The sequence below is a fragment of the Henckelia pumila genome, chromosome 1 (genome assembly GCF_033568475.1).
Source record: "Henckelia pumila isolate YLH828 chromosome 1, ASM3356847v2, whole genome shotgun sequence".
NCBI lineage: Eukaryota > Viridiplantae > Streptophyta > Magnoliopsida > Lamiales > Gesneriaceae > Henckelia > Henckelia pumila.
The window spans coordinates 53152386-53224474 of NC_133120.1; the positions used below are offsets into that span (position 1 = coordinate 53152386).

General features: G+C 39.0%; 1 pseudogene; it reads left to right on the forward strand.

The window, feature by feature from the left end:
* The first annotated feature begins 18759 nt into the window (after positions 1-18759).
* Positions 18760-19706, forward strand: LOC140862648 (actin-7-like; annotated as a pseudogene).
* Positions 19707-72089: the final 52383 nt, after the last annotated feature.

Here is a 72089-nt window from a genome sequence, read left to right on the forward strand (position 1 = left end):
CTCAGGTTTCCCCTTAAAAGGAGATTTAGTCATTTTTCCTTTTAGGCAAGATTCACAAGTAGGTACAGAGTTAATATCAGACATATCAAACATGCCCTCTCCCACTAGCTTATTCATCCTCCTTGAGGAAATATGACCTAGCCTAGCGTGCCAAAGGTTTGCCGGGTTTTGGCTATCGATTTTCCTTTTCTTTGTTGTTGCCGGTTTATCAACATAATTTATTGGAACGTCTTTTAGTTTTAAGTTGTATAGATCGTTTTCAAGTTGTCCATTTCCAATTAAACATTCACTCTTGTAAATATTGCAAATCCCATTCACAAAATGCAAGAATAACCATCTCTATCAAGCATAGAAACAGAAATAATGTTTTTAATCAAATCCGGAACAAATAAAACATCTCTTAAAAGTAACTTAAAACCATTCTGCAAAATTAAATAAACATCTCCCACGGCTTTTGCTTCAACTCTGGAACCATTTTCGAGCCTCAGCTGGGTCTCACCCATCCTAAGCCTGCGACTTCTTGTCATCACCTGCAAATCATTGCAAATGTGAGATCCACATCCGGTATCCAATACCCAAGAAGTAGTATTAAGTGAAACATTTATTTCAATATAGAACATACCCTTTGCAGTTCGCAACTGCTCTAGATATTCCTTGCAGTTACGCTTCCAATGACCGGGCTTCTTGCAGTAATGGCAAACATCCTTGGATTTTTCCATGTTTGAAGCCTTTGTCTTGTACTTCTTCTCGGGTTCAATTTTCTTGGGTGGGGCAGAACGTTTCTTACCCTTTGTACTTGGCCCCTTCTTAGCAGAACAAGAGGAGCCCACCAAGAAAGCCGGTTATCCTTCTTTAATGTGGATTCATATGTCACAAGCATATTGACCATCTCTTCAAGGGAGGCCTCTATCTTGTTCATATTGAAATTTACCACAAATCCGTCAAACGAAGAAGGAAGAGACAGAAGTAGTAAGTCCACGTTGAGTTCATGCTCCAACACCAAATCAAGGGTTACCAACTTCTGTATGAGCCAAATCACTCGTACCCCATGATCACGGACCGAAGTCCCTTCACGCATGCGACACGTCATTAGCTCCTTTACAGTAGCGAACCTTTCAGCCCTTGATTGAGCCCCAAAAAGTTCCTTGAGTTGAACGTGAATGTCAGCAGCATTCACGTTGTCCTCAAATCGCCTCTGGAGTTCATCAGACATCGAGGCTTGCATATAGCATTTGGTCTTGATATCATGGTCCCACCATGTATCAAGCTTGGCTAACTCCTCCGGACTTACGTCAGCTGGTGCTTCCTTTGGAGGAGATTTTTCTAACACGTAGAGCATCTTCTCCGAAGTCAAGACAATCTTCAACTTACGGAACCATTCCGTATAGTTTGCGCCAGTCAACTTATTTTGTTCGAGGATTGAGAAAAGTGGATTACGCGAATTCATCTTATGAAATACTGAAAAGAAACAGACAAATATCAGTGATTGTTTAAGCAATTTACTAAGACATAAAATAGGCGAAATTTATTTTATGAATCTCACTCCCACTATTTTAACGATTTCACTACCCTCTAGTGAAAACGGGAAACTGTTTTCCTTAGTGAGAACATGGAGTTCAATTGACAAACTAATGGTCCCGAATAATATCAGCCAACCATAATTTTCAAAAGGTAGAGCCCAATTGCTTCCAAAGCAACCTCCATGTTTTTACCTCATGTCCAATAAGGGCCCAATAATATGACGCCGATTATTGTGACATGTCAAGATGACCCATCAATATTAAGTTGTGATGGACGGTCGCCATGTGGATCCCCCAATAATATGAACCGATCCCATGGGAGTTCCACCCAACTTACAACATGTGTCGATCCAATGTACAGCTTTCCGACAAACGGGCCCCCCCAATAATATGAGCCGGACCGTATCCGCGGGTAGCATCTCATACATTGATCGTTGATGGAAGGTAGAAACATTTAAACAAATTTAAATTTCCTTTATTTATCTTGATATCAATTCTAAATCATATTTAAAATGAGGGATTTTTAATTATAAAAATTTGTCTCATCATTTTTTAAAAATTTTGTATGCTTGCCGGATTCACACAATTATGTCTAAAACATGCATACAACTATAATATCACATATATAGGATGATCGATTCCATTTCTAATCGACCCGTGGTTGCCAATCACGAGTCTTAGTCCAATCCTAGGTAATATGCAGTATGCAATGCAATCCTATTACATTTGCTTCCAATTTATATTTCTTCTGTCTTTATTGTCTGCTGGGCCCACCTCCATCTTCAAATCTTGATCTCCCACTAAATCTAATGTTTTTACAATAAATAACAATGACAAGTAGGGGATACATTTTTAAGGGGTGGGAACGGGCCATAAACCAAGCCCACTTTTATTACATATGACATTCATATTGGGCCATAAACCAGGCCCATTAATAAATCCAACAACAATAAAACAAATGTAAATTCCTAACATACACCTACAAAATTGGTCATGGCAATCGATCATCCTTATCCAATAACATTTAATTCAAAATTAATTTATTGGATAACATGTAATGGCAATTTAAATTTAAAAGGATAAAATCATATTTCATACATAAAATCTTATTTTACATACAAAATCATATTTTATCTTTTTATCAAATAAAATCATATTTTATCTATATATCCATAAGATCATATCTTATCATCAATTGTACCAAAAATAATTAATTTCAAAATTCAATTAAAGGATAAAATATTAAAATTTTCCAAAAATTCAAATTTATTCAAAAATCAATTTTAAAATTTTCGGACTCGAACAATTCGATCCGACGCCTCGTTGACCAATCAAAAAACGATTTTCGATCGGACCAAAAATAGAATTTTAACATATTAAAATTTAAATTTTCCGCGGGCCGCCCGGGACTTTTTCCGGGCTGCCCGCGCCCCGTAGGGCTCGGGCCGGGCAGCCCGGCTGCCCCTAGGGCAGCGAAGATCGCTGCCCTGGCGCTGCGCCGTGCGCTGCCCAGGGGCAGCGACCATCGAAATTTTTTTTTTTTTTTTTTAAATATTTATTTTGTTTCAAAAACCGAGGCTTAAAAATTTTTGTACAATCGATTAATTTAATCGCTTGATCTGAGCAACCTGGCTTTGAAACCACTGTTGGAGAACGCGGCGTTCAGATCAATTAGGATTGATACCCGGTGCAGCGGAAGTTTAAAATTTTTGTATGGAACGATTCTATAATAGGTATCAACCTTATGATTAAATTGTGTGTGTAAAAATTAAATAATAATTATAAAATTTTTACCTTTAATCTCGAATCGAGATTTTGGACACCAACAGATTTCTCTGCTCTTGTTGTATATCCCCGGAACTGATGGACGAACTGTTCTTCAATCAGGTCCACGAACGGATATTTAATCCCTCTGATAGATTGCACTAGAAAATCTATCAGAAGTTTTCTACGAAAAGATTAACGAATTTCATCCGTTAAACCAGACTGTAATTCAAAATCACAGGCTGGATTTTTCTCGAGTAGAGGGAGAAGGGGGGGGGGGGACGGCCACTTTTGAAAAATAACTAGGGTTTTCGAAAAATCCTTGTGACCTGTTGTGTGTAATTTCTGTACTGCAATAACTTATTTATAATGTAGGCCACTAACAGCTGAGGGCCCATTAGTCATAAGTTCAGGCCCGACAAGCAAAGCCCGCATGTTCAGAAATTAATATAAAATTCATCGTGACTCCGATTGATAAACCAATTTCACCAATGTGCACAGAAATCATTTCTGCACCTTTTAAAGTCAAGATAAATTTTTCTGAATCCGAATTCAGTGATTTCCAAAAATGGCCATCCCTATGTCATTTTAGGAAATCTTACTCCTCTACTCTTAAATAAGAAGTCCAACTTCTTCGTTCATTAAATTTAACTCTTTAAATTTAACTATCTCAACGGGGATTAAAAATCCATTACACTGTGTGACCCTCAATGGTTCAGGGATACAGCTAGTCGTGGGCTCACAACTCCTTGTGACTCGGAACAACAATTTCCGACTTGCCCATCGAATCATGGTATGAGCGCCTAGCAACATCGCCCCATGATTCCCTAGGTATCACTGATAGTGCCTACAAGAACCAGTAGATTTTGGTTAGCGTACAGTACGGTCCCTTCATCAATATATCCCGATCGAATCAACAACCATTGGTATATCGAGAGTCGCTCGAGATTCGATAACTATGCAATGCATCTTGAAGATCAAATAGTGACATCGCATGTGCTACTAAGAAACCATTTCTTAAATCACATCATGTACTCTGGCCAGAGATTCGTCACACTAATATCTCCTCAGATCGCATAGGATATCCACACTCGCAAGTATGTGGTGAATCCTTGACAACAAAGCATCGACTCCTATATGTGTCGTAACTGTACCCAATCCCGACACCTGATGACCCCAATAGAGTCGGTAAACGAGTCAAAGCACAGTACTAGCATATAGAGTCTCAATGATGTCTCAAGTAGTAAGGACTAATGGTGTACAACCAAAACCGCGGACTTTATCCACTCGATAAGTGATAACCACTTGGAAAGTCCGGATAGGGTAGTTCGATCATTCATCATATGAATATCCATTTGCATGCTTCGAACATCTCTATGTTCCTTACCAATGAAACGTGGTACTCGCATCGCAAATGCTAGTCTCATGCTCGAGCGATCCTTATCCTAATTATCGGACGGCTCAATCGACTAGGAACAGTTTAGAATATATAGTGACTATAAGACGTGTTTCATGATAGACATCCCCATGTTCTACCACATCTTACATATACTATAGTATATTCAAGGTCTTTACCAAAACAACAATAGTATATCACAATATAACAATATGAAAAAAGATAAAGTCATTGCAATTAATAAATGTGTAAATAATATTAAACAAAAGATTGTTTATACAAAGAGTCATCAAAGCCCTTAGCCACAAGTTGGCTCACCGGGCACCCACTCTTTCAATTAGAACCGAGGTCTCACATTAAGTGGTATCAGAGCGTTAAGATCTTGGACTGAATTTAGAAGAGAGCGGGGTAGATCGAGTCCGATTGAATTGGCTTCTTGCATGTGTTTGAGTTATTTAATTAATTTATTAAATACGATGTGAGCATGCTTTATTGATTGAGAATTACTTGAAGTACATGATTATGTGATTTAAATTTTTAAGTATGAAATTACTCGAGATATCAACTGTTGGTTTCTGGATCGAATGCGAAAATTCTCGAAGTGGTGCTATTATTCAGAGAAGGTTTTGTACCTTATGGAACTATGAGAATTGGATTATCTGTGTCCTGACCTTTGATTATCATATTATGGGTCCTCGAAGAGTGTTGAATAGGAACCTACCGCCACTTGTTCCTCCGAATGAGAATCCGCCTGTGAACACTGCTCCGAACGAACAGGGCAGTACATTAACAAATCAGATTGATGTAACTGCTACGCCTATGGAGACCTTACTGAAGAGGTTCCAATCTTTCCGACCCCCGATTTTGAAGGGTACAGAAAATCCAGTTGACTGCGATAGTTGGTTGGACGACATAGACTAGCTTTTTGATTCTCTCGATTATTCTGATGCCCGCAGAATCAGGTTAGTCATCCATCAATTGAGAGGAGTTGCGAAGAACTGATGGATTGCAACAAAGAGGGCTTTTGAGAATCGAGGTACAACTATTGACTGGAATCTTTTTAAATCTGAGTTCTATAAGCGGTTCTTTCCAGTTTCATACCGAAAGGATAAAGGTGCCGAGTTCGCAAACCTGAAGCAAGGAAACTTGAATATCTAGGATTATGTTGCCAAGTTTGACAGCTTTTTGAGGTTCGCACCTCACATTGCCGACAATGAAGAAGATAAAGCTGATCAATTCATCAATGGCTTGAATCCTGATATCTTCACTCTGGTGAATGCTGGAAGGCCCAATAACTTTGGTGATGCAATGGATCAGGCCAAGGGTGCTGAGGCAAGGTTGATGAGGCAGAGAGGGAATCAGATTGCATCTCAGCAGAAACAGAGGTAGTTTCCGAATCAACCGTCTCAATATCATAATCTGCCTTAGAGATCCGAAGGTGGTAGCAGTGGAGGCAACAGAAAGGATTACTATCGTCCGAAAGGAAAACTGTTTAAGAAATCAGGAAGCAGTTCTTCGAGCTCTGGTGGCTCAAATCAGTACAGTTCGGGACAGGGATCAGGTTCCTCTGGAGCTTCTTGCAGCAAGTGTGGAGGTCGTCACTCCAGCGACCAGTGTAGGGGAATTTTTGGGAATTGCTACATATGTCAGCAGACGGGACATTATGCTAGACTTTGTCCCCAGAGAGGCTTGGAGCAAGTACAGAGTGGTAATGCTTCTAGACAGTCTGCACTGCCTCAATGAATGCAGTTCACTCTTTCCAGCCCCAGCAGCAGAATCGTCAAGGAGGTAGCCAGAATTCGAACCAACCTCCTCTCCAGCAGGCGAGAGTTTTTGCTCTGAATGAGGATCAGGCTCAGGAGCACCTGATGATATGATTGCAGGTAACTATATAATCTTTGGTTATCCTGCTTATATTTTGATAGATACGGGTGCAACTCACTCTTTCATATGTGAGAAATTTGTATTAATGCATGCCTTACCTTTTGAGCCATTGCCTGCCGTGGTTTCTGTTACTTCACCTTTGGGTGGAGGAATTGTTTCGAGGAATTTTGTTAGGAATTGTGAATTGAGTAGTGAAGGGAATTTGATTAAGTTCGATTGTGTTATACTTGGTTTGTATGACTTTGACTGCATAGTTGGTATAGATGTTTTGACTGAGTACAAGGCTACAGTGGATTGTTTTCAGAAGGTAGTCCGTTTCAGACCAGAGATGTCAGATGAGTGGAGATTCTTTGGTAAGGGTTCTCGATCTATAATTCCTTTGATTTCTGTTTTGTCTATGACTAGACTGTTGCAGAGAGGAGCAGAGGTTTTTCTGATCTATGCAGTTGATGTTTTGAAGTCTAGCCCGGTGTTGATTGACATACCAGTGGTTAGAGAGTTTTCTGATGTGTTCTCGGATGAGATTCCGGGATTATCGCCTATTCGTGAGGTTGAATTTGGCATCGAACTGACGTCAGGTACTCAGCCGATTTCTAAAGCTCCGTATAGAATGGCCCCGATTGAATTGAAGGAATTGAAGGAGCAGTTGGAGGAATTGATTGCCAAGGGATACATTCGACCTAGTGTATCGCCTTGGGGTGCTCCTGTTCTGTTTTTTAGAAAGAAAGATGGCTCTAAGAGACTTTGCATCGACTACCGCCAACTGAACCAGGTGACGGTTAAGAATAGGTATCCTTTACCGCGTATAGATGACCTTTTTGATCAGTTGCAGGGTTCTTGTGTTTATTGGAAGATAGATTTGAGGTCTGGGTATCATCAGCTGAGAGTGCGAGAAGAGGATGTTCCTAAGACTGCGTTTAGGACGAGGTATGGCCATTTCGAATTTCTTGTCATGCCGTTCGGTTTGACTAACGCCCCAGCAGTCTTTATGGGGTTGATGAACCGAATCTTTCAGCGCTTTCTACATAAGTTTGTTATTATTTTCATTAACGATATCTTGATCTATTCAAAGAGCCGTACTGAACATGCAGAGCATCTGAAGATTGTTTTGCAGATTTTGAGAACTGAACAGTTGTTTGCCAAACTGTCGAAGTGCGAATTTTGGTTAGACCGGGTCATTTTTCTTGGTCACATTATCTCTGGAGATGGGATTTCTGTCGATCCCAGCAAGATCGAGGCAGTTATGAACTGGCAAAGGCCGACTTCTGTACCTGAAATTCGGAGTTTTATGGGTTTAGCGGGTTACTATCGCAGATTTATTCAGGGTTTCTCATCTATTGAGAAGCCAATTACCCAGCTGACTCAGAAAAATGCGCCTTTTGTTTGGACTGAAGAGTGTGAGACCAGTTTCCTTGAGTTGAAGAAGAGATTGACAAGTGCTCCGATACTTTCTATTCCATCAGGTTCTGGAGGTTTTACGGTGTATTGTGATGCTTCTCTTTCAGGTCTTGGTTGCGTACTTATGCATAGGAAGCACGTGATAGCGCATGTGTCAAGGCAATTGAAACCGCATGAGACTCGCTATCCTGTTCATGATCTTGAACTCGTTGCTATTGTTTTTGCCTTGAAAATTTGGCGTCACTATCTGTACGGTGAGTCTTATGAGATCTTTTCTGATCATAAGAGTCTTATGTACTTATTTTCACAGTCTGAGTTGAATATGAGACAGAGGAGATGGATAGATTTATTGAAGGACTTCGACTGCGAGATTAAGTATTACCCGGGAAAGTCAAATGTAGCTACTGATGCTTTGAGTCGTAAGCTTTGTTCCTTATCTCTTTCGACCATCGGTGTGTCTCGTTTGGTTGACGATTGTTGCAATTCTGGATTGGAGTTAGAATCAGATAGGAATCCTTTCAGAGTTTGTGTTATCCAGGCCGAGCCAGAGTTGTTTGTGTCGATCAGAGAAGAACAAAAATACGATGAGAGTATTCAGCAATCGATAGAGAAGGTGAAATCTAGACACCAATCTGAATTTCAGGTCAGGGATGATGTTTTATTTGTGAATAACCATATTGTTGTGCCTGATATTTCTGAGATGAGACAGCGTATTTTGTGAGAGGCACATTGCAGTCGGTTCAGTGTTTATCCTGGAGGCCGAGAGATGTATAACGACCTGAAGAGTCATTTTTGGTGGAAGAAGATGAAGAGTGATGTTGCAAGGTTTGTATCCCGTTGTTTGAACTACCAGCAGGTGAAGGCTGAGAGAAAGAGGCCGGGTGGTCTTCTGCACAGTTTAATAGTTCCGGAATGGAAGTGGGATCATATCTCGATGGATTTCGTCACGAAGCTACCCCGATCTGTTCGAGGGTGCGATGCCATTTGGGTAGTGATTGACCGTTTAACGAAGTCTGCTTGTTTTATTCCGTATCGGATGACATATCGTCATGATCAGATGGCCGAGTTGTATGTCAGAGAGATTTTTAGATTGCACGGTGTGCCGATATCGATTGTTTCAGCCCGAGATCCTCGGTTTACTTCTCATTTCTGGCATAATCTACAAAAAGCTCTTGGTACTCGTTTGCACTTGAGTACAGCTTATCATCCTCAGACCGACGATCAGTCTGAGCGGACGATTCAGACTCTGGAAGATATGTTACAAGCAGTGGTGCTTGACTTTGGCACTACTTGGCAAGATTCGTTGCCTCTCGTTGAGTTTTCGTACAACAACAGCTTCCATATGAGTATAGGAATGGCACCATTCGAAGCGTTGTACGGAAAGAAGTGCAGATCTCCTCTGTACTGGGATGAGATGTCTGAGTCCCCAGACTTAGGACCAGATATGTTACGTGATATGGCTGAGCAGGTGAAGATTATTCGATTGAGAATGAAGACTGCTCAGGACCGACAAGCAAAGTATGCAAATATCCGTCGCAGACCTCTATCATTCGATCAGGGAGACCGGGTATTCTTGAAGATTTCTCCGTTTAGAGGTACTGTTAGATTTGGGAAGAGAGGGAAGTTGTCACAGAGATTCATCGGTCCGTATGAGATTTTGTAGAAGATAGGCAGTCTATCCTACAGATTAGCACTTCCTCCTTCTTTATCTGGTATTCACGACGTATTTCACGTATCGATGTTGAGGAAATACCATCCCGATCGATCCTGCTCATGTTCTTCAACCTGACGAAGCCGAACTCGATGAAACTCTGAGTTATTTTGAGAGACCGATTCAGATCCTTGACAGAAAGGAGAAATAGCTCAGAACCAAATCGATTCCTTTGGTGAAAGTCAAGTGGAGTCATCACGGAGTCAAAGAAGCAACTTGGGAGACAGAATCTGATATGAGACAGAGATTCCCTGACTTATTTATTTGACGTGAGTCCTTAATTCTGTTCTTGAATTCTTATTTCTTCTTATGAGTTGATATCTTTGATTTTGAGGATGAAATCTATTCTTAGTGGGGGAGAATTGTAATGCCCCATTTTTATCTTATTGACTTTATTTGAGATAATCAGTGATTTCAAAATTCGAGAACGGACTTTTTATTGATCATGGACTATTTTGCAATTTTCGGAATTTTCAGGAACTGAAAGGCAAAAAGAGGATTTGTTATAATATCTAGAGGTTGACTAAGTCTTCACTTCATCCCTTCAAACGTTTCCTCCTCCATTGAAGACGCCATTCGAGTTCTTTGAGCTTTTAGATTTCAGTTTTCGGTCGATCCGTCCGTTGGAAATTATTTCTGAAGGCAGTTTAGCGATCACTACAGCGAGACCTTCATTCTATCGTAAGTTTCTCTCCGATCAGATACGTTTTGTTTTTCAGATGTTGTTAGAAATGATTGAGTTTCGAGTATTTTGTTCTTGACAGAGTTCTGATCATTTATTCTCAGTCGGTTTTGAATTTGAGCGTCGTTCGGAATTGTTTTGATTTTTGGCAGCATATTTCAAAATTATGGGTTTTGAGATGTGTTGGATTTGAGTTTGAATGTTTGAATGATGATTGATATGAGATGTTTGGATTGATATTATGCTGTCTGCGTTTCTGATTCGTCAGAATATAGCCGTTATGCCGTCAGTTTGAGTTTCGGGATATCGTTTCTATTGATTTGATTGTACCGAGTTTGATGAGGTTTCACTATTGATATTGATCTTGTGACTTCTTCTGTTAGATTGATTCGAAGTCCGTGGAGTTGCGAGACTGCAGCTTCGATCAGTTTGGAAGATTTGAGCCGATTTAAGATTGTGAAACGACGAGAAGGTATAAGACGACTTTGGAATGGAATAGGACGATTAACTCGAATCCGGATTGATTCGAGTGTCCTAGAAGAAATCACTTACTTGCATGTTTATATGCTTATTTGAACTTGATTGAATTGATATTTGAATGCATGAGATTTCATATGCATTCATATTGAGCCGATTGATTATTCATTTTGAATTAGACGATCTGGAGATTATAGTTGAGTGGCCTTGGTAAGCGATTTACTACGAACGTCGATTAACTCACTATAATGCTCTGGAGTCTAGAGGACTAAAATATACCTCGTCCACCTCGAAAGGGGAGTTCGGTGTGATTGTTGGATATTTTAACCTCGGGATCCCAAACCGAAGAAAGAAAGAAAGAATAATTCATTTTGATTATCTGAGTTTGATAATCCAGAAGTTTTAAAGTCATGCATATAATTTTATTTCGCAGTGAAATGAATTACTTGAAATATATGTGAAATTTGATTTTATATCATGTTTTGATATATTATATGATATTGTATGCTAGTCTCTTCTACTGGGAAAATTATTCTCACCGGATTATCTGGATGTTTTCTTGTCTTTGTTTGTGTGCTTGGCAACATGTGGGGCAGGACCGAGTCAGAGGCAGCATGGATAAGGGTTAAGATGTTTAGAAGTGAGACTTGGTATTTTTGGAGTCGAATTGTAATCGAATTAGATTGTATTCGAACTCTTGTTGTTGGATCTTTTGAATAAGTTAGATTGAAGCATGTTCTTCTAGTTGAGATTGTATAACTTTAGAACTACTTGTAATGGAATTATGCATGTTGTTGAATTGGAAGTGTTGGAGTTGAGCCTTTTTGATTTCTGTTGTTCCATGATTCTGCAGTAGGGGGCGCTCGGTCGGCTTTTTTTAGCAGACCGAGCGCAGCCTACTTTTCGAGCGGCAGAAGGTTGGAAGGATTGGAGGCGCACAGTCTGCATTTTTTAGCAGACCGAGCGCACCCCCTTTTTTAAAAAAATAAATTATTTCAGTTTTCTTTTAGACTTGGATCTTGCATGCTTTAGTGTAGTTAATCCAAGATTAGTTGATTAGAACCGAGGTCTCACAATTACAATCTCATGTAATAAAAGAAAACTAGATTCCATATCAATTATACCGAAAAGATGTACAAGGAAACAACAACTGGTACATCAACATATGAAACGACTCAACTTACTACTGAATTTTTTTTAAAATACTTTATACTATATATATATATATATATATATATATATATATATATATATGCCCATACATATATAATATACTTAAAATAACTATTCATAAAATATTATACATCATAAAAGAAATACATCACATGCAATTAAATAAAAAAAATTAACAAATTATTTATTTTTTAAATCCTTGTATGCAAGATCCGTAACATAAAAACTTAAATATATTCTTTCATCAATCCTAGCATACGTAAAATATTTCAAAAACAATAAATTGTGAAAGAGAAAAATATTAAAACATGTGTGGAAATAACTGTTTTAAATCTCAAAACCACTGAACATAAACTGAGCATCTGTAGTGACCCGTACCCAAATTTAGTGATTAAGCGTTAATCGCTAAGTCATTATCAAGTAAATGGGATTAAGGAAGCTTCAGATGAGTCTATGAACTACAGAAAACGAGCTCAGAATGATCAAAAATGGCCCGGAGGGTTGGATGGAACGGAAGCAACGTTAGGGAACAGATGCAACGTTATTGCCAACAGATGTCACCCGTGATGTCAGCAAGATGACGTCATTGCTTACAATCGTGATGTGAAAATCGGACGCAACGATGGTGGATCGGGCACAACGTTGGAGGAACGGACATTCCGTTCGTCTTCTATAAATAGAGGTGCCGAGGCCTTATTTCTACTCGCCCCTCTCCTCTCCTCTCTCTCTTTCCTTAGACTTCTAACTTAGATCTAGTGATTTATAAGCGTCCTATTGGAAATCTTGAAGTAGCGGAGCGATCCCAACGTCATAGCGGAGTTGTGCCTAAGTTTCGGGGTAGTCGCCATCATCGGGCTGAAGACGGACACAGGTATAGCTTTTGGTTCCTAAAATTATTTGGGAGTATGCAATAGCTTATTTAAGGCATTTAGAGCTTAATGAATGATGCATGAATATTTTCATTTTAGAGCTGATGATAGACTCAGAACCTAGAGTGGGACTGCTAGGAACTGCCTGTAGTAATGTACGTAAGTACTGACTGAGATGACCAGAATGATATATGATATATGTGTTGCATGAGTATGTGCTATGTGTTTTCCATGTTTTTACGGCTTTAGCACATGCATGATTTCACACTGTACTGCATCTGGTATGATGTAAGTCATGACAGTTTCCATCGGTGATGAGTTACTCCTTATTGATTCGTGTCTGGGGACGCTCAGCCCCTGGTTTTGCTATAACTAGGAGCGACAACGACGGTGGAGTAGATGCAATAGTTGATACAGGAATATACGAGTACCCCGCGGGGTCGCTCTCTTAGCACGGTACTGTATATTCATGGAGCCCTGAGCTTATTGTTTTTAACCCTCGTTTTAATGTCATTTATGTGCTGCATATATTTTATATATCATTGCTTCCGTATTGAGCGTAGTCGCTCACGTCCAGTATTTTCTGTATGTCTAGACACCCCATTCGACGGGGCAGGTGTAGGTGTAGAGTTGAGTACCAGGAGCTTGGAGAGGCAAGTGAACCTTGAAAGACACACGATTAGCTGTAGGTTTTATTTTGCCCTTAGGATTATTCGATTTGGGTTGTATATTGGTTTTATTTAACCGGTTGTATTCTGCCGGTCTCCTTTTATTTAAATCTTCTGCAGCGATTTATTTAATTCATGCATAATTATGCTCTAAACTCTGATTAGGTAGTGGATCCAGATTGGGTTGATACATTTATTGGTATCAGAGCAGCATGCAAAGAGACTTGGGATATAGTAATGAGAATTTGGGTTATCCTTGTAGGATTGATGAGACCATAAGAGAGGTGATGATGAGGTTATTAAGTTGCCCGAACACTATAATCATCTTCAAGATTTCTAAGGATTTGGCTTATGGATTCCAGCAAGTATGGAAAGGAGCGAAGGATCATGTCCGAGATGTCGAGATTTCTACTCATCAAGATCCTAGATTTGGGTAGAATACCAGATGTTAGAGGTTGTGGCAGAAGATTGGTTGGGACACACATGACGCTTGCGTCTATGCCGTTTTACCATGATGACACTACTCTGAAAATTCTACACTCGTATTTGGAGAGATTGTCATTAAGATCCTGCGTTTAACGGATGATTTTGGATGTATTCGTGCAGATATTTAAGAGATATGGAGAGATTGAGGAAATATACTCTACTAGCATGCTTATATCGATGCTCTAAAAATAGAGTCGATACCTCAAGATCAAGATGTGCATTACAATACAGACATGTTTCAAATACTGTATTTTGTTGTAAACAGTATTTCAGTTGTAATGAATCATCAGACTCTGGTTATATCATTTCAAGTTAATGGTTGTACATTTTCATTGTATTTTGAATACTGTATGTATTACATGGGATTGTAATAAATAAATTGTACATAACTTGAAGTAATGATACATGTATTATTTATCCAAAAATTCGTGAATGATTGCAAGTGATTTTGCTAAAATTGACATGGTTCTAGTTGATTAGTGTTCAACTATTGTAGCTCATGGATTTTGAGTAAGCCAGTTGTAACTGTTTGACTTGTGGTTAGTCTAGGCGTTTTCCTAGGATTGACCTAGTTAATCAGTGGACTAAGTAAGTGCCAGTAATGAAGTGATTCATCTGGAGGCATGGGAATATTGTTCGGTCTGGAACATTGAGTTGTGTTCTAGGATGTTTCCTCAGAACAGTAGTCTGTTTGACCTTCGTAGGTTGAGACTTTGTGATGATGGGTTTTCATTGGGATGCCAGGTTGAGTATATGCCGAGAGTTGTGGACTATGACCATGATTAGACATGATGGGGCGCGACCCTATGCCAGTGTTACTCTGGGAGTCTTTGTACTTCAGAGGATTATCAGGGAGCCTTTGTGCTTCAGGGGATGGCGGTGGGAAGGCTACTCAGTCTAGAGTTTTGGTAATAGTCACGATGTGGTATGACCTTGGATTAGATATCGAGTTTGATATCATTGGTTTAGATATCGTCTGGATGTTGTCAGAGATTTTAGTTTGAATGTTCTACTATGAGGACCAGTCTTGGAGGGATTTCCTTGAGGAGTGTGTACTTTGAGCAGATAGGTTTTGACCTATGAGATACTGCTAGATGGATCGATATAGTAGGCAGACGGATTTCTACCAGTGATGGCTAGGGATTGTCATCAGGGTTATGATTAGGGTTTTCTTGTGATAGGAGTCATCCAAGATACATGATGAGATATTGTTTTGAGACTTCGAATCGAATAGGAAAATTGCTCCATGATGATTGACTTCATCAGTAATGGGTCATGTCAGATGTTGAGGATTGTATAGAACTATTTGCGGCATGAGGGGAAGCGTGGCCTACACCCGTGAATCCTTGGTGGTTGTCCAGGTGGGTTATCGTGGTAAGCTACCTCAGTCTTGAATAACATTGCACAATCTTAGCGAGGGATATAATCAGGAGTGTGTTCGAAGATTGTGGAAATCTTTGGGATTCGTTAGTTATAATTCTTGGACTTGACGAGCCGAGGTGTTCATTCCGAATGTACGAGATAAAGGATAGTGAGTCCAGTGATTGCGCTAAGCATCGTATGATGTTTTCAGAGGTTGAGCGTAGGATTTTTCCATGGGATGGAAATGATCTAGGTTGATAGATCACGAGCATTTTTTGGGTTTAGTTCGCCTTAATATTCGATTCCAGTGTACGAGGCAACTATTAGTAGTAAGGCGCGAGATTGTGCCAATAGACTACTAATAGCATTTGTCTGACTATCGAGTATAGGTGAGTTGGAACCGGATTGAGTTGGGTATTCCAAGTGTTGGGAATAGTAAACTTGTTGCAGCCGAGTCAAGAGTATTGATCGAGCCACGTAGGTAGTCTGATTTGAGTTTCACTGTTGAGCTAAGTGTGGCCACAGTAGAATCGATGAGGTCGATTAGTGGAGCCCAATCTGTGATGATCAGAGTGTAGCAATTAAGAAATACTTGAGATAGTATTTTATCGCGTAGTGCTTAAGGGGATTTGTATCTGGTACAATCTCATAGCAGACGGCGATTTGGGCTAATTTAATAGGCTCTAGGGTTGCGGGAGATGAATAATTTGGGATTGCTGTAATCGGGGACGATTGCAATTGGACTTGTATGTTCAAGTTAGGCGATAAATTGACAATGGAGACAAGCAAGGGAGTTGGTGGTTTCCCAGGATTGTGCATTCTTGCTAAGAAGAAACTGATATTGATTCTAGCAATTGCTTAGTGATAGTAATCGCATACTCGGGTTGTGTAACAAAAGGGATCAAGTTTATGCTTCGTGTGAGAGTTGTCCACTAACAATGATATTAAGAGTGTGAACAGAACATTTCGACGGAGTGTTCTTGTGTGGAAACCGTTATGTTGAAACCGAAGAGTGTTGGAAAAGCTAATGGACATTATCAAGGAGACATCAGTTGTCTGATCGTGATATGTGACATTAGCAAGGATATAGTTCTCGAGATCTAGCAGGTTGTGTCACTAATATTTCAGCAAGTAATGCGCGATGTCTCTGAAAGGACTGAGATAGTTGATGATCGACTTAGTAGCCAACGAGGTTTTCCTTTGGAATCGAAGATTTTGCTAAGATCGGGACGGATCGAATTCGTTCTTTCCATCACATCTGTGCAGACTGTTTGTCAAGGATACTGCATTTAAGCAAAGGACAATGGTTCGATGCGTGATAGGTAGCTAGTGATGATGGTGTCATCAGATACTCCGAGGTGAGTTATACCAGGTGCAATGACTGTCGAGTTTTGAGACAGAATAGGAAGTGTTTCCATATGTCTGTGCACTGTGGAATGTCCCAGTCGAGAATATTGGTGGGAGTTTGCCTTAGTCTTGATGCGTGTACAGTGATTGCAAGTATGTATAACTATCAGGAGGATGTCCATCGATTGAAATTCATGGGTGAATAACCTATGGTTGAGATTATGAAAATCATCAGAGATGCGATGATTGCCATTGCGACATATGCGTATGACTTTGCAGACCAATGGTTCAAGGAAGAATTTTGTGACATGATTGGCAGGTGATGAGAATTTCATCAGGGCACAATGATGAGTTATACTAAGAAACGTGAACTGCGATTTGCACTAGACATGATGGTTTGAGTTCCCGATATCGCCTATGAAGCTTGTTATGCTTCAGGAGAGCATGGGAAGGGAAACCAGTCTTGAAATCGTGGGAAGCAGTTACGTCAAGGTATAGCTTTGAATCAACTGAAATCTTTGAGGAGAGATTCAGGATTTTCTGTGTCAAGAGAAGTGTTAAGAAGAGCATTTCCTGACTATGGGTGTTCCACACCGAGCGAAGTTGGGGAACCATTGGATGTTTAGATCTAATAGTGTTCAACAAACACTACAACAAAAATTATCATTAACAACAGTTAAAAGACAACGCTTTTTACAAAAAGCATTGTCAAAAATATAAACACAACTCTTTTAAGTAAAAGCGTTGTGTTTGTTTTTTTAATTTATAAAAACACAATTCTTTTTATTTCATTAACAAAGCTTTTTATTAAACGTTGTGGATGAGCGTTTTTTTTAATCTACTGCAACGCTTTATTTTAAAGCGTAAAGAGAAGAAATAAAATATGTTTATTTACTTTTCGAGGTACTTCTCCTCAATTCAGTCTTTTATTCTAGCGGATTTCTCAAAACCCTATTTCTCATATTCAATCAAACCTCCGATTTGCTTTTTCATTTTTTGGGGTTGAAGATCTTGCGGCCTATTAGGTTGAAGAGCAAGATGGCGGCGGAGCCCATCCGGAAGAGGCAGTTGGGGAGGAGCATGGCTCGTTCGGAGAGACGATGTCCAATGACCTGATGGTCATCGTCGAAGAAGCCCTGAATCTAACATAACCTCCATCGGCCCGCTGGTTCTTGTTATTTTGTACTAGTATCTGAATACTTTTTCATTTTTTTTTTGATTTTTTGACTCGATTTTGGATATTTTTGTTACGTGACTGCGAGATCTGGAAATTGATTTATGCACAAATCTATTTTTACCTTATTTGTTCGAGAGTTTTTATTTGAAAGGATTAGACTTGGTGATTTTGAAGAAATCTGATACGCTGAACTTGAATATGTCGTTTACATCGTCATAGTTTTTATCGATCTTTTTTTCTTCTTATAGATCTGAATTTATTTTGATGTTTTATTTCCTTGTTTTGTTTGAAATGATCTCGTTTAATTGATGCTTCTGGATATGAGTGGATAAGTTGATACTTGATGTGTGTTTTATATATCCAATTACTAAATTGAACAATATCCTGTTAGTTTTAAGGGAAAATGATTTGTATTGACTTGATTTCTTGTATATATGTTTTTGGTTTTTCTCAATATATGTCTCGATTTCTCAGTACATCTTGTCAAGATTTCAACTGCATATTATTCGTGAGTTTGATTCTTATAATTTTGTGTATTTTAATTAATTAGATTCACATCTATTCATCTGTAGTCAAATAAGCTCATTAATGTTTCTGCAAATCTCGAAATTTAATTTGTAGAATCGAAACATGAAGAATAAGGTTTTTATTTTTTAAAAAAATATAATTTTTTTTATTATTGTTATCTAGAATTGTGCAAATTATGAAACTACTTTTAAAAAAAATTACATCTGTCATCAATATGTGAAAATTCCCTTGATCTCTGGTTTTTTCTGTGGTAATTTCTTTTATTTTTCTTATCAAAACTTTTGGACGTGTGAGGTATCAAACAACATGTGCTACATTTTTTTAACTCTGATTCCAGGTGACTTAATAATTCAATATTCATGTTTTTACAGTTATATAAAATGGCCGATGCTGAGGATATTCAGCCCCTCATCTGCGATAATGGAACTAGAATGGTGAAGGTTCGTAGATAAGCTAAATTGCTATGGAAATCCTTTCCTCCTTAGCTATGCATGAGATAAGTTTGATCTATGGTTTTTATTCTTTTCCAGGCTGGATTTGCTGGTTATGATGCTCCCAGGGCAGTGTTCCCAAGTATTGTGGGTCGACCCAAACACACTGAAGTCATGGTCGGGATGGGACAAAAGGAAGCCTATGTGGGTGAAGAAGCTCAGTCCAAAAGAGGTATCTTGACCTTGAAATATCCAATTGAACATGGTATTGTCAGCAACTGGGCATGGAGATGATATATGGCATCATAAATTTTACAATGAACTTTGTGTGGCACATGAGGATCATCCCGTACTTCTAACTGAGGCACCTCTGAACCCCAAGGCCAATAGGGAGAAGATGACGCTGATCGTGTTTGAAACTTTTAATGTTCCTGCTATGTATGTTTCTATCCAGGCTGTACTTTACCTGTATGCCAGTGGTCGTACAACTGGTCGGTGTTTTTGGTCCTTAGAAATTACAGCCAACATGGATGAGATGGGGGAAGAGAGGTCAAAATTGGTACATTGCCTTCTAAATTTTTCAAGGTTACACATTTCTTGAGTTTGATTAAGTATATACATTTATACAATATATTAAGAGTTATACAATGTGGAGATGGTTTGATACACATCTTATATCCTTTCTTTCTCTAATGTCTTGAAGCCATATTTATTTTGAGAGATACTGATTTTCATTGCAGGTTTTTGCAAACACTAAAAAGCCTAATCCCGGTGGCAATTTTCATGGAAAAGTCAATTCCATTTTGCCATCGACAAGGGAAAGTTTAAACTAACGATGCGCCCTTGTCTCTTGTCCATTTGCAGCGATGGTTGATATATATTTTGTGACCCTCTTCTCCTGCATGCTCTTTCTTTTGGTTTGGAGTTATTCTTTGTAGGTAGCTGTGTATATATGCTTGTGTGAAGTTGCAGCGCCTATCGATTTCTCGTGAAGACTAACTAGTTTATGAAAGAGTGGGTGCCCGGTTAGCCAACTTGTGACTAAGGGCTTTTATGACTCTATGTAAAACAATCTTTTGTTTAATATAATTTACACTTTTATAATGGCATTGACTTTATCTTTCTTCATAATGTTATATTATGATATACTATTGTTGTTTTGATAAAGACCTTGAATATACTATAGTGCATGTAAGATGTGGTAGCACATGGGGATGGCTATCATGAAACACATCTTATAGTCACTGTATATTCTAAACTGTTCCTAGTCAATTGAGCCGTCCGCAAATAAGGATAAGGATCGCTCGAGAATGAGACTAGCATTTGCGATGCAGAGTACCACGTTTCATTGGTATGGAACATAGAGATGTTCAAAGCATGCAAATGGATATTCATATGATGAATGATTGAACTACCCTATTCGAACTTTTCAAGTGGTTATCACTTATCGAGTGGGAAAAGTCCGCGGTTTTGGTTGTACACTATTAGTCCTTATTACTTGAAACATCATTGAGACTCTATATGCTAGTACTGTACTTTGACTCGTTTACCGACTCTATTGGGGTCATCAGGTGTCGGGATTGGTTACAGTTATGACACATATAGAAATCGATGCTTTGTTGTCAAGGATTCACCACATACTTGCGAATGTGGATATCCTATGCGATCTGAGGAGATATTAGTGTGACGAATCTCTGGCCAGAGTACATGATGTGTTTTAGGTTAATGGGTTTTCCTAGTAACACATACGATGTCACTATTTGATCTCCAAGATGTAATGCATAGTTATCGAATCTCGAACGACTCTCGATATACCAATGGTTGTTGATTCGATCGGGATATATGGATGAAGGGACTGTACTGTATGCTAACCAAAATCTACTGGTTCTTGCAGGCACTATCAGTAATACCTAGGGAATCATGGGGCGATGTTGCTAGGCGCTCTTACCATGATTCGATGGGTAAGTCGGAAATTGTTGTTCCGAGTCACAAGGAGTTGTGAGCCCACGGCTAGCTGTATTCCTGAACCATTGAGAGTTACACAAGTAATGGATTACTAAAACTCCGTAGAGATAGTTAAATTTAAAGATTTAAATTTAATGAAAGAGAAGTTGAACTTCTTAACTAAAGGGAGTGGGATTTCCTAAAATGACATAGGGATGGGCATTTTTGGAAATCACTGAATTCAGATTCATAAAAATTATCTTGACTTTAAAAGATGCAGAAATGATTTCTGTGCACATTGGTAAAATCAGTTTATCAATCGGAGTCACGATGAATTTTATATTAATTTCTAGAACAACGGGCTTGGCTTGTTGGGCTTAAGTTATGGATTGTGGGCCCTAAGGAGTTAGAGTCCTAATGCAATTATAACTTAATCTAGTCTAGAAATTATCTATAAATATATGTACTGTGTTCGAAAATTACACAAGCTTTCAGTCTAGCAATTTTCGAAAATCACTCTTTATTATTCAAGAGGTTTTTCGAAAATTCCTCTGTCCCTTTTGAGAAAATTCGGGCTGTGATTTTTGTGAAAAATTACAATTCAAATTAACAGATCAAATCTGTTTATTCTCTACGTAAAACTTCTGATTGATTTCTAGTGCAGTCAATCAGAGGGTTTTTGTTTTTCGTTCGTGGACCTAATTCCGGTGATTGATCGTGACGCCATCGGTTCCCGGGATTTACAAGAAGAGTAGATTAAGTTCTGTTGGTGTCCATAATCTCGCTTCGAGATTTTAAGGTAAAATATTTAATTGTGATTATTTGTTTTACTTACACATATTTAATCGTAAAAGTTTTGATACCCTTGATATGAAATCGTTCCATATAATAAAATAAAATTTTAAACTTCCGCTGCACCGGGTATCAATTCTTGATTGATCTGAACACGTTTTCCAATAGTGGTATCAGAGCCAGGTTGCTCAGATCAAACGATTAAATTAATCGATTGTACAAAATTTTTAAGCCTCGGTTTTTGAAACAAAACAAAAATTTTAAAATTGAATTTTAATGGGCAAATCGGGCAGCGAACGTCGCTGCCAAGGGGCAGCGACGGGCTGCCCTGCCCGGGCCCCCTTTTTTTTAATTAAAATTTTAATTTTTTTTTTTGAAATTCTAGTTTTTGATCCGATCGAAAATTGTTTTTGATTGATTCACGAGGCATCGGATCGAATTGTTCGAGTCCGAAAATTTTAAAAATTGATTTTTGGATAAATTTGAATATTTGGAAAATTTATAAATTTTATCCTTTAAATTAAATTTTATAAAATTAATTATTTTTGTACAATTGATGATAAGATATGATCTTATGGATGGATAAGATAAAATATGATTTTATCTTTTAAATTATGATGTCTTTGCATGTTTATCCAATTATTTAATTATTGAATTAATTATTGGATAAAGGATGATCGATTGTCATGACCAATGTTTAGGTGTATGTTAGATAATTTACATTTGTCTTATTGTTGTTGGATTTTATTAATGGGCTTGGTTTATAGCCCAATATGATTGTCATATGTAATAAAAGTGGGTCTGGTTTATGGCCCGTTCCCACCCCTAAAAATGTATCTCATATTTGTCATCGAAATTTATTGTAAATTTATTAGACTTAGTGGGAGACAAAGATTTGAAGAAATGGTGGGCCCAGCAAACAATGAAGACCGAAGAAATGTAAATTGTAAGCTCAATGTAATAGGATTGCATTGCATACTTGCATATCACCTAGGATTGGACTTAGACTCGTGATTGGCAACCACGGGTCGATTAGTTAATGGGATCGATCATCCTTAAATAATATATGATATTATTGATGTATGCATGTTTAGACTAAATTGTATGAATCCCGCAAGCATACATAAATTGCATGATGAGACAAATTTTCAAAAATAAAATCCCTCATTTTAAATATGATTTAAAATTGATATCAAGATAAACAAAGGGAATTTAAATATTGTTTAAATATTCCTACCTTCCATCAACGATCAATGTACGAGATGCTACCCGCGGATACGGTCCGGCTCATATTATTAGGGGGGCCCGTTCGTCGGAAAGCTGTACATTGGATCGACAAATGTTGTAAGTTGGATGGAACTCCCATGAGATTGGCTCATATTATTGGGGATCCACATGGCGACCGTCCATCACAACTTAATATTGATGGGCCATCTTGACATGTCACAATAAACGGCGTCATATTATTGGGCCCTTATTGGACATGAGGTGAAAACATGGGGGTTGCTTTGGAAGCAATTGGGCTCTACCTTTTGAAAATTATGGTTGGCTGATATTATTTGGGACTATGATTTGTCAATTGGACTCCATGTTCCCACTAAGGAAAGGGTTTCCCGTTTTCACTAGAGGGTAGTGAAATCGTTAAAATAGTGGGAGTGTAATTCATAAAATTAAAATTCGCCATATTTTATGTCTTAGTAAATTAATTAAACAAATCACTGATTATTGTCTGTTTCTTTTTCAGTATTTCATTACGATGAATTCGCGAAATCCACTATACTCAATTCTCGAACAAAACAAATTGACTGGCGCAAACTATACGGAATGGTTCCGTAAATTAAAAATTGTTCTAAACTCGGAGAAAATTTTCTACGTGTTAGAAAAGAATCCTCCAAAGGAAGCACCGGCTAATATAAGTCCGGAAGAATTGGCAAAACTTGATCAATGGTGGGACCATGATATCAAGGCTAAATGCTATATGCAAGCTTCAATGTCTGATGAACTCCAGAGGCGATTTGAGGATGCCGTGAATGCTGCTGACAAACACGTGCACCTCAAGGAACTTTTTGGAGCTCAGTCAAGGTCGGAAAGGTATGCCACCGTCAAAGAGCTCATGACATGCCGCATGCGAGATGGGACTTCGGTCCGTGAGCATGGGGTACACATGATTGGGCTCATTGAAAACTTGGTAACACTCGATTTGACATTGGAGCATGAGATAAACGCGGACTTATTACTTCTTTCACTTCCTTCGTCGTTTGACGGATTTGTGGTGAACTTCAATATGAACAAGATAGAGGCCACCCTTTAAGAGATGGTCAATATGCTTGTGTCTTATGAGGCCACATTAAAGAAGGATAAACCGGTACTCTTGGTTGGCTCCTCTTCTTACTCCAAGAAGGGGCCAAGTGGAAAGGGTAAGAAACATTCTGCCCCGCCCAAGAAGATTGTACCAAATAAGAAGGGAAAGGCCAAGGTTTCAAATGTGAGTAAAGATGATAATGTTTGCCACTACTGCAAGAAACCCGGTCATTGGAAACGTAACTGCAAGGAATACCTCGAACAGTTGCGAACTGCAAAGGGTATGTTTTACATTGAAATAAATGTTTCGCTTAATACTTCTTCTTGGGTATTGGATACAGGATGTGGATCTCACATTTGCAACGATTTGCAGGTGATGACAAGAAGTCGTAAGCTAAGGATGGGTGAGACCCAGCTAAGGCTCGGGAATGGTTCTAGAGTCGAAGCCAAAGCTATAGGAGACATTTATTTAGTTTTGCAGAACAATTTTAAGTTATTTTTGAGAGATGTTTTATATGTTCCGGATTTGGTCAAAAACATTATATCTATTTCTATGCTTGATAGAGATGGTTTTTCTTGCAATTTTGTGAATGGGATTTGCAATATTTACAAGAATGAATGTTTGATTGGAAATGGACAACTTGAAAACAATCTATATAGCTTAAAATTAAAAGACGTTCCAATTAATTTTGTTGATAAACCGGTAACAACAATTAAAAGGAAAAACGATAGTTAAAACCCGGCAAACCTTTGGCATGCTAGGCTAGGTCATATTTCCTCAAGGAGGATGAACAAGCTAGTGGGAGAGGGCATGTTTGATATGTCTGATATTAACTCTCTACCTACTTGTGAGTCCTTCCTAAAGAAAAAAATGACTAAATCTCCTTTCAAAGGGAAACCTGAGCGTAGTCAAAATATGTTGGATTTGTTCCATACAGATGTTTGCGGTCCATTTAGGATTGGTACTAAATGTGGCAACACCTACTTCATTACCTTTACTGATGATCATTCTAGGTATGAGTATTTATATTTAATGAAATATAAGTCTGAAGCATTTGAAAGGTTCAAATAATTCAAGGCTGAAGTAGAAAACAAACTAGGTAAAAGTATTAAGGCACTTCGATCGGATCGAGGTGGAGAATACTTAAGTACCGAGTTTTTGGACTATCTAAAAGAGAATGGGATTTTCTCACAGTGGACTCCTCCTATGACACCTTAGCTGAATGGTGTTTTGGAGCGTCGCAATCGAACTTTTTTGGACATGGTTCGATCCATGATGAGCTTCACTGAGCTCCCACCTTCGTTTTGGGGCTACGCGCTTGAAACGGCGGTATTGTTGTTAAACAACGTCCACACTAAAGCAGTAGATAAAACACCATACGAGTTATGGAATGGCAAAGCTCCTAAGTATTCGTACTTGAGGATTTGGGGATGTCCTGCTTACGTGAAGCAGACAGTGGGAGATAAGTTGGATAGTCGATCCACCATATGTTATTTTGTAGGGTATCCGAAGAATTCAATCGGATATTATTTCTATCATCCTGCTGAAACAAAAGTGTTTGTTTCAAGGAATGCCACCTTCTTGGAGAAGGAGTTCTTATTGGATAAGAAAGGCAAGATGATGGAACTCGAAGAAATTTGAGAAGAACCCGAGATACAAAATAGCGATCCTACACCTCAAGAATCATCACAATACACGCCTATTACTAGGAGATCCGAGAGGACTTCTTGGCCTCCTATTAGATATGGTCTTCTTCTTGAAGGGGATCAAAGTGAACCCAACATTGGATGTGATCCAAGAAACTTCAAGTAAGCAATTTCTGATGCGGATTCGAATTTATGGCTTGAAGCTAAGCAATCGGAAATAGACTCGATGCATTCTAACCAAGTTTGGTCTTTAGTAGATCCTCCCGATGGAATTGTTCCAATTGGGTGCAAATGGATCTACAAGAGAAAGCTTGGGCCTGATGGAAAGGTATTGACCTACAAGGCACGATTGGTGGCAAAAGGTTATACTCAAAGACAAGGAGTTGACTATGATGAAACCTTTTCACCAGTCGCAATGTTCAAGTCCATAAGAATCCTTATTGCCATAGCAGCATGGTATGACTATGAGATATGGCAAATGGATGTAAAGACTGCATTTCTTAATAGAAACATTAAGGAAGAGATCTATATGATGCAGCCTGAGGGATACACATCCATGGGAAGCGAGCATAAGGTATGCAAGCTTCAGAGATCAATCTATGGTCTCAAACAAGCATCAAAAAGTTGGAACCAGAAATTTGATGAAACGATAAAGGATTTTGGTTTTATCAAGAACCCGGAGGAACCATGCGTGTACAAGAAAGTAGTTAAGAATGCGGTAACATTCTTAGTACTTTATGTTGATGACATCCTACTCATGGGGAATGATGTAGGGATGTTGCAGTCAACAAAGATATGGTTATCAGGTAGATTCTCGATGAAGGATTTAGGTGAGGCATCCTATATTCTAGGAATTCAGATCTATAGAGATAGATCTAAAAGAATGATAGGACTCACTCAATCAACCTACATCGACACCATATTGAAAAGGTTTTCAATGGATGGGTCCAAGAGAGGACATCTACCTATGTATCATGGAGTTTCTCTATCCAAGTCTATGTGTCCTAAGACTGACGAAGAGATAGAGAAGATGACACACGTGCCATATGTGTCAGCCATAGGTAGTATCATGTATGAGATGATATCTACCTGACCGGATGTGGCCTATGCTCTGAGCGTCACGAGCAGATACCAAGACAATCCCGGTCAAATGCATTGGAAAGCCGTGAAGGATATTCTTAAGTACTTGCGAAGGACTAAGAATTTATTCATGGTTTATGGAGGGAGAGAATTGAAGTTGGAAGGCTATACCGACTCTAGCTTCCAATGTGACGTGGATGACTCGAAATCAACCTCTGGATTTGTATTCATGCTCAATGGCGGTGCTGTCTCTTGGAAGAGTTCCAAGCAGGACACCACAGCGGATTCCACCACTGAGGCAGAATACATTGCAGCATCAGCTGCTGCTAAAGAGGCGGTTTGGATAAGGAAATTCATCCAAGAGTTGGGTGTAATTCCTGAAGCTGTTGGTCCAGTTCCGGTGTACTATGACAACACGGGTGCCGTTGCTCAGGCAAAGGAACCAAGGTCTCATCAGAAGTCCAAACACGTACTGAGGAAATACCACATCATCCGGGAGATCGTGAAAAGAGGAGACATCAGTGTCGAGAGAGTGGCCTCTACAGACAATATCGCTGATCCGCTTACTAAGCCCTTGCCAGGACCATTGTTTGACAAACATCGCGAAGCAATGAGATTACGTAGTATGACTAGTTGGCTTTAGGGCAAGTGGGAGATTGAAAGAGTGGGTGCCCGGTTAGCCAACTTGTGGCTAAGGCTTTTATGACTCTATGTAAAACAATCTTTTGTTTAATATAATTTACACTTTTATAATGGCATTGACTTTATCTTTCTTCATAATGTTATATTATGATATACTATTGTTGTTTTGATAAAGACCTTGAATATACTATAGTGTATGTAAGATGTGGTAGCACATGGGAATGGTTATCATGAAACACATCTTATAGTTACTGTATATTCTAAACTGTTCCTAGTCAATTGAGCCGTCCGCAAATAAGGATAAGGATCGCTCGAGAATGAGACTAGCATTTGCGATGCAGAGTACCACGTTTCATTGGTATGGAACATAGAGATGTTCAAAGCATGAAAATGGATATTCATATGATGAATGATAAAACTACCCTATTCGGACTTTTCAAGTGGTTATCACTTATCGAGTGGGAAATGTCCGCGGTTTTTGTTGTACACCATTAGTCCTTATTACTTGAAACATCATTGAGACTCTATATGCTAGTACTGTACTTTGACTCGTTTACCGACTCTATTGGGGTCATCAGGTGTCGGGATTGGGTACAGTTATGACACATATAGGAGTCGATGCTTTGTTGTCAAGGATTCACCACATACTTGCGAGTGTGGATATCCTATGCGATCTGAGGAGATATTAGTGTGACGAATCTCTGGCCAGAGTACATGATGTGTTTTAGGTTAATGGGTTTTCCTAGTAACACATACGATGTCACTATTTGATCTCCAAGATGTAATGCATAGTTATCGAATCTCGAACGACTCTCGATATACCAATGGTTGTTGATTCGATCGGGATATATGGATGAAGGGACTGTACTGTACGCTAACCAAAATCTACTGGTTCTTGCAGGCACTATCAGTAATACCTAGGGAATCATGGGGCGATGTTGCTAGGCGCTCTTACCATGATTCGATGGGTAAGTCGGAAATTTTTGTTCCGAGTCACAAGGAGTTGTGATCCCACGGCTAGCTGTATTCCTGAACCATTGAGGGTTACACAAGTAATGGATTACTAAAACCCCGTAGAGATAGTTAAATTTAAAGAGTTAAATTTAATGAAAGAGAAGTTGGACTTCTTAACTAAAGGGAGTGGGATTTCCTAAAATGACATAGGGATGGACATTTTTGGAAATCACTGAATTCGGATTCATAAAAATTATCTTGACTTTAAAAGATGCAGAAATGATTTCTGTGCACATTGGTAAAATCAGTTTATCAATCGGAGTCACGATGAATTTTATATTAATTTCTAGAACAAATGGATTGGCTTGTTGGACTTAAGTTATGGATTGTGGGCCCTAAGGAGTTAGAGTCCTAATGCAATTATAACTTAATCTAGTCTAGAAATTATCTATAAATATATGTACTGTGTTCGAAAATTACACAAGCTTTCAGTCTAGCAATTTTCGAAAATCAGTCTATATTATTCAAGAGGTTTTTCGAAAATTCCTCTGTCCCTTTTGAGAAAATTCGGGCTGTGATTTTTGTGAAAAATTACAATTCAAATTAACAGATCAAATCTGTTTATTCTCTACGTAAAACTTCTGATTGATTTCTAGTGCAGTCAATCAGAGGGTTTCTGTTTTTCGTTCGTGGACCTAATTCCGGTGATTGATCGTGACGCCATCGGTTCCCGGGATTTACAAGAAGAGCAAATTAAGTTTAGTTGGTGTCCATAATCTCGCTTCGAGATTTTAAGGTAAAATATTTAATTGTGATTATTTGTTTTACTTACACATATTTAATCGTAAAAATTTTGATACCCTTGATATGGAATCGTTCCATATAATAAAATAAAATTTTAAACTTCCGCTGCACCGAGTATCAATTATTGATTGATCTGAACACGTTTTCCTAACAGTTTATCCCTTCAAAATTGCTATAGGTACAACGCTGATCTATTTCCCTAAGTCCTTGGACGAGGTGAGCCCCAACTCCAACCCTTCTTTTCCTCATTTCTTAGTAATTTTTGTATCGATTTATGATTTCAATCGATGTGTTGGAAACATATATGTGTGAATAGCTTCTTCTCCTTACTGCTGCATCTAGGAATAATGGCCATGGAGAAACTATACAGAGGTAATTTTCGGAAGTTTTCCTCTTCTAAATTCATCACTTCGTTATCATGTTTATTATATCACTTGTAAAAACTAAAAACTTACCCTTTCTATAGTTGTCTTGGATTTTTTTTATACATATATTTTTGCAGCAATCAAGATCTTTCAATGATTTTTCAAGTAAGGCAATCTATATCAGTCTCTTCTCGTACTCTCCTCGCACAATCAGTTTCTCGACCAAATCCAACATCAATATGATGGATTCTGTTCCCAAAAATAGCGAGGCCAGGTTCTATCCTCACCAAGAAGCCATATTTGCCACCTTCGTGGGCATCCCACCTCAATCCCGTTCCTTCTCATATCTTTTCACTTGTCCTTGTACGTGTATAAGAACTCACATTTTTATTTTTTTGTGTGTCGTCTCTCTTAGTTTTTGGCTTGTTTGACTTGGTCGAGTGTTTTGAATGGCTTGTATCTGCTTTTGCATTGTTTTTTTTAGTTGCCGACTTCAATTCCCTGATGGAAGCTTCCTAGTTTGCTTAAGAATTCCGAGGTTTATATCAAGGTAAAAAAGTTTCTTCATTGATTATCTTACCGATCAGTAATGGAGTCTTGATGTCTTTGAATTTTTGTGCCAAATGTGAAATACGAGAACACATAACATGGATGATGGGATATGGGACAAAACAGTGGGCAACGTTTTTGTCAGAAATGGATATTCTTTTTGTGACTTGTTGGCCCAAAACTTCATTCTTCTTTCATAAGTGAGGAGGCATTTAAAATTAGAAAAGTGCTATTTTAAAATGGATTGAGATATAACTTTTTATCAACGACTACTGGCTATTTATGATTATATCATTCCCTCCACTGAACTCATGGATTTGCAGTAAAATATGATTATATTGTACAAAAACTTTTGAAGTACAACATTGATTTCTCAAGACCCTAGTAATGATGATAAGTGTTTGATCGTGCTTCGATACATATGTCATAGGAGCTTGCGAATGGTGGGGTTATGTACATGTGTGGCATTGTCAACGGAAAAAAGATGAAAAAGCCTGATTTGCTTTAGGTTCGGAATTTACTTATCTGATTTGCAATACACTTGGTTATATGTTGTCTAATTCAGATTGTATATCCCGGATTAAAATGGGCTAAGACTATTGCTTTAGGATCCAAATTGTTCCTTTTTGGTAATGTGTGTTTACTTTCATTACTCATTACGTAATACAAGTTTAATTTATGTTTAAGAAGATTCGCTTTGGCATATAACTTGACACTGAAGAATTACGAAAAATTGAAGGTATATTTGTTATTGAAATTCCAATTGATTGTTTAGGTGCATATTGTTTTTAGTTTGATTTGAAAGACTTTAAATCTCCATTACAACCTGTTTTGGATCCCCTAAGCTTGAGATTTATTAGAGTATGAAATGAGTTGTATTGAATTGAATGATGAATCAGTTTCATCTAAAGAGTTTTATACAAGAGCTTTTAACTACTTATTTAACCAACTAACTACTCAACTAATTCTAAGTATGATTATAACTAACAATATGAATTAGAATTTTAATAAGATTACAGTAATAATACTGATCTTTGTCCTGCTGCCAAAGTCCCTATAGTGTAAGTTTTGAGTTCTTTGGGTGTGGTCTATGTTTGTATGGAAAACACAAACATTTTAGTTTCCGTTTGGCTCAATAGTTTCTCGTTCTCCTCCATTTTCTTGGTATCCATAAGGACTTGGAAAGTTTGTTGCAACCATTTCAAATAGTTACCACTTTGGCTCTTTGATGAACACTAAACGGTTGCTTAGGGAGGGGAATAACGGAGTTTTTGAAGATGGAAACATGGCGCATGGATTTCCTTAGCAGGAACTATTGTCTAGGCACAAGTCAACTGTTGCTGAATTTCTTAATAAAAATTATGACTCGGTAAGTGATGTACTCAATGAACTGCACGTCATCAATAAGCATACTGAAGAAAGTAATGTCTTCATTATGTGTTAGATTTTTCTTGTGACTACGATAATATAGAAATCATCCTCTTTCTGAAATGGCCATAGAAAATTCTAAATTTTTCTAGTAGAGATCTGTAATTCAGTAATTCATATGTGTTACCATCAAAAGTTACTGTATTCTGGCTTTGAAAATTAATCAATTTTGTTTCCCTTGTGTGCTCCACTTTTTAATCTGCTAGATATGTCTTTCTGTCGTTATTTGCAGAGTATAATAGTAAGCTGCTTGAATCTTCCAACTATATCACTAGAAGGCACTGCCAACTGTTAATATTTGGATAGTAAACATGTTTGCTGGAATGTCACTCAAGCAGCTTAGATCGCTGGGATAGCCTAATTATTTCTTATAAAGATATCTATATCGGAACTCAAGAGTTTTAAGCTGATTTCATCATTGTCTGATAAAGAATCGATTTTTAAATTCTGAGTTTTGGTTTGCTGTTTCTTGCTTTAAGCAAACAGGTGTGTGTTGAAATGATGCATGCTTTCAGCTGCTTTAGAAGGTTGCCGTTGTTGACCGTCGCCTAGGCAAGGAGGAAGGTTGCTTGAAATGATGCGGGATTGGAGCTTTTGGATGATGAGGAGCACATTTTCAGTATGCGGATTATGCATTTGTTTCCATTCATACTATGTCGGGGTATTGGAGGCATTTCCATGTTTTAGAATTTTATTATTTTTTGTACTTGAATGGTTTGTGTAAGGCCCGGGATTAATTAGAAATTAATTCGAATTTAATTTGATTTTAATCCGATTATATTTAATTTGGAAATATTTAGAGTTTCGATTTAAATTCTAATATTCTTAAATTATTTAGGATTGAAATTGAATTAAAATAAGGGTCGAGGACCAAATTGCAAATAGTGAAGATTTGAGGGACTAAAGTGCAATTATGCTTGAAATTTATCAGATTCTAATTCTAACACTCAGCATGAATATGTGTTATTATCTAAGGAATTCAGAATTTGAGCAGAGAAGTCGATTTCCTTCAATTTGGTTTGATTTCATGATTTTTGAATTGCCGTAACTTTTGCTCCGGTTATCCGATTTCGATTCCGTAAAGTGTTCTGGAATCCTTACGACGAGGGCTTCGATCTCGTGTAAGTTTTATGATGTTTCATATGGGTTTCAGAATCCGTTATTGTGCAGAGATCAGATTATATGTGTTTGTTATGTTCTTAACATTCTATCGATTGTATATGCGCTACCGGATCGAAGTTGGATGATTGAATGGATTGGTTATGACTTCTAGCATGTATATCGATGAGTTTAGCTGCTGATATGATGTTATGTAACTGAGTTTTATAAGATATATGCTGATATATGATTTTGAATTACAAGTTTCGAAGTCTGGATTACGTCGGTTACCGATTGTCAATCGCTACGCTGTTTAATCAAGTTTTTGGACTGTTTTGATATTCGATAGCTAAGCTGAAACACTTATCTTGATGATGTGAATGATATGGAATTTTATTCTTCCGTTTCAGTCGAGTTTGGAAGGCCAACGACTCGAGACAACAACTTTGAACCGAAGAAGTTGGATTGAGGTTTGAAATGAGTTTGATCGATGATCTTTTGTTGTTTTCGACTCGTGTTTGATAAGATAGATTGAAATGAAGTTTGATATATGTATTTTGGTTGTATCTTTCAGATTTGAAAAGTTCAAAACCGAGATAAACGAAGGTATAATGACACATCGCGAAGTAGGGACTTTGAAACTCAAGAACGACTAATCTTGAGTTGGCCCACAAAAACCACATACTTGTTTATGTTTTTTATTTGATTGTGATGTTGTCGATCCATCACAGGTAGTGGATCTTTATATTCGAGTTGATATGATGCTATATTGAATTGCTGTTAACCTTATTTGCGAGTCGGTTACGAACTCGTTAGATGGATATCCATGTCAAGATTAGTTATGAATCTTGATGGCTTTGAAGTTATGTGAATCAATTCGTTTGTAAAGCGTTTACGTACTCTATTTGTTGATTCGAGTTTAAATAGAGTCAAGATGATTTATTTGACGCTTTCTATATGTTGGTTATACTGAGAATGTTTTCTCACCAGAGTTTTGTGCGTGACAACAGATGGGGCAGGAGCTAGTCATCGACGTCATTGACAGGTGGGAGAGAGTCTAGCACGTGAGGACTCGGGTTGTAGTTGATATCTCGAACTTTAGAAGCATGAAACTTTAGTCTAGTTGGTTTTGGATTACATGTATAAAGTTTGAGATAATTGATGTCGTTTGCGATCTTTAGCAACTTGTTTGATGTAAATAAATGCATTTATAAATGCTTATGACCTTGTTTATGAGTATATGCATGTTTTGGACTTGATATATCTTGTTTTGGATCGAATTTGGTGATTGGAAGTGATAGTGTTCTAGTTTGACAGCAAAATGTATTTCTGAAGATTTTCTGGAAAATTGAGGCCCGCTCGATCCGTGGAAGTTGACGGATCGAGCGAGCCCTGTATTTTGCAAAACAGAGAATTTAGTTTTTGGCTCGCTCGATCCGCAGAAGTTGACGGATCGAACGAGGCCAAATTGTTTCCAGACCGAGAGTTGAGCAATTGTGCTCGCTCGATCGGGTGTTTTTCACCGATCGAGCGAGACACTGAAATTTTAAAAAAAAAAAAAAAATTTTTTACTTGGCTCTTGGTTTATTTAATTGATGTTTAATGAATGTTAATTGTTCATTAATTGCCCTAAGATGAGATTAGCAACCCGAGGTCCCCACAACAGGTGGTATCAGAGCATAAGTTTCTTGGACTGAGATTAGATGAGCGGGGTAGATCGAGTCTTCTATTCTGATTTATTTATTGCTTTTATAATTGTATGGTATATGATTGATTGATTACAGATATTAAATTGTCACATGATGCTGTGATAATTTGCGAAGAATATGCTATACAATGGTTTGAATTACATGCTATCTGGTTATTTGATTGAAGTACTAGCATGTATTATGAGGATGAATCGAAACTCGATCTTTTATGAAGGCAATGTGGACTGTAACAGACTTGTTGTAATTGAGATTGAACTGTACACTAATCTGTTTGATTATCAGATATGCCTCCCCAACCAGCACCGAGGGTTAGACAGACATTGGCTACGAATCAGCCTGAACAGACAAATGCGGCACAGGTCCCAGTGACAGTGTCTGAACATGGACAGGGTAGTACGTCTACTGATGAGTTTAGTGATGCTAATCCGATGGAGAAACTTCTGAAACGATTCCAGTCATTCCAACCACCGAAGTTGCAAGGAACTGAGAATGTTGTGGAATGTGAGAATTGACTGGAAGATATTGAGCAGTTATTCGAGTCTATTGATTATTCAGATGATCGTCGTGTGATACTGGTTATTCATCAAGTGCATGGACTTGCCAAGAGTTGGTGGATAGCGACGAAGAAAGCTTTGGAGAACCAAGGTACTGTTATTACCTGGTCTGTATTTCGAACTGCTTTCTATCAGCATTTCTTTCCTGTGTCTTATCGCAAGGACAAAGGAGCAGAGTTTGCGATTTTGCAACAGGGACAGTTAAATATCGAGGAATATGTTGCTAAATTCACTAGCTTGTTGAAGTTTGCTCCACATATCGCTGTTAGTGATGAAGCTCAAGCCGATCAATTTATCAATGGCTTGAATCCTGAAGTATTTACACTTGTGAATTCGGGAAGACCGAATACCTTTGCTGATGCTCTGAAACGAACAAATGGTGCAGAAGCAGGGATACTGAAACAACGAGGAGCACAGTTTGTGCCACAGCCAGTGAGACAGTCTCAAGAACAGTCACAGATTCCACCGCCACCTCGATTTGAAGCTGGAGGTAGCAGTAGTGGAAAGAAAAGTTTCTTCAAGGGCAAGAGTAAAAAGTTCAAGAGATCTGGTGGTAGTAGCTCTTCGAGTTCAGGTAGTTCCCGACAGTCTAGGGCTGGACAGAAGCCTGATGTGTATTGCACCAAGTGTGGTGGACGCCATACCAATTAACAATGCTGAGGTGTATTTGGAAGCTGCCACATTTGCAACAAGATGGGACATTTTGCACGAGTGTGTCCACAACGAGGATTTGAAGGTCCACAGGGTGCAGGATCATCAAGACCAGTAGGTCAATCTACATCTTCTGTTCACTCTTTTCAACCACAGCCTGCAGCAACGAGTAGAGGAGGAGGTCAGACAGTGAATCAACCTCCCAGGCAACAAGCACAAGTGTTTGCATTGACAGAAGAGCAAGCACAAGCAGCACCGGACGATGTGATTGCAGGTAACTATTTTCTTTCTGGTTATCCTGCTTATGTCTTATTCGATACTGGTGCGTCGCATACCTTCATATCTGAACAATTTGTTACGTTATATTCATTGCCTGTTGAGTCATTAGCTACTGTAGTGTCTATATCTTCACCGTTGGAAAAAGGTATAGTATCAGTGAAGTCTGTTAAAAACTGTGTACTATAGTACGAAGGTAATGAAGTTGAGCTTGACTGTATTGTTCTTGGTTTATCTGATTTTGATTGCATAATCGGTATCGATATGCTAACCAAGTACAGAGCAACAGTGGACTGTTTTCAGAAGATTGCGAAGTTCAGGCCTGATATGACTGATGAATGGAAATTATATGGTAAGGGATCACGAGCCAGAATTCCTTTGATATTTGTTCTTTCTATGACTGACTTGTTACAGAAAAGGGCGGAAGGATTCATTATTTATGCAGTCGATATACTGAAGACTAGTCCGACATTGACTGATATATTGGTGGTGTGCGAGTTTGCAGATATATTCCCTGACGAGATTCCAGGATTGCCACCGTACAGAGAGGTAGATTTTGGTATTGAATTGATGCCAGGTACACAACCGATATCGAAAACACTGTACCGAATGACACCAATTGAATTGAAAGAACTGAAGGACCAACTTGAAGATTTGTTGGCCAAAGGATATATCAGACCGAGTGTTTCCCCTTGGGGTGCTCCGGTATTATTTGTTCGAAAGAAGGACGGATCGATGAGATTATGTATTTACTACCGGCAATTGAACAAAGCAATGGTAAAGAATCGCTATCCTTTACCTCGTATCGATGATTTATTTGATCAATTGCAGGGATCGTCAGTATATTCGAAGATTGATCTACGATCCGGATATCATCAACTGAGGGTTAGAGACGAAGACATTCCTAAGACTGCATTTAGAACCAGGTATGGCCATTATGAATTCATAGTCATGCCTTTTGGTCTAACGAATACACCAGCAGTTTTTATGGGATTGATGAATAGAGTATTTCAAAGATATTTAGATGACTTTGTGATTATCTTTATCGATGATATTTTGATATACTCTAAGAATCTGTGTGAACATGCTGATCATCTCCGAACTGTATTGAGAATATTAAGAGAAGAGAAATTGTATGCCAAGTTATCTAAATGTGAGTTTTGGTTGCAGCGAGTTGTTTTTCTTGGTCATGTAATTTCAGGAGATGGCATTTCAGTGGATCCGAGTAAGTTTGAAGCTGTGATCAGTTGGCAGAGACTGACAACTGTGCCAGAAATTCAATGTTTTATGGGCTTAGCAGGTTATTATCGTCGATTCATTCGAGATTTTTCATCTATAGCGAAGCCTATTACACAGCTTACACAGAAGAATGCACCATTTATATGGTCTGAGGCTTGTGAAAGGAGTTTTATCGAGCTAAAGAAGAGATTGACTACAGCGCCTGTTCTAATAATCCCTACAGGTACTGGTGATTTTGTTGTTTATTGTGATGCTTCTCACCAGGGTTTGGGATGTATTTTAATGCAGAAAAGACATGTTGTCGCTTATGCTTCTCGAAAACTGAAACCACATGAAGTCAGGTATCCGATTCATGATCTTGAATTGGCTGCAATCGTCTTTGCATTGAAAATCTGGAGACATTATTTATATGGCGAGAAGTTTGAAATCTTTTCTGATCACAAAAGTTTGAAGTATCTGTTCTCACAATCTGAATTGAATATGAGACAACGACGATGGCTTGATTTATTGAAGGATTTCGATTGTGAAATCAAATACTATCCGGGAAAATTTAATGCAGCAGCGGATGCCCTAAGTAGAAAGGTATGTGCTTTATCCTTGTCTACGATAGGTGTATCTAATTTGATTGAAGATTGTTGTATTTCGGGGTATGTATTTGAGACAGATAGAAGGCCGATGAGAGTGTATGCAATCAGTTCTGAGCCAGAGTTATTGATTCGTATCAAAGAAGCACAAAAAGCCGATCAAAATGTGCAGAAATCGATTGAAATGATTCGATCAGGACATCAGTATGAGTACAATGTTAGTGATGATGATATCTTGTATGTGAATGACCGAATAGTTGTTCCCGATATTGCAGACTTAAGACAGAATATTTTGAAAGAAGCCCATTGTAGTCGCTTCAGTGTTCACCCTGGAGGCAGAAAGATGTACAACGACTTGAAGAGTCAGTACTGGTGGAAACAAATGAAGTCTGATGTGACGGAATTTGTGTCAAAATGTTTGCATTTCCAACAGGTGAAAGCTGAAAGAAAGAAACCAGGTGGCTTATTACAGAGTTTATCGATTCCTGAATGGAAATGGGACCACATTTCCATAGACTTTGTAACGAAGTTGCCACGATCATCTCGAGGATGCGATGTTGTTTGGGTGATAATCAACAGATTGACGAAATCTGCGTGCTTTATTCCCTACCGAATGACTTATCGTCATGATCAAATGGCGGATCTCTATATTCGAGAAGTGGTAAGACTACACGGTGTGCCAAAGTCGATTGTATCTGACCGAGATCCGAGGTTTACTTCGCACTTTTGGCATAGCCTACAGGAAGCTCTAGGTACGCGTTTACATTTGAGTACCGCTTATCATCCTCAAACTGACGGACAATCTGAACGAACTATTCAGATGCTTGAGGATATGCTTAGAGCTGTAGTACTTGATTTTGGCGTTACATGGCAAAATTCTATACCACTCGTGGAATTTTCTTATAACAACAGTTATCAGACGAGTATAGAGATGGCACCATTTGAAGCATTATATGGAAAAAAGTGTCGATCGCCTTTGTATTGGGATGATGTTTCTGAGGTACATGAGTTAGGGCCAAATATGATCAGACAGATGACTGAAAAGGTGAAATTGATACAGCAGAGAATGAGAACAGTGCAACATAGACAGACGAGATATGCAAATGTGCGACGACGGCCATTATCTTTTGATCAAGAAGATAGAGTGTTTCTGAAGATTTCACCGTTCAGGGCACAGTTCGATTTGGAAAACGAGGAAATTATCTCCGAGGTATATTGGGCCGTATGAGATTTTCGAGAAGATAGGCAATCTTGCTTATCGACTCGCTCTTTCTATGTCTTTATCTGGGATACATGATATCTTTCATGTATCGATGTTGAGGAAGTATATATCTGATGCGTCTCATGTGATTCGATCTGATGAAGCTGAGTTGGATGATGCTCTTTGCTATTTCGAACGACCTATTCAGATTCTTGATAGGAAGATGAAGCAACTCCGAACGAAGATCATTCCATTGGTGAAGATTCAATGGAATCGACACGGAGTTGAAGAAGCAACTTGGGAAGTCGAAGAAGATATGAAGCAACGATTTCCTTATCTATTTCACTGATGTGAGTTCTTATTCAGTTTTTAGTTATTCTTTATTCTTATTAGCATGTGGACTGCATATCTATATTGTTGATGAATTCGAAGACGAGCTCATGTTTTAGTGGGGGAGAAATGTAAGGCCCGTGATTAATTAGAAATTAATCCGAATTTAATTTGATTTTAATCCGATTATATTTAATTTGGGAATATTTAGAGTTTCGATTTAAATTCTAATATTCTTAAATTATTTATGATTGAAATTGAATTAAAATAAGGGTCGAGGACCAAATTGCAAATAGTGAAGATTTGAGGGACTAAAGTGCAATTATGCTAGAAAGTTATCAGATTCTAATTCTAATACTCAGCATGAATACGTGTTATTATCTAAGGAATTCAGAATTTGAGCAGAGAAGTCGATTTCCTTCAATTTGGTTTGATTTCATGATTTTCGAATTGCCGTAACTTTTGCTCCGGTTATCCGATTTTGATTCCGTAAAGTGTTTTGGAATCCTTACGATGAGGGCTTCGAGATCGTGTAAGTTTTATGATGTTTCATATGGGTTTCAGAATCCGTTATTGTGCAGAGATCAGATTATATGTGTTTGTTATGTTCTTAACATTCTATCGATTGTATATGCGCTACCGGATCGAAGTTGGATGATTGAATGGATTGGTTATGACTTCTAGCATGTATATCGATGAGTTTAGCTGCTGATATGATGTTATGTAACTGAGTTTTATAAGATATATGCTGATATATGATTTTGAATTACAAGTTTCAAAGTCGGGATTACGTCGGTTACCGATTGTCAATCGCTACGCCGTTTAATCGAGTTTTTGGACTGTTTTGATATTCGATAGCTAAGCTGAAACACTTATCTTGATGATGTGAATGTTATGGAATTTTATTCTTCCGTTTCAGTCGAGTTTGGAAGGCCAACGACTCGAGACAACAACTTTGAACCGAAGAAGTTGGATTGAGGTTTGAAATGAGTTTGATCGATGATCTTTTGTTGTTTTCGACTCGTGTTTGATACGATAGATTGAAATGAAGTTTGATATATGTATTTTGGTTGTATATTTCAGATTTGAAGAGTTCAGAATCGAGATAAACGAAGGTATAATGACGACATCGCGAAGTAGGGACTTTGAAACTCAAGAATGACTAATCTTGAGTTGGCCCGCAAAAACCACATACTTGTTTATGTTGTTGATTTTATTGTGATGTTGTCGATCCATCATAGGTAGTGGATCTTTATATTCGAGTTGATATGATGCTATATTGAATTGATTCAATGCCAAGGTTGCTGTTACCCTTATTTGCGAGTCGGTTACGAACTCGTTAGATGGATATCCATGTCAAGATCAGTTATGAATCTTGATGGCTTTGAAGTTATGTGAATCAATTCGTTTGTAAAGCATTTACGTACTCTATTTGTTGAGTCGAGTTTAAATAGAGTCAAGATGATTTATTTAACGCTTTCTATATGTTGGTTATACTGAGAATGTTTTCTCACCGGAGTTTTGTGCATGACAACAGATGGGGCAGGAGCTAGTCATCGACGTCATTGATAGGTGGGAGAGAGTCTAGCACGTGAGGACTCGGGTTGTAGTTGATGTCTCGAACTTTAGAAGCATGAAACTTTAGTCTAGTTGGTTTTGGATTACATGTATAAAGTTTGAGATAATTGATGTCGTTTACGATCTTTAGCAACTTGTTTGATGTAATTAAATGCATGTATAAATGCTTATGACCTTGTTTATGAGTATATGCATGTTTTGGACTTGATATATCTTGGTTTGGATCGAATTTGGTGATTGGAAGTGATAGTGTTCTAGTTTGACAGCAAAATGTATTTCTGCAGATTTTCTGGAAAATTGAAGCCCGCTCGATCCGTGGAAGTTGACGGATCGAGCGAGCCCTGTATTTTGCAAAACAGAGAATTTAGTTTTTGGCTCGCTCGATCCGCAGAAGTTGACGGATTGAACGAGGCCAAATTGTTTCCAGACCGAGAGTTGAGCAATTGTGCTCGCTCGATCGGGTGTTTTTCACCGATCGAGCGAGACACTGAAATTTTAAAAAAAAAATAAAAAATTTTTACTTGGCTCTTGGTTTATTTAATTGATGTTTAATGAATGTTAATTGTTCATTAATTGCCCTAAGATGAGATTAGCAACCCGAGGTCCCCACAACAGGTGGTATCAGAGCATAAGTTTCTTGGACTGAGATTAGATGAGCGGGGTAGATCGAGTCTTCTATTCTGATTTATTTATTGCTTTTATAATTGTATGGTATATGATTGATTGATTACAGATATTAAATTGTCACATGATGCTGTGATAATTTGCGAAGAATATGCTATACAATGGTTTGAATTACATGCTATCTGGTTATTTAATTGAAGTACTAGCATGTATTATGAGGATGAATCGAAACTCGATCTTTTATGAAGGAAATGTGGACTGTAACAGACTTGTTGTAATTGAGATTGAACTGTACACTAATCTGTTTGATTATCAGATATGCCTCCCCGACCAGCACCGAGGGTTAGACAGACATTGGCTACGAATCAGCCTGAATAGACAAATGCTGCACAGGTCCCAGTGACAGTGTCTGAACATGGACAGGGTAGTACGTCTACTGATGAGTTTAGTGATGCTAATCCGATGGAGAAACTTCTGAAACGATTCCAGTCATTCCAACCACCGAAGTTGCAAGGAACTGAGAATGTTGTGGAATGTGATAATTGGCTGGAAGATATTGAGCAATTATTCGAGTCTATTGATTATTCAGATGATCGTCGTGTGAGACTGGTTATTCATCAACTGCATGGACTTGCCAAGAGTTGGTGGATAGCGACGAAGAAAGCATTGGAGAACCAAGGTACTGTTATTACCTGGTCTGTATTTCGAACTGCTTTCTATCAGCGTTTCTTTCCTGTGTCTTATCGCAAGGACAAAGGAGCAGAGTTTGCGAGTTTGCAACAGGGACAGTTAAATATCGAGGAATATGTTGCTAAATTCACTAGCTTGTTGAAGTTTTCTCCACATATCGCTGTTAGTGATGAAGCTCAAGCCGATCAATTTATCAATGGCTTGAATCCTGAAGTATTTACACTTGTGAATTCGGGAAGACCGAATACCTTTGCTGATGCTCTGAAACAAGCAAAGGGTGCAGAAGCAGGGATACTGAAACAACGAGGAGCAGAGTTTGTGCCACAGCCAGTGAGACAGTCTCAAGAACAGTCACAGATTCCACCGCCACCTCGATTTGAAGCTGGAGGTAGCAGTAGTGGAAAGAAAAGTTTCTTCAAGGGCAAGAGTAAACAGTTCAAGAGATCTGGTGGTAGTAGCTCTTCGAGTTCAGGTAGTTCCCGACAGTCTAGGGCTGGACAGAAGCCTGATGTGTATTGCACCAAGTGTGGTGGACGCCATACCAATGAACAATGCTGAGGTGTATTTGGAAGCTGCCACATTTGCAACAAGATGGGACATTTTGCACGAGTGTGTCCACAACGAGGATCTGAAGGTCCACAGGGTGCAGGATCATCAAGACCAGTAGGTCAATCTACATCTTCTGTTCACTCTTTTCAACCATAGCCTGCAGCAACGAGTAGAGGAGGAGGTCAGACAGTGAATCAACCTCCCAGGCAACAAGCACGAGTGTTTGCATTGACAGAAGAGCAAGCACAAGCAACACCGGACGATGTGATTGCAGGTAACTGTTTTCTTTCTGGTTATCCTGCTTATGTCTTATTCGATACTGGTGCATCGCATACCTTCATGTCTGAACAATTTGTTACGTTGTATTCATTTCCTGTTGAGTCATTAGCTACTGTAGTGTCTATATCTTCACCGTTGGGAAAAAGTATAGTATCAGTGAAGTCTGTTAAAAACTGTGTACTATAGTACGAAGGTAATGAAGTTGAGCTTGACTGTATTGTTCTTGGTTTATCTAATTTTGATTGCATAATCTGTATCGATATGCTAACCAAGTACAGAGCAACAGTGGACTGTTTTCAGAAGATTGCGAAGTTCAGGCCTGATATGACTGATGAATGGAAATTATATGGTAAGGGATCACGAGCCAGAATTCCTTTGATATCTGTTCTTTCTATGACTGACTTGTTACAGAAAGGGGCAGAAGGATTCCTTATTTATGCAGTCGATATACTGAAGACTAGTCCAACATTGACTGATATATTGGTGGTGAGCGAGTTTGCAGATGTATTCCCTGACGAGATTCCAGGATTGCCACCGTACATAAAGGTAGATTTCGGTATTGAATTGATGCCAGGTACACAACCGATATCGAAAGAACCGTACCGAATGGCACCAATTGAATTGAAAGAACTGAAGGACCAACTTGAAGATTTGATGGCCAAAGGATATATCAGACCGAGTGTTTCCCCTTGGGGTGCTCCGGTATTATTTGTTCGAAAGAAGGATGGATCGAAGAGATTATGTATTGACTACCGGCAATTGAACAAAGCAACGGTAAAGAATCGCTATCCTTTACCTCGTATCGATGATTTATTTGATCAATTGCAGGGATCGTCAGTATATTCAAAGATTGATCTACGATCCAGATATCATCAACTGAGGGTTAGAGACGAAGACATTCCTAAGACTGCATTTAGAACCAGGTATGGCCATTATGAATTCATAGTCATGCCTTTTGGTCTAACGAATACACCAGCAGTTTTTATGGGATTGATGAATAGAGTATTTCAAAGATATTTAGATGACTTTGTGTTTATCTTTATCGATGATATTTTGATATACTCTAAGAATCTGTGTGAACATGCTGATCATCTCCGAACTGTATTGAGAATATTAAGAGAAGAGAAATTGTATGCCAAGTTATCCAAATGTGAGTTTTGGTTGCAGCGAGTTGTTTTTCTTGGTCATGTAATTTCAGGAGATGGCATTTCAGTGGATCCGAGTAAGTTTGAAGCTGTGATCAGTTGGCAGAGACCGACATCTGTGCCAGAAATTCAATGTTTTATGGGCTTAGCAGGTTATTATCGTCGATTCATTCGAGATTTTTCATCTATAGCGAAGCCTATTACACAGCTTACACATAAGAATGCACCATTTATATGGTCTGAGGCTTGTGAAAGGAGTTTTATCGAGCTAAAGAAGAGATTGACTACAACGCCTGTTCTAATAATCCCTACAGGTACTGGTGATTTTGTTGTTTATTGTGATGCTTCTCACCAGGGTTTGGGATGTATTTTAATGCAAAAAGGACATGTTGTCGCTTATGCTTCTCGACAACTGAAACCACATGAAGTCAGGTATCCGATTCATGATCTTGAATTTGCTGCAATCGTCTTTGCATTAAAAATCTGGAGACATTATTTATATGGCGAGAAGTTTGAAATCTTTTCTGATCACAAAAGTTTGAAGTATCTGTTCTCACAATCTGAATTGAATATGAGACAACGACGATGGCTTGATTTATTGAAGGATTTCGATTGTGAAATCAAATACTATCCGGGAAAATTTAATGCAGCAGCCGATGCCCTAAGTAGAAAGGTATGTGCTTTATCCTTGTCTACGATAGGTGTATCTAATTTGATTGAAGATTGTTGTATTTCGGGGTATGTATTTGAGACAGATAGAAGGCCGATGAGAGTGTATGCAATCAGTTCTGAGCCAGAGTTATTGATTTGTATCAAAGAAGCACAAAAAGCCGATCAGAATGTGCAGAAATCGATTGAAATGATTCGATCAGGACATCAGTCTGAGTACAAGGTTAGTGATGATGATATCTTGTATGTGAATGACCGAATAGTTGTTCCCGATATTGCAGACTTAAGACAGAATATTTTGAAAGAAGCCCATTGTAGTCGCTTCAGTGTTCACCCTGGAGGCAGAAAGATGTACAACGACTTGAAGAGTCAGTACTGGTGGAAACAAATGAAGTCTGATGTGATGGAATTTGTGTCAAAATGTTTGAATTTCCAACAGGTGAAAAATGAAAGAAAGAAGCCATATGGCTTATTACAGAGTTTATCGATTCCTGAATGGAAATGGGACCACATTTCCATGGACTTTGTAACAAAGTTGCCACGATCATCTCGAGGATGCGATGTTGTTTGGGTGATAATCAACAGATTGACGAAATCTGCGTGCTTTATTCCCTACCGAATGACTTATCGTCATGATCAAATGACGGATCTCTATATTTGAGAAGTGGTAAGACTACATGGTGTGCCAAAGTCAATTGTATCTGACCGAGATCCGAGGTTTACTTCCCACTTTTGGCATAGCCTACTGGAAGCTCTAGGTACGCGTTTACATTTGAGTACCGCTTATCATCCTCAAACTGACCGACAATCTGAACGAACTATTCAGACGCTTGAGGATATGCTTAGAGCTATAGTACTTGATTTTGGCGTTACATGGCAAAATTCTATACCACTCGTGGAATTTTCTTATAACAACAGTTATCAGACGAGTATAGAGATGGCACCATTTGAAGCATTATATGGGAAAAAGTGTCGATCGCCTTTGTATTGGGATCATGTTTCTGAGGTACCTGAGTTAGGGCCAGATATGATCAGACAGATGACTGAAAAGGTGAAATTGATACAGCAGAGAATGAGAACAGTGCAGCATAGACAGACGAGATATGCAAATGTGCGACGACGGCCATTATCTTTTGATCAGGGAGATAGAGTGTTTCTGAAGATTTCACCGTTCAGGGCACAGTTCGATTTGGCAAACGAGGAAAATTATCTCCGAGGTATATTGGGCCGTATGAGATTCTCGAGAAGATAGGAAATCTTGCTTATCGACTCGCTCTTCCTATGTCTTTATCTGGGATACATGATATCTTTCATGTATCGATGTTGAGGAAGTATATATCTGATGCGTCTCATGTGATTCGATCTGATGAAGCTGAGTTGGATGATGCTCTTTGCTATTTCGAACGACCTATTCAGATTCTTGATAGGAAGACGAAGCAACTCCGAACGAAGATCATTCCATTGGTGAAGATTCAATGGAATCGACACGGAGTTGAAGAAGCAACTTGGGAAGTCGAAGAAGATATGAAGCAACGATTTCCTTATCTATTTCACTTATGTGAGTTCTTATTCAGTTTTTAGTTATTCTTTATTCTTATGAGCATGTGGACTGCATATCTATATTGTTTATGAATTCGAGGACGAGCTCATGTTTTAGTGGGGGAGAGATGTAAGGCCCGGGATTAATTAGAAATTAATCCGAATTTAATTTGATTTTAATCCGATTATATTTAATTTGGGAATATTTAGAGTTTCGATTTAAATTCTAATATTCTTAAATTATTTAGGATTAAAATTGAATTAAAATAAGGGTCGAGGACCAAATTGCAAATAGTGAAGATTTGAGGGACTAAAGTGCAATTATGCTTGAAAGTTATCAGATTCTAATTCTAATACTCAGCATGAATACGTGTTATTATCTAAGGAATTCAGAATTTGAGCAGAGAAGTCGATTTCCTTCAATTTGGTTTGATTTCATGATTTTCGAATTGCCGTAACTTTTGCTCCGGTTATCCGATTTCGATTCCGTAAAGTGTTCTGGAATCCCTACAACAAGGGCTTCGATCTCGTGTAAGTTTTATGATGTTTCATATGGGTTTCAGAATCCGTTATTGTGCAGAGATCAGATTATATGTGTTTGTTATGTTCTTAACATTCTATCGATTGTATATGCGCTACTGGATCGAAGTTGGATGATTGAATGGATTGGTTATGACTTCTAGCATGTATATCGATGAGTTTAGCTGCTGATATGATGTTATGTAACTGAGTTTTATAAGATATATGCTGATATATGATTTTGAATTACAAGTTTCAAAGTCGGGATTACGTCGGTTACCGATTGTCAATCGCTACGCCGTTTAATCGAGTTTTTGGACTGTTTTGATATTCGATAGCTAAGCTGAAACACTTATCTTGATGATGTGAATGTTATGGAATTATATTCTTCCGTTTCAATCGATTTTGGAAGGCCAACGACTCGAGACAACAACTTTGAACCGAAGAAGTTGGATTGAGGTTTGAAATAAGTTTGATCGATGATCTTTTGTTGTTTTCGACTCGTGTTTGATACGATAGATTGAAATGAAGTTTGATATATGTATTTTGGTTGTATCTTTCAGATTTTAAGTGTTCAGAACCGAGATAAACGAAGGTATAATGACGACATCGCGAAGTATGGACTTTGAAACTCAAGAACGACTAATCTTGAGTTGGCCCGCAAAAACCACATACTTGTTTATGTTTTTGATTTTATTGTGATGTTGTCGATCCATCACAGGTAGTGGATCTTTATATTCGAGTTTATATGATGCTATATTGAATTTCTTCTATGCCAAGGTTGCTGTTAACCTTATTTGCGAGTCGGTTACGAACTCGTTAGATGGATATCCATGTCAAGATCAGTTATGAATCTTGATGGCTTTGAAGTTATGTGAATCAATTCGTTTGTAAAGCGTTTACGTACTCTATTTGTTGAGTCGAGTTTAAATAGAGTCAAGATGATTTATTTAACGCTTTCTATATGTTGGTTATACTGAGAATTTTTTCGCACCGGAGTTTATCCGGCTGTTGTCTTGTTTTGTATGTATGCATGACAACAGATGGGGCAGGAGCTAGTCATCGACGTCATTGACAGCTGGGAGATAGTCTAGCACGTGAGAACTCGGGTTGTAGTTGATTTCTCGAACTTTAGAAGCATGAATCTTTAGTCTAGTTGGTTTTGGATTACATGTATAAAGTTTGAGATAATTGATGTCGTTTACGATCTTTAGCAACTTGTTTGATGTAAATAAATGCATGTATAAATGCTTATGATCTTGTTTATGAGTATATGCATGTTTTGGACTTGATATATCTTGTTTTGGATCGAATTTGGTGATTGGAAGTGATAGTGTTCGAGTTTGACAGCAAAATGTATTTCTGCAGATTTTCTGGAAAATTGAAGCCCGCTCGATCCGTGGAAGTTGACGGATCAAGCGAGCCCTGTATTTTGCAAAACAGAGAATTTAGTTTTTGGCTCGCTCGATCCGCAGAAGTTGACGGATCGAGCGAGGCCAAATTGTTTCTAGACCGAGAGTTGAGCAATTGTGCTCGCTCGATCGGGTGTTTTTCACCGATCGAGCGAGACACTGAAATTTTTTTAAAAAAATTTTTTTTTTACTTGGCTCTTGGTTTATTTAATTGATGTTTAATGAATGTTAATTGTTCATTAATTGTCTTAAGATGAGATTAGCAACCCGAGGTCCCCACAATTTGTAATATTGGAAGATAGTATGTTGAATTTTATTTTTGAAATTTTGAATTTTGAGTTATTTATAATATTGAAAATTTGTGAATTAAATTTTAATTTTTTTTGTTTTTTATTTGAAAAAAGACAACGCTTTTTAAATGTTGTCGTAAGGAGATTTAAAGTGTTGTTAAAGACATTGTTGTAAAAAAGTCCGTTCAACGAAACGCTTTTTCTGCGTTGTCTATTGTATAAACAACAACGCTTTTTAAGCATTGCAGAAGCGTTGTCTTTTCCAAATACAACAACGTTTTTTAAGCGTTGTCTTTTCCAAATACAACAACGCTTTTTATGCGTTGTCTTTGCCCAAAACGACAACGCTTTTTCCGCGTTGTCTTTTACATCACTGGCTACGACAACGCTTTTTCGGTGACATTTACAACGCGGAAAAAGCATTGTCTTTCACCTTTTTTCTTGTAGTGAAAGGTTGCAAACCAGTTAGGTTTCAACGTGGGTTTATCTGTCTAAGATTTTCCTTGGGACGATGATCTCGATCAAGCGGGTGTTTGTATCCTTCGTGATCAGGGAGATCGTGGTCAGGATGGAAGATGTATCAGTGTTGAGATACATTAGCGCCAGAGAAGTTCGACTATCGACAAGTAGCGCAGTAATATTCAATTGGTAGAATGCTAATGCGGTTTTGCATTAATGGAGCTTACAAGAATTTAGACAAGAGTCGGAGTGTGTCGAAAGCTATTCGACCAGACGCACAAATAACGATCTTTAATACGTTCTCAAGGTTTTACCCTAGATTTCGAAGACGAAATCTTTTAAGGAGGGAGAATGTAGTGACCCATACCCAAATTGAGTGATTAAGCATTAATTGCTAAGTCATTATCAAGTAAATGGGATTAAGGAAGCTTCAGATGAGTCTACAAACTACAGAAAACGAACTCAGAATGATCAAAAATTGCCCGGAGGGTTGGATGGAATGGAAGCAACATTGGGGAACGGATGCAACATTCTGGCCAATCGATGTCACCTGTGATGTCAGCAAGATGACGTCATTGCTGTTGGAAAACTGGCGAGTTCCCAGACCAATTACGATTGATACCCGGTGCAGCGGAAGTTTAAAAATTTTTCATGGAACGTTTCCATGGTATGGGTATCAACCGTTCATCGATTGAATTACGTGTGTGTGTAAAATTTAAATAACAATTAAATAAATTTTACCTCAAATCTCGCAACGAGATTAATGGACACCAACAGAACAATTCTGCTCTTGTTGTCTCTCCCTGGAACCGATGAACGCCTTCAATCAGGTCCACGAACAGAGGTTTAATCCCTCTGATAGATTGCACTAGAAAATCTATCAGAAGTTTTCTGCGAAGAGAATACACGAATTTGATTCGTTATTCCTTACTGCGATTCAAAATCACAGACCGGAATTTTCTCGGGCAGAGCAGGAGGGGGACGGCCGAAAATTCTTTGAGAGAGAAGGGTTTCGATTTTTGCTCTGTCTCAAAAATTATGACCTGTTGTATATAATTTCTGTACTGAAGTAACCTATTTATAATGCAGGCCACTAACACCTTAGGGCCCATTAGTCATAAGCTGGGGCCCGACAAGCAAAGCCCACTCGTTCAGAAATTAATATAAAATATTAATTTTTCCCGCGGGCCACCCGGGACACTCCCGGGTTGGCCCGCACCCGGGGCGCGGGCCGGGGCAGCCCGGCTGCCCCCTTAGGGCAGCAACGCTTGCTGCCCTGGCGGCGCCTGGCGCCGCCGCTGGGCGGCGCTGTGCGCCGCCCTGGGCGGCGCCGAGCGCTGCCCTGCGCAGCGCCCAGCGCTGCCCTGGGCAGCGCACAGCGCTGCCCTGGGCAGCGCCATGCGCCGCCCTGGGCGGCGACGGTCGCCGCCCTGGGCGGCGCCGTGCGCCGCCCCTGGGGGCAGCGACCATCGCTGCCCCTTCCGGGCAGCGATCCAATCGCTGCCCGGGTTTCGCCCCCGGAAAAAAAAAATTTTTTTTTTATTAAAAATATTTATTTTGTTTCAAAAACCGAGACTCAAAAATTTTGTACAATTGATTAATTCAATCGATTGATCTGAGCAACCTGGCTCTGATACCACTGTTGGAAAACTGGCGAGTTCCCAGACCAATTACGATTGATACCCGGTGCAGCGGAAGTTTAAAAATTTTTCATGGAACGTTTCCATGGTATGGGTATCAACCGTTCATCGATTGAATTACGTGTGTGTGTAAAATTTAAATAACAATTAAATAAATTTTACCTCAAATCTCGCAACGAGATTAATGGACACCAACAGAACAATTCTGCTCTTGTTGTCTGCCCTGCGCAGCGCCGTGCGCCGCCAGGGGCGGCGCACGGCGCCGCCCAGGGCGGCGACCGTCGCCGCCCAGGGCGGCGCACGGCGCTGCCCAGGGCAGCGCTGTGCGCTGCTCAGCGCAGCGCTGGGCGCTGCGCAGGGCAGACAACAAGAGCAGAATTGTTCTGTTGGTGTCCATTAATCTCGTTGCGAGATTTGAGGTAAAATTTATTTAATTGTTATTTAAATTTTACACACACACGTAATTCAATCGATGAACGGTTGATACCCATACCATGGAAACGTTCCATGAAAAATTTTTAAACTTCCGCTGCACCGGGTATCAATCGTAATTGGTCTGGGAACTCGCCAGTTTTCCAACAGTGGTATCAGAGCCAGGTTGCTCAGATCAATCGATTGAATTAATCAATTGTACAAAATTTTTGAGTCTCGGTTTTTGAAACAAAATAAATATTTTTAATAAAAAAAAAAAATTTTTTTTTCCGGGGGCGAAACCCGGGCAGCGATTGGATCGCTGCCCGGAAGGGGCAGCGATGGTCGCTGCCCCCAGGGGCGGCGCCGTCCGTCGCCGCCCAGGGCGGCGCACGGCGCTGCCCAGGGCAGCGCTGGGCGCTGCGCAGGGCAGCGCTCGGCGCTGCCCAGCGCAGCGCTCGGCGCCGCCCAGGGCGGCGCACAGCGCCGCCCAGGGGCGGCGCTCGGCGCCGCAAAGCGGCGGCGCCAGGCGCCGCCAGGGCAGCAAGCGTTGCTGCCCTAAGGGGGCAGCCGGGCTGCCCCGGCCCGCGCCCCGGGTGCGGGCCAACCCGGGAGTGTCCCGGGTGGCCCGCGGGAAAAATTAATATTTTATTAAAAATTAATTTTAATATGTTAAAATTTTATTTTTGGTCCGGTCAAAAATTGTTTTTGATTGGTTCACGAGATTTCGGATCGAATTGTTCGAGTCCGTAAATTTTAAAATTGATTTTGGATAAATTTGAATTTTTGGAAAATTTTAATATTTTATCCGTAAATTGAATTTTGAAATCAATTATTTTGGTACAATTGATGATAAGATATGATCTTATGATATATTGAGTAAAATATGATTTTATTTGTAAAATTGGATTTTATAGATAAAATATGATTTTATTTGATATGGAGATAAAATATGATTTTATATGTGAAATATGATTTTATATATAAAATATGATTTTATCTTGTTTAAATTTGAATTGCCACAGCATGTTATCCAATAAATTAATTTTGAATTAAATGTTATTGGATAAGGATGATCGATTGCCATGACCAATTTTGTAGGTGTATGTTAGGAATTTACATTTTGTCTTTATTGTTGTTGGTTTTATTAATGGGCCTGGTTTATGGCCCGATATGAATGTCATATGTAATAAAAGTGGGCTTGGTTTATAGCCCGTTCCCACCCCCTAAAAATGTATCCCCTACTTGTCATTGTTATTTATTGTAAATACATTAGATTTAGTGGGAGATCAAGATTTGAAGATGGTGGGCCCAGCAGACAATGAAGACTGAAGAAATGTAAATTGGAAGCATATGTAATAGGATTGCATTTGCATACTGCATATTACCTAGGATTGGACTAAGACCCGTGATTGGCAACCACGGGTCAATTAGAAATGGAATCGATCATCCTATATAATATGTGATATTATGATTGTATGCATGTTTAGACATAAATTGCGTGAATCCGGCAATGCATGCAATAAATTAAATATGATGAGACAAATATTTTTATAAATAAAATCCCTCATTTTAAATATGATTTAAAATTTATATCAAGATAAATAAAGGAAATTTAAATATTGTTTAAATGTTCCTACCTTCCATCAACGGTCAATGTATGTGATGCTACCCGCGGATATGGTCCGGCTCATATTATTGGGGGGGCCCGTCCGTCGGAAAGCTGTACATTGGATCGACAAATGTTGTAAGTTGGGTGGAACTCCCATGGGATCGGCTCATATTATTGGGGGATCCACATGGCGACCGTCCATCACAACTTAATATTGATGGGTCATCTTGACATGTCACTTTAAACGGCGTCATATTATTGGGCCCTTATTGGACATGAGGTAAATACATGGGGGTTGCTTTGGAAGCAATTGGGCTCTACCTTTTGAGAATTATGGTTGGCTGATATTATTCGGGACCATAAGTTTGTCAATTGGACTCCATGTTCTCACTAAGGAAAAAGTTTCCCGTTTTCACTAGAGGGTGGTGAAATCGTTAAAATAGTGGGAGTGAGATTCATAAAATTAAATTCGCCTATTTTATGTCTTAGTAAATTGTTAAACAATCATTGATATATGTCTGTTTTCCTTTTCAGTATTTCATACAATGAATTCGCGAAATCCTTTATTCTCGATCCTCGAACAAAACAAGCTGACTGGCGCCAACTATACGGAATGGTTCCGGAAGTTGAAGATTGTCTTAACTTCGGAGAAAATGCTCTACGTGTTAGAGAAAGCACCTCCGAAGGAAGCACCAGCTGACATAAGTCCGGAGGAATTGGCCAAACTTGATGCATGGTGTGACCATGACATCAAGACCAAATGCTATATGCAAGCCTCGATGTCTGATGAACTCCAGAGGCGATTTGAGGACACGGTGAATGCTGCTGACATTCATACGCAACTCAAGGAACTTTTTGGGGCTCAGTCGAGGGCTGAAAGGTTCTCTACTGTTAAGGAGTTGATGACGTGCCGCATGCGTGAAGGGACTTCGGTCCGTGATCATGGGGTACGAGTGATTTGGCTCATACAGAAGTTAGCGACCCTTGATTTGGTGTTGGAGCATGAACTCAATGTGGACTTGTTGCTTCTATCTCTTCCTTCTTCATTTGATGGATTCGTGATAAATTTTAATATGAACAAGATAGAGGCCACCCTTGAAGAGATGGTCAATATGCTCGTTACATATGAATCCACACTTAAGAAGGATAAGCCAGCTTTCTTGGTGGGCTCCTCATCTTCTGCAAAGAAGGGGCCAAGTATGAAGGGCAAGAAACGTTCTGCCCCACCCAAGAAAGTGGAACCCGAGAAGAAGCAAAAGACAAAGGCTTCAAACAATGGAAAATCCAAGGATGTTTGCCATTACTGCAAGAAGCCGGGTCATTGGAAGCGCAATTGCAAGGAGTATCTTGAGCAGTTGGGAACTGCAAAGGGTATGTTCTATATCGAAATAAACATGTCACTTAATACAACTTCTTGGGTATTGGATACCGGATGTGGATCTCACATTTGCAATGATTTGCAGGTGATGACAAGAAGTCGCAGGCTTAGAATGGGTGAGACCCAGCTGAGGCTCGGGAATGGTTCCAGAGTTGAAGCTACGGCCATTGGAGATGTTTGTTTGATATTGCAGAACGGTTTTAAATTATTGTTGAGAGATGTTTTATTTGTGCCAGATTTAATTAAAAACATTATTTCTATTTCTATGCTTGATAGAGATGGTTATTCTTGTAATTTTGTGAATGGGATTTGCAGTATTTACAAGAATGAATGTTTAATTGGAAATGGACAACTTGAAAACGATCTATATAATTTAAAACTAAAAGACGTTCCAGTGAATTGTATTGACAAACCGGCAACAACAAACAAAAGGAAAATCGATAGTCAAAACCCGGCAAACCTATGGCACGCTAGACTAGGTCATATTTCCTCAAGGAGGATGAACAAGCTAGTGGGAGAGGGCATGTTTGATATGTCTGATATTAACTCTCTACCTACTTGTGAATCCTGCCTAAAAGGGAAAATGACTAAATCTCCTTTTAAGGGGAAGCCTGAGCGTAGTCAAAATCTGTTGGATTTGATCCATACAGATGTTTGTGGTCCATTTAGAGTAGGGACTCAACATGGCCACACCTACTTCATTACCTTTACTGATGATTATTCTAGGTATGGGTATTTATATTTAATGAAATATAAGTCTGAAGCATTTGAAAAGTTCAAAGAATTCAAGGCTGAAGTAGAAAACAAGCTAGGTAAAAGTATTAAAGCACTTCGATCGGATCGAGGTGGAGAATACTTGAGTACCGAGTTTTTGGACTATCTAAAAGAGAATGGGATTCTCTCTCAGTGGACTCCTCCTATGACACCACAGCTTAATGGTGTATCGGAGCGTCGTAATCGAACTTTGTTGGACATGGTTCGATCCATGATGAGCTTCACTGAGCTTCCACCTTCGTTTTGGGGCTATGCGCTTGAAACGGCGGTATTGTTGTTGAATAACGTCCACACTAAAGCAGTGGACAAAACACCATACGAGTTATGGAATGGCAAAGCTCCTAAGTATTCGTACTTGAGGATTTGGGGATGTCCTGCTTACGTGAAGCGGACAGTGGGAGATAAGTTGGATAGTCGATCCAGCTTGTGTTATTTTGTGGGGTATCCGAAGAATTCAATCGGATATTATTTCTATTATCCTGCTGAAACAAAGGTGTTTGTTTCACGGAATGCCACCTTCTTGGAGAAGGAGTTCTTATTGGATAAGAAAGGCGAGATGATGGAACTCGAAGAAGTTCGAGAAGAACACGAAATACAAAATAACGATCCCACACCTCAGGAACCATTGCTGGACACGCCTGCACCTAGAAAATCCGAGAGGACTTCTAGACCTCCAATTCGATATGGTCTTCTTCTTGAAGAGGGTCAAGATGAACCCGACATTGGATGTGATCCAAGAAGCTTCAAGGAAGCAATTTCTGATGCGGATTCGAATTTATGGCTTGAAGCTATGCAGTCTGAATTGGATTCGATGCATACAAACCAAGTTTGGTCTTTAGTAGATCCTCCCGATGGAATTGTTCCGATAGGGTGTAAATGGATCTACAAAAGAAAGCTTGGGCCTGATGGTAAGGTATTGACCTACAAGGCGCGATTGGTGGCGAAAGGTTATACTCAAAGGCAAGGAGTTGACTATGATGAAACCTTTTCACCAGTTGCTATGTTCAAGTCCATAAGAATCCTTATTGCCATAGCTGCATGGTATGACTATGAGATATGGCAAATGGATGTGAAGACTGCTTTTCTTAATGGAGACATTAAGGAAGAAATCTATATGAAGCAGCCAGAGGGGTACACATCCATGGGAAGCGAGCATAAGGTATGCAAACTTCAGAGATCAATTTATGGTCTAAAACAAGCATCAATAAGTTGGAACCAGAAATTTGATGAAACAATAAAAGATTTTGGTTTCATCAAGAACCCGGAGGAACCTTGCGTGTACAAGAAAGTAGTTAAGGATGCGGTGACATTCTTAGTACTTTATGTTGATGACATCCTACTCATTGGGAATGATGTAGGGATGTTGCAGTCAACGAAGATATGGTTATCAGGTAGATTTTCGATGAAGGATTTGGGTGAGGCATCCTACATTCTAGGGATTCAGATCTATAGAGATAGATCTAAGAGAATGATAGGACTCACTCAATCAACCTACATCGATACCATATTGAAACGGTTTTCAATGGATGGGTCCAAGAGAGGACATCTACCCATGTGTCATGGAGTTTCTCTATCCAAGTCTATGTGTCCCAAGACTGATGAAGAGATAGAGAATATGACACATGTACCATATGCGTCAGCTATAGGTAGTATCATGTATGGGATGATATCTACCAGACCGGATGTAGCATTTGCTCTGAGTGTCACGAGCAGATATCAGTCTAATCCTGGTCAGATGCATTGGAAAGCCGTGAAGGACATTCTTAAGTACTTGCGAAGGACTAAGAATATGTTCATGGTTTATGGAGGACGAGAACTCAAACTGGAAGGCTATACCGACTCTAGCTTCCAAAGTGATGTGGATGACTCGAAGTCAACCTCTGGATTTGTGTTCATGCTCAATGGCGGTGCTGTCTCTTGGAAGAGTTCCAAGCAGGACACCACAGCGGATTCCACCACTGAGGCTGAATACATTGCAGCATCAGCTGCTGCTAAAGAGGCCGTTTGGATGAGGAATTTCGTCCAAGAGTTGGGCGTCATTCCTGAATTTGTTGGTCCAGTCCCGGTGTACTGCGACAACACGGGTGCCGTTGCTCAAGCAAAGGAACCAAGGTCTCATCAAAGATCCAAACACGTACTGAGGAAATACCACATAATCCGGGAGATTGTGGAAAGAGGAGACATCATTGTCGAACGAGTGGCCTCTGCAGACAATATCGCTGATCCACTTACTAAGCCTTTGCCAGGACCATTGTTTGACAAACATCGCGAAGCAATGGGTCTACGTAGTATGACTAGTTGGCTATAGGGCAAGTGGGAGATTGTAAGAGTGGGTGCCCAGTGAGCCAACTGTGTGGCTATGGGCTTTGTTGACTCTTTGTATAAACAATCTTTTGATTAATATTATTTACACTTTTATGGCAATGACTTTATATTACTTCATATTGTTATATTGTGATATACTATTGTTGTTTTGATAAAGACCTTGAATATACTATAGTGTATGTAAGATGTGGTAGAACATGGAGATGTCTATCATGAAATACATCTTATAGTCACTGTATATTCTAAAACCGTTCCTAGTCGATTGAGCCGTCCGATAATAAGGATAAGGATCGCTCGAGTTTGAGACTAGCATTTGCGATGCGGAGTACCACGTTTCATTGGTAGGGAACATGGAGATGTTCGAAGCATGCAAATGGATATTCATAGGATGAATAGTCGAACTACCCTATCCGGACTTTCCAAGTGGTTATCACTTATCGAGTGGATAAAGTCCGCGGTTTTGGTTGTACACCATTAGTCCTTACGACTTGAAACATCATGGAGACTCTATATGCTAGCACTGTGCTTTGACTCGTTTACCGACTCTGAGGGGGTCATCAGGTGTCGAGATTGGGTACAGTTACGACACATATAGGAGTCAATGCATTGTTGTCAAGGATTCACCACATACTTGCGAGTGTGGATATCCTATGCGATCTGAGGAGATATTAGTGTGACAAATCTCTGGCCAGAGTACTTGATGTGATTTAAGAAATGGTTTCTTAGTAGCACATGCGATGTCACTAATTTGATCTTCAAGATGTATTGCATAGTTATCGAATCTTGAGCGACTCTCGATATACCAATGGTTGTTGATTCGATCGGGATATATGGATGAAGGGACCGTACTGTACGCTAACCAAAATCTACTGGTTCTTGTAGGCACTATCAGTGATACCTAGGGAATCATGGGGCGATGTTGCTAGGCGCTTTACCATGATTCGTTGGGCAAGTCGGAAAGTGTTGTTCCGAGTCACAAGGAGTTGTGAGCCCACGGCTAGCTGTATCCCTGAACCATTGAGGGTCACACAGTGTAATGGAGTTTTAATCCCCGTTGAGATAGTTAAATTTAAAGAGTTAAATTTAATGAACTAAGGAGTTGGACTTCTTAAATAAGAGTAAGGGAGTAGGATTTCCTAAAATGACATAGGGATGGACATTTTTGGAAACCACTGAATTCGGATTCAGGAAAATTTATTTTGACTTTAAAACGTGCAGAAATGGTTTCTGTGCACATTGGTGAAATCGTTTCATCAATCGGAGTCACGATGAATTTTCCTGAATCCGAATTCAGTGGTTTCCAAAAATGTCCATCCCTATGTCATTTTAGGAAATCCTACTCCCTTACTCTTATTTAAGAAGTCCAACTCCTTAGTTCATTAAATTTAACTCTTTAAATTTAACTATCTCAACGGGGATTAAAACTCCATTACACTGTGTGACCCTCAATGGTTCAGGGATACAGCTAGCCGTGGGCTCACAACTCCTTGTGACTCGGAACAACACTTTCCGACTTGCCCAACGAATCATGGTAAAGCGCCTAGCAACATCGCCCCATGATTCCCTAGGTATCACTGATAGTGCCTACAAGAACCAGTAGATTTTGGTTAGCGTACAGTACGGTCCCTTCATCCATATATCCCGATCGAATCAACAACCATTGGTATATCGAGAGTCGCTCAAGATTCGATAACTATGCAATACATCTTGAAGATCAAATTAGTGACATCGCATGTGCTACTAAGAAACCATTTCTTAAATCACATCAAGTACTCTGGCCAGAGATTTGTCACACTAATATCTCCTCAGATCGCATAGGATATCCACACTCGCAAGTATGTGGTGAATCCTTGACAACAATGCATTGACTCCTATATGTGTCGTAACTGTACCCAATCTCGACACCTGATGACCCCCTCAGAGTCGGTAAACGAGTCAAAGCACAGTGCTAGCATATAGAGTCTCCATGATGTTTCAAGTCGTAAGGACTAATGGTGTACAACCAAAACCGCGGACTTTATCCACTCGATAAGTGATAACCACTTGGAAAGTCCGGATAGGGTAGTTCGACTATTCATCCTATGAATATCCATTTGCATGCTTCGAACATCTCCATGTTCCCTACCAATGAAACGTGGTACTCCGCATCGCAAATGCTAGTCTCAAACTCGAGCGATCCTTATCCTTATTATCGGACGGCTCAATCGACTAGGAACGGTTTTAGAATATACAGTGACTATAAGATGTATTTCATGATAGACATCTCCATGTTCTACCACATCTTACATACACTATAGTATATTCAAGGTCTTTATCAAAACAACAATAGTATATCACAATATAACAATATGAAGTAATATAAAGTCATTGCCATAAAAGTGTAAATAATATTAATCAAAAGATTGTTTATACAAAGAGTCAACAAAGCCCATAGCCACACAGTTGGCTCACTGGGCACCCACTCTTACAATTGCTTACGACCGTGATGTGACAATCGGATGCAACGTTCGATAACGGATGCAACGTTTTAGGAACGGACATTCCGTACGCCGTCTATAAATAGAGGTGTCGAGGCCTCATTTCAACTCGCCCTTCTCCTCTCTTCTCTCTCTTTCCTTAGCCTTCTAACTTAGATCTAGGGATTTCTAGGCGTCCTATTGGAAATCCGGAAGTAGCAGAGCGATCCCGGCGTCATAGCGGAGCTGTGCCTAAGTTTTGTTGTAGTTGCCATCAGCGGGCTGACGACGGACGCAGGTATAGCTTTTGCTTCCTAAAATTATTTGGGAGTATGCAATACCTTATTTAAGCTTTTAGAGCTTAATGAATGATCCATGGATATTTTCATTGTAGAGCTCATGATAGACTTGGAAACTAGAGTGGGACTGCTAGGAACTGCCTGTAATAATGTACATAAGTACTGACTGAGATGTCCATCATGATATATGATATATGTGTTGCATGAGTATGTGCTATGTGTTTTCCATGTTTTTATGGCTTTAGCACATGCATGATTTCACACTGGACTGCATCTGGTATGGTGTAAGTCATGACAGTTTCCATCATTGATGAGTTACTCCTTATTGATTCGTGTATGGGGACGCTCAGCCCCTGGTTTTGGTATCACTAGGAGCGACCACGACGGTGGAGTAGATGCAATAGTTGATAGGAGAATATACGAGTACCCCGCGGAGTCGCTCTCTTAGCACGGTACTTTATATTCATGGCGCCCTGAGCTTATTGTTTTTAACCCTCGTTTTAAAGTCATTTATGTGTTGCATATATTTTATATATCATTTCTTGTGTATTGAGAATAGTCGCTCACGTCCAGTATTTTTTGTATGTCTGGACATATCATTCGACGGGGCAGGTGTAGGTGCAGGATTGAGCACCAGGAGCTTGGAGAGGCCAGTGACCCTTGAAAGACAGCACAATTAGCTGTAGCTTTTATTTTGCCCTTAGGATTATTCGATTTTGATTGTATATTGGTTTTATTTAACTAGTTGTGTTCTGCCGGTCTGCTTTTATTTAAATCTTCCGCAGCGATTTATTTAATGCACGCTTAATTATGCTCTAAACTTGAAAGAGTGGGTGCCCGGTGAGCCAACTTGTGACTAAGGGCTTTTATGACTCTATGCATAAACAATCTTTTGTTTAATATAATTTACAATTTTATAATGGCATTTACTTTATCTTTTATCATATTATTATGTTGTGACATACTATAAGATGTTTAGATGAAGACCTTGAATATACTATAGTGTATGTAAGATGTGGTGGCACATGGGGATGGCTATCATGAAACACATCTTATAGTCACTGTATATTCTAAACAGTTCCTAGTCGATTGAGCCGTCCGTTAATAAGGATAAGGATCGCTCGAGATTGAGACTAGCATTTGCGGTGCCGAGTACCACGTTTCATTGGTATGGAACATAGAGATGTTCAAAGCATGCAAATGGATATTCATACTATGAATGATCAAACTACCCTATCCGGACTTTCCAAGTGGTTATCACTTATCGAGTGGATAAAGTCCGCGGTTTTGGTTGTACACCATTAGTCCTTACTACTTGAAACATCATTGAGACTCTATATGCTAGTACTGTACTTTGACTCATTTACCGACTCTATTGGGGTCATCAGGTGTCGGGATTGGGTACAGTTACGACACATATAGGAGTCGATGCTTTTTTGTCAAGGATTCACCACATACTTGCGAGTGTGGATATCCTATGCAATCTGAGGAGATATTAGTGTGACGAATCTCTGGCCAGAGTACATGATATGTTTTAAGAAATGGTTTCTTAGTAGCACATGCGATGTCACTATTTGATCTTCAAGATGCATTGCATAGTTATCGAATCTCGGACGACTCTCGATTTACCAATGGTTTTTGATTCGATCGGGATATATGGATGAAGGGACCGTACTGTACGCTAACCAAAATCTATTGGTTCTTGCAGGCACTATCAATGATACCTAGGGAATCATGAGACGATGTTGCTAGGCGCTCTTACCATGATTCGATGGGCAAGTCGGAAATTGTTGTTCCGAGTCACAAGGAGTTGTGAGCCCACAGCTAGCTGTATCCCTGAACCATTGAGGGTCACACAAGTAATGGATTTTTAATCCCCGTTGAGATAATTAAATTTAAAGAGTTAAATTTAGTGAATAAAGAAGTGGGACTTCTTATTTAAGAGTAGAGGGAGTAAGATTTCCTAAAATTACATAGTGATGGACATTTTTGGAAACCACTGAATTCGGATTCATAAAATTTATCTTGACTTTAAAAGATGCAGAAATGGTTTCTGTGCACATTGGTGAAATTGGTTTATCAATCTGAGTCACGATGAATTTTATATTAATTTCTGAACATGCGGGCTTTGCTTGTCAGGCTTGAACTTAGGACTAATGGGCCCTAAGCTGTTAGCAGCCCACATTATAAATAAGTTATTGCAGTACAGAAATTAAAAACACAACTTACACTCAGATTTTCGAAAACCCTAGCCTCCAGTCTAGGAATTTCGGCCGCCCCCCCTCTCTCTGTCTTAGAGAATTTTCAGTCTGCGAATTTCGAATTTGCAGTCTGAATTAGCAGATCATGTCTGTTCTATCTCTTCGTAGAAACCTCTGATAGACTTTCTAGTGCAGTCTATCAGAGGGATTAAACTTCTGTTCGTGGACCTGATTGAAGAATTGTTCGTTCATCAGTTCCTGGGATATACAACAAGAGCAGTTTAATCTGTTGGTGTCCATAATCTCGTTTCGAGATTTTAAGGTAAAATTTATATTGTTTAAATTTTATATTATCAATTTTAATCGTAGGAATTTGATACCCATATGAAATCGTTCCATATAAAATTTTAAAACTTCCGCTGCACCGGGTATCACTTTCTTTTTCAATCCGGAGAACGACCGTGTTCCAACAGTGGTATCAGAGCCAGGATGTTCTCGGATTTTACGATTAAAATTTTATCAATTGTACAAAGCCTCGATTTTTAAGAAAAATAAAACGGAAAAGAAAAAAAAATATATTTTCGGGGCTGCCCGCTGCCCGAAGGCAACGAGCAGCTCCGCGTGCAGCCCTGCGCGCAGATGGGCTGCACGCAGCAGCCCTGCGCGAGCTAGGGCAAGCGTTGCCCTAGCCCGCACAGCAGGGCCGCATGGAGCGGCCCAGCGGCTGGGCTGGACGAGTCCAGCCCAGCGACGGGCGGGTAGCCCGGGATTGTCCCGGGCTGCCCAGAAATTTTTTTTATTAAAAATTAAATTTTTTCGTGAATTATGAATTCTAGCCCAAAATGGTTTTGGGCCCAGTTTTTGGCCCGATTGAAAATTGTTTCAGTTGGTCCACGAGGCAATGGGTCAAAATTGTTTGAGCCCAAAATTTTTAAGAAAATTAATTTTTGGATAAATTTTGAATTTTGGAAATTTATAAATTTAATCCCATAAATTAAATCTTTAATTATTAATTTTGGTATAATTGATAATAAAATATGATTTTATGTATAAAATTGGATTTTATATGTAAAATATGATTTTATGGATAAACTAGATAAAATATGATTTTATATATAAAATAAGATTTTATGTATGAAATATGATTTTATCTATTTATATTTATTGCCATTGCATGATATCCAATAAATTAATTTTTGAATTAAATATTATTGGATAAGGATGATCGATTGCCATGACCAATATTATAGGTGTATGTTAGGTTATTTACATTTGACTTTATTATTGATTGTTGGGTTTTATTAATGGGTCTGGTTTATGGCCCAAATTTGATTTTATCATTTGTAATAAAAGTGGGTCTGGTTTATGGCCCGTTCCCACCCCTGCAATGTATGCCTTTATTTGTCATAGTAATTTATTGTAAATTCACTAGAAATAGTGGGAGTTTTTGAAGATGGAGGTGGGACCAACAGGCAATGATAAAGACTGAAGAAATGTAAATTGGAAGCACAATGTAATAGGATTGCATTGCATACTTGCATATCACCTAGGATTGGACTTAGACTCGTGATTGGCAACCACGGGTTGATTAGTAATGGAATCGATCATCCTAAAATATAATATATGATATTATCGTTGTATGCATGTTTAGACTAAATTGTATGAATCCCGCAAGCATACAAATTTTAAATGATGAGACAAATTTTCAAAATTAAAAATCCCTCATTTTAAATATGATTTAAAATTGATATCAAGATAAATAAAGGAAATTTAAATATTGTTTAAATGTTCCTACCTTCCATCAACGATCAATGTATGAGATGCTACCCGCGGATACGGTCTGGCTCATATTATTGGGGGGGCCGTTCGTCGGAAAGATGTACATTGGATCGACACATGTTGTAAGTTGGATGGAACTCCCATGGGATTGGCTCATATTATTGGGGATCCACATGGCGACCGTCCATCACAACTTAATATTGATGGGTCATCTTGACATGTCACAATAAACGGCATCATATTATTGGGCCCTTATTGGACATGAGGTAAAAACATGGAGGTTGCTTTGGAAGCAATTGGGCTCTACCTTTTGAAAATTATGGTTGGCTGATATTATTCGGGACTATAGTTTGTCAATTGGACTCCATGTTCCCACTAAAGAAAATGTTTCTCGTTTTCACTAGAGGGTAGTGAAATCGTTAAAATAGTGGGAGTGAGATTCATAAAATAAATTTTGCCTATTTTATGTCTTAGTAAATTAAATAAACAATCACTGATTATTGTATGTTTCTTTTCAGTATTTCATTAAGATGAATTCGCGCAATCCACTATTCTCTATTCTCGAACAAAATAAACTGACTTGCGCAAACTATACGGAATGGTTCCGTAAGTTGAAGATTGTCTTGACCTCAGAGAAGATGTTCTATGTGTTGGAAAAATCTCCTCCGAAGGAAGCACCAGCTGATATAAGTCCGGAAGAGTTGGCCAAACTTGATAAATGGTGGGACCATGATATCAAGGCCAAATGCTATATGCAAGCTTCGATGTCTGATGAACTCCAAAGGCGATTTGAGGATACCGTGAATGCTGCTGACATTCACGTACAACTCAAGGAACTTTTTGGGGCTCAATCGAGAGCTGAAAGGTTCGCTACTGTAAAAGAGTTAATGACGTGTCGCATGCGTGAAGGGACTTCGGTCCGTGATCATGGGGTACGCGTGATTTGGCTCATTCAGAAGTTGGTAACGCTTGAATTGGTATTGGAGCATGAACTCAATGTGGACTTATTACTTCTCTCTCTTCCTTCATCGTTTGACGGTTTTGTGGTGAATTTCAATATGAACAAGATAGAGGCCTCCCTTGAAGAGATGGTCAATATGCTTGTAACTTATGAAGCCACTTTAAAGAAGGATAAACCGGTTCTCTTGGTGGGCTCCTCTTCTTCTGCTAAGAAGGGGCCAAGTACAAAGGGTAAGAAACGTTCTGCCCCATCCAAGAAAACCGGACCCGAGAAGAAGAACAAGACAAAGGCTTCAAACATGGAAAAGTCCAAGGATGTTTGCCATCACTGCAAGAAACCCGGTCATTGGAAACGTAACTGCAAGGAATATCTAGAGCAGTTGCGAACTGCGAAGGGTATGTTTTATATTGAAATAAATGTTTCACTTAATACTACTTTTTGGGTATTGGATACCGGATGTGGATCTCACATTTGCAATGATTTGCAGGTGATGACAAGAAGTCGCAAGCTTAGAATGGGTGAGACCCAGCTGAGGCTCGGAAATAGTTCTAGAGTTGAAGCCAAAGCTGTGGGAGACGTTTATTTAATTTTACAGAACGATTTTAAGTTACTTTTGAGAGATGTTTTATTTGTTCGAGACTTGATTAAAAACATTATTTCTGTTTCTATGCTTGATAGAGATGGTTTTTCTTGCAATTTTGTGAATGGAATTTGCAATATTTACAAGAATGAATGTTTGATTGGAAATGGACAACTTGAAAATGATCTATATAACTTAAAATTAAAAGACGTTCCAATAAATTATGTTGATAAACCGGTAACAACGAACAAAAGGAAAATCGATAGTCAAAACCCGGCAAACCTTTGGCATGCTAGGCTAGGTCATATTTCCTCAAGGAGGATGAACAAGCTAGTGGGAGAGGGCATGTTTGATATGTCTGATATTAACTCTCTACCTACTTGTGAATCCTGCCTGAAAGGAAAAATGACTAAATCTCCATTCAAGGGGAAACCTGAGCGTAGTCAAAATCTGTTGGATTTGATCCATACAGATGTTTGTGGTCCATTTAGAATTGGTACTCAATTTGGCCACACCTACTTCATTACCTTTACTGATGATTATTCAAGGTATGGGTATTTATATTTAATGAAAAATAAGTCTGAAGCATTTGAAAAGTTCAAAGAATTCAAGGCTGAAGTAGAAAACAAACTAGGCAAAAGTATTAAGGCACTTCGATCGGATCGTGGTGGAGAATACTTAAGTGCCAAGTTTTTAGACTATCTAAAAGAGAATGGGATTCTCTCTCAGTGGACTCCTCCTATGACACCACAGCTGAATGGTGTTTCGGAGCGTCGTAATAGAACCTTGTTGGACATGGTTCGATCCATGATGAGCTTCACTGAGCTCCCACCATCGTTTTGGGGCTACGCGCTTGAAACGGCGGTTTTGTTGTTGAACAACGTTCACACTAAAGCAGTAGATAAAACACCATACGAGTTATGGAATGGAAAAGCTCCTAAGTATTCGTACTTGAGGATTTGGGGATGTCCTACTTACGTGAAGCAGACAGTGGGAGATAAGTTGGATAGTCGATCCATCTTATGTTATTTTGTGGGGTATCCGAAGAATTCAATCGGATATTATTTCTATCATCCTGCTGAAACAAAGGTGTTTGTTTCAAGGAATGCCACCTTCTTGGAGAAGGAATTCTTATTGGATAAGAAAGGCAAGATGATGGAACTCGAAGAAATTCGAGAAGAACCTGAAATACAAATTAACGATCCTACACCTCAAGAATCATCACAAGACACGCCTATTGCTTGAAGATCCGAGAGGACTTCTAGGCCTCCTGTTAGATATGGTCTTCTTCTTGAAGGGGATAAAAGTGAACCCGATATTGGATGTGATCCAAGAAACTTCAAGGAAGCAATTTCTGATGCAGATTCTAATTTATGGCTTGAAGCAATGCAGTCGGAAATAGACTCGATGCATTCAAACCAAGTTTGGTCTTTAGTAGATCCTCCTGATGGAATTGTTCCAATAGGATGTAAATGGATTTACAAAAGAAAACTTGGGCCTGATGGCAAGGTGTTGACCTATAAGGCACGATTGGTTGCAAAAGGTTATACTCAAAGACAAGGAGTTGACTATGATGAAACCTTTTCACCAGTCGCAATGTTCAAGTCCATAAGAATCCTAATTGCCATAGCAGCATGGTATGACTATGAGATATAGCAAATGGATGTGAAGGCTGCATTTCTTAATGGAAACATTAAGGAAGAAATCTATATGATGCAGCCTGAAGGATTCACCTCCATGGGAAGCGAGCATAAGGTATGCAAGCTTCAGAGATCAATTTATGGTCTAAAACAAGCATCAAGAAGTTGGAACCAGAAATTTGATGAAACAATAAAGGATTTTGGTTTCATCAAGAACCCTGAGGAACCATGCGTGTACAAGAAAGTAGTTAAGGATGCGGTAATATTCTTAGTACTTTATGTTGATGACATCCTACTCATTGGGAATGACGTAGGGATGTTGCAGTCAACAAAGATATGGTTATCAGGTAGATTCTCAATGAAGGATTTGGGTGAGGCATCCTATATTCTAGGGATACAGATCTATAGAGATAGATCTAAGATAATGATAAGACTCACTCAAGCAACCTACATCGACACTATATTAAAAAGGTTTTCAATGGATGAGTCCAAGAGAGGACATCTACCTATGTGTCATGGAGTTTCTCTATCCAAGTCTATGTGTCCCAAGACTGACGAAGAGATAGAGAAAATAACACATATACCATATGCGTCAGCCATAGGGAGTATCATGTATGGGATGATATCCACCAGACCGGATGTGGCATTTGCTCTGAGTGTCACGAGCAGATATCAAGCCAATCCCGGTCAAATGCATTGGAAAGCCGTGAAGGATATTCTTAAGTACTTGAGAAGAACTAAGAATGTATTCATGGTTTATGGAGGAAGAGAACTGAAATTGGAAGGCTATACCGACTCTAGCTTCCAAAGTGACGTGGATGACTCGAAGTCAACCTCTGGATTTGTGTTCATGCTCAATGGCGGTGCTGTCTCTTGGAAGAGTTCCAAGCAGGACACCACAGCAGATTCCATTACTGAGGCAGAATACATTGCGGCATCAGCTGCTGCTAAAGAGGTCGTTTGGATGAGAAATTTTGTCCAAGAGTTGGGCGTTATTCCTGAAGCTGTTGGTCCAGTCCCGGTGTACTGTGACACGGGTGCCGTTGCTCAGGCAAAGGAACCAAGGTCTCATCAAAGATCCAAACACGTACTGAGGAAATACCACATCATCCGGGAGATCGTGGATAGAGGAGACATCACTGTCGAGAGAGTGGCCTTTGCAGACAATATCGCTGATCCACTTACTAAGCCCTTGCCAGGACCATTATTTGACAAACATCGCGAAGCAATGGGACTACGTAGTATGACTAGTTGGCTTTAGGGCAAGTGGGAGATTGAAAGAGTGGGTGCCCGGTGAGCCAACTTGTGGCTAAGGGCTTTTATGACTCTATGTATAAACAATCTTTTGTTTAATATAATTTACATTTTTATAATGACATTTACTTTATCTTTTATCATATTATTATGTTGTGACATACTATAAGATGTTTAGATGAAGACCTTGAATATACTATAGTGTATGTAAGATGTGGTGGCACATGGGGATGGCTATCATAAAACACATCTTATAGTCACTGTATATTCTAAACAGTTCCTAGTCGATTGAGCCGTCCGTTAATAAGGATAAGGATCGCTCGAGATTGAGACTAGCATTTGCGATGCCGAGTACCACGTTTCATTGGTATGGAACATAGAGATGTTCAAAGCATGCAAATGGATATTCATACGATGAATGATCGAACTACCCTATCCGGACTTTCCAAGTGGTTATCACTTATCGAGTGGATAAAGTCCACTATTTTGGTTGTACACCATTAGTCCTTACTACTTGAAACATCATTGAGACTCTATATGCTAGTACTGTACTTTGACTCGTTTACCGACTCTATTGGGGTCATCAGGTGTTGGGATTGGGTACAGTTACGACACATATAGGAGTCGATGCTTTGTTGTCAAGGATTCACCACATACTTGCGAGTGTGGATATCCTATGCAATCTGAGGAGATATTAGTGTGACGAATCTCTGGCCAGCGTACATGATGTGTTTTAAGAAATGGTTTCTTAGTAGCACATGCGATGTCACTATTTGATCTTCAAGATGCATTGCATAGTTATCGAATCTCGAACGACTCTCGATTTACCAATGGTTGTTGATTCGATCGGGATATATGGATGAAGGGACCGTACTGTACGCTAACCAAAATCTATTGGTTCTTGCAGGCACTATCAGTGATACCTAGGGAATCATGGGGCGATGTTGCTAGGCGCTCTTACCATGATTCGATGGGCAAGTCGGAATTTGTTGTTCCGAGTCACAAGGAGTTGTGAGCCCACGGCTAGCTGTATCCCTGAACCATTTAAGGACCATGCATTTTCATTCTAAAACCACATACAAATGCAACATCATATCTTTCATGCATAAATCAGCGTAATATGACTTAAATGGTGGCAAATAAGGGATTCGAACGTGCCATTGCGTTTCTAACGCACGAAAACTTAATCGGTTTCTTAGATCGTGACTAGGGAATCTTATAAATTTCTAATTCTGGAAACTCAAATCCCTAAACTGCTGATTACTGCCTCTAAATATCCTCAACTGGCTTCCAATCTGCGAAAAATCACATAATGGTCAAAAGTCAACCTTAGTCAAACTTTGACAGCTAAATTGCAAACTTTATTGTGTTATCACCGCTTCACGGCTTTGTATCTTGAATCGAAACTTGAATATTTGGATATATCATGTCGAGAAGATAAAAAAAATGGTTAGCATGTCGATGGTCGGTGGCTCGCCGAAGAAGACGGCGGCGGCGCGACGGCGATCTGCAAAACAACTCCAAAATTTTGAAATTTTTCAGGCTTGTAGAGCTCGACGAGACGATTCCAATGCACTAGGCCACAACCGGATCGAATCTCCAATGCGTCGTAGATCGAAGAAAAACAGGGTGATTTCGGCGAAGAATTCCGAGCTCCGATTTGCCTGATTCCGACCAAAAAAATATGCAATAAGATTAGGAAATGTTCTACACAACATTTAGAATCTAATAACACTTCAAAATCCAACAAAATAGAGCCTATAATCACGTTTTTTGAATGAAAGTGACAATGAATAGTACCGACCTGAAACTTCGACAATTACCGGTGATCCAACCGTTGAAACTTTTATTTCTTGGTATCAATAGCATCGTCTTGATCTTAGCTATACAATGACCGTTCGGATTTCCGATCCAAGCTCTAATGAACGGCCGACAAACAAAAATCGTGGACTGCTACAGTACACACGAAAATTTGGGGGAAATTTGAGTGAAAAGATTCGATCTATATTTTCTTGAGTGTGTTTCAGTGTGTGTTTTCTATTTATAGCAAATCAATAATTTTCCGATCCGAACTAATTTATTTTATATCCAACTTGTAAAATTAGTCTCTATTCTGATATTTTTCTGGTACACACACCCGACAACTATTATCACTATTTTCTAAAATTATTGACTTTGACCAGTCAATTAGACTCATAATTTCTCAAATTAATTATTGAGTCAAACTTAGACCATGACCAATCAACTCGGTCAAACATTCTTCTAAATTAAATTATCTGGCATAAATAATTATTTTTATTTCAATATCTCAATAATTATTTCAAAATGCCAATATTTCAAATATCCATAAATAGTCAAACTCATTGACTAATTGACACGTGTATTTTATTAATACACTCTATAACTCATTTGACAGTAATAATTATTTTAACAGCTCAATAATTATTTCAATTGTCAATTATACCGAAAAGATGTACAATGAAACGACAAATGGTACATCAAAATATCTGGAATCATTAATACATATGATTCAACTTACAACTGAAATACTGTTTACAATAAATCTTAAAACGGTATTAAAATCCAAATACACATGGAAATCTTACATTCCGTCTACAACCCACAGATCGCACTTGTCTGTGTACCTACTGGTCTTGAACATATAGCTTACTGTCTATCTATATCAGTATCAATACATTCATGCTTGACAGACTTTCTTCTGCACGATTATCTACAAGATCTACCTGCATCCATCACATTATAAATGGTCCATTCTCCGACAAGATCTTTATGAAAATCTCTCCAACTGCTTGTGGAGGATCTTTAGAGGAGTGCTATCCTGGTGGAACGAAATGGATGCAGGCATCACAAGTGCTCCAACCAATTCTCTGCCACTGCCTCTAGCATGTCGTACTCAATCTAAATCTACGGTCAACACGAGTCAAAATCTTGACGGTAATATTGGTGATGACGATCTCGAGGTCCTCTAAGTGCCTCATAATCCTAGCGTCCATAACTGCTCCTACCATCAATTCTGGTAATCTTTCTACAAGAATAACCCATGTCAATCCCAAAATACCAGTACTATGTCTCAAATCTTATCGCATGCTCTGATACCAATAAATATAGTGACCCTAACCTGGATCAACTACTAATCAGATATTTAATCTTAAAAAAGCATGCCATAAACAAAAATTAGAGATAAGCTATGCAAACCAAATAAATACTAGACCGGCAGAATAAAACCGGTAAAACAAATCAACTTATACAACCCGATTGAAATAAAATCAATATATAACCTAGATACTACTCCTGTAGCTCTTCTTGGTCACCACCTAATCCCAAGTCCTGGTGGAACACCTGCAACTGTCCCATCTAATGGTGTGTCTAGAAAACACAGAAAAACACTGGACGTGAGCATTAAAGCTCAGTACAAGAGTACAAATATACACATGTTATGAATGAAAATACAAATGCAAGTGTAGGGTACCGGAAACCTATCCAGAAAAACTGCTCATTCAAAGGCGTTATGGTATATAGCACGATGGGTCATCGCATCAGGAGGTGGCTCTCATACCATAAATGCTATGGGCTTATCACCAGATCCAAAACATGGAATCCACCCACAAAATATTGGGGTTTAGCGACCCCTTTACCGGTAATAACAATAGAATAACAGGCTCAACATGAGATGCATGCAACATAATATTCGAGTCATAATAATACATACATAATCAATTCCACATAATACATGCAAACATAGAATATGTATATTCTACTAGGATATATCGGATAATACGTCTGTACCTCAATAAAATCCTAGATGTCCCCATATCTACAGTCCAGAACTACAATTGTAAATAACCATGCATCATCTATAGTGCTCTAAAAATCTTAATTAAGCTATTAAATACTTCCTAATATTTTTAGGGAACTCAGACCATACCTGCTTTTGTCATTAGCCCACTAATGGCTACTGCCCCATGACATGGGAACGACTCCGAT